Raw genomic sequence first — 60,200 nt, 5'->3', positions numbered from 1 at the left:
ATGCTCATCTTCTACAAACGTAAGCGTCATCAAGACCAGAACACACCACACATCGACAGTAGGAACTACCAGTAAACATGCACAGATCGAACTAGCAGTAACACATGCGCACATGGATGATCTAGTTCAAGACAGCACTACCAAATCCATCAAAGCATACCACAACACAACACTAAACACGGACACATGGATGATCTAGTTCAACACTTGCACACTGACATATATACCACACATCAAAGCATACTACCAATCCATCCATGACCACTCGCTACCAATCCTTGCCGACATGGAAAGAACTTCTAGCATGCTTCAAATCCATCACAACTAGCTACTAGAACATCACAGACACACAGATCGGAAGATCTAACCCTACCACATGCTCACAGATCTAGCTAGAATTAGTAGAGAGAGGAGTGTGTGATTGAACTCACAGATGCCATCGGAGGAGCCGCGGAGGAGGCGTTGGACACGTCGAAGAAGAGGAGCAGTTGATTTGTTGCCACCGGCAACCGGTCGCTAGAGGATTTGCTTCGCTTACCTCGCCGTCGATGTGGAACCACGCCGGACGGAAAGCTCGAGATGGGGGAAATGGTGGCGGGAGTTTTGTCGCTGCGGTCACCCTGGCTATATAGAGCGACCGAATCGGCGAACGGTGAAGCGAATTCGTCCGGCCGCTTTTCCGGAGACGCGCGTGAGCTCCCACCATCTCCCTGCTCGCAGCTGGTCAGTGCCACGCCCCCTCCCCTGCATCGCTCGAGCCTGGCTCGCTGGAAACTGCCGATTCGGCCGTTCCTAGCGGGCCTGGCTGAGGACTGTTTTAAGGTCCGTGCAGGCCAAGATTCTGATGCGGGCCAGGCAACCAAACAACCTGTTTTCTTCCCAGACGGGTCTGACTTGGCCTAATGCAAGCAACCAAACACATGCTAACTCACTCAGCCTCTCTTCTTCCAAGATCCAAAGTTATCTCGCTCTTTCGTGCCACTACCTAACAACCACCGCCCCTTCTTTGCTTCTCCTTATCATCTTTCACGTGTTTTGTTGTACGCATCCTATCATAGACATAGTAGACGCATTTGGTAGGCTACATCCAACCCGACTAGGATGGAGCTTTTTTTCGTGTTGGGCTGTTTGGTTGTATACAAACACCGTTGGGTCTGCATCAGACGGTTCTTAAAGCACCACCTACATTGCTGGAAACTCTAAAAGAGCAGTGCTATACACTGGTAGAAAAAAGCCCTTTAGTCCCGGTTCGCAACAGCCTTTAATCCCGGCTGTGCAACCGGGACTAAATATGCGCGACTAAAGACCCCCCTTTAGTCGCGCCTCTTACGGACCGCGACTAAAGGCTTTAGTCCCGGTTCTTGTGGCTGACCGGGACTAAAGGCCCGTCCACGTGGACGCCCGTGGTCCGTCGGGGCGGAGGACCTTTAGTCCCGGTTCTCGTGGCCACCCGGGACTAAAGGGCTCCTCCGCAGGTTTAGGGTTTTAGCCCCCCTAAACCTGGTTTCTTTTTAGTTTGGAGTGTTTTATTTCTTTTATATTATATTTTGTGTTTTATTTTAATTTTGATAAAGTTTCAGTACACATATTCTACGCTACTATATACATGCATATGAAATTTCAAACAAGAAGAATTCAAGAGGAATATATAATATATATTCAATCTCGGGTGACCATATACAACTTCGAACAAGTTTCCATACACAATTAGGATGGATGACCATATACAACTTCGTACAAGTTTCAATCTCGGGTATGCATATAAATTTCTTCGTCCTCGGCATAGTGTTCTCCTTTAGGATTGATGACTTCCCTCATGAAAAATCCTGCTAATTCTTCTTGAATTGGTCGGAAGCGAGCTTCTGGACTAAGCCTCCTCCGCAAGTTATCCGTCGCGTTCCGCACGCTATCCGATGCCTTCCGCTCAGAGGTGTGTCTCCGGATGTTCTCACAAACATAGTATCCACATAGATTGGTCCCCGGTGGCTGCTTATCCACATTAACTAACCTTCTGAAATCTAGCTCATGTTTGAATTCACCGACAATTTATTCTGAGAACCGTCTCCAAACCCTACAGGGCAAAGAAAATTAAATGAACAAGGGAGTTATTAGTTACTTGATATTAGGAAATGAACGAAAGAGACCGATCGATATAGAGCTCAAATGATTGAAAATAATTACTTTTGCAGCATTTTTCTCATGTCGGCCCAACGCTTTGGATCCGAATCCATAGAGTCCATGATTAGAACTCTGGAGGTGTGAAGTTCAATATTTAGCAGAATCCAGTGGAACCTGCGGACACGTTACATGCACAGTCATGCATAACTCATCGATTAGACATACCATGCATGGAGTAAACAAAAGAGAATGGGCACAAGAGAGAAACACTCACCCAAAATGGTAAGGAAATAGAATATGACTTTTGAGTTGATGCTTTCTAAGAAACTTGTACAAGTCTTTCTCCACGTCTTCGGGGTGATGTTGTAACACATGTCCATTAACGATATGTGGGTCAATGAACCCAACATCATGGATGTTTCTTATTTTGCATTCCCAAATCTTCAATCTGCATAATAGCGTACGCAACAATATAGTTAGGACAATATATATATATAGTGCAGGCAATGAAGAACGAGATGAGGTAGAAATAAATCACTTACAGAACGTAGTAACTCAGCATAGATTTGTCGAGGTCGCGCAGATTGAACAGCTGGAACAATTCACTCATATGAACTTCTACAGAGTACCATTTGGTGTGATGCTCATCTGTAACATCCGCATAAATATATTCTTTGTCGGCCCATGTTATGAATTGCTTGTACCAACGTAGCAGATTTCGCATTTGTGGTGGTAGACTCTTTTCCCGCGCAGGCTCGACGAGAGGCCCATTCCGCACATATTGTAATGCTATCTCACATACTGGCGCATCCTCAAGGCCTAAGAAGGCACGAAGAGTCAAACCCATCTCGGACGCTTGTTTCATGGCACTCGCTACAGTCAATCCAAGTGCTGCCGCAGCTGCTATGATCTCGGGGTCCTCTTCCGGACCGGCTTTCACTATGAGCGGGGGGATCGATTGTTTCTTCTGCATCCCGAGCTGGTCAACTTGTTTCCCGCTTTTTTTACTTTCTTCTTTCTCCTCCTTCAATATTTTTGCTTGCCTACGAAGTTCATGTCCATAGTCGTCAGGCATATTCAGCTCGGCTTGGGACGGTATCGTCAAAAAATCCTTAGCCCACTTCTTTTACTTCTCAGTGAATACTTGCTTGGGCTCAGGCTCTTTTTTCGCCTTCATATCCACCTTCCATTTCTCATAATCAGCAGACGCGGCCAATTTGGTTTCAGCTTCACTAAGTTCCCCAGGCCTTGGGAGGAGAGGCTTCAGTGATGGCTCTGGTACCCTTGTGGTCTTAGGTACATAAGGGTCCGGGTTAATAGTCCAGGAGCGGGTTTCCTTGCTGTCCGCCTGCTTCTGCTTCTTCGCCGGAGGTGGATTGGGGGGCATCGTACCCGCCGGAGGAGGATTGGGGGGCGTCGTACCCGCCGGAGGTTGTGGATCGGGGGACGGCGTCGAATGGCGTGAAGGAGGTGTAGGTGAACCACCACGACCACCACCACCGCCACCACCGCCACCACCACCACCACCATCGGAGGGGGGTGGACTTGCTAGCCTTGGCGCCTCGCCTGGAAACACTATGTACTTCTTTTTCCATAGAATGAACTGGCGCTTGACATCTCCAAGTCTTCTCTCCCCTTCGGGTGTAGGTTTGTCAATCTCCAGGTCCTCAAACCCTTGGACTATGTCTTCCACCGTGACACGAGTATAGCCATATGCAATGGGGTTGTTGTGGTGGAGTGCTCCAGGTGTACAGGGTAAAGCACTGCCGCTAGCTACCTTCGTGGAAACGTTCCCCACGGGATAATGCAGATCACATTCTTTCATCTCCTTTACATCATCCACGGGGTAGTGAGGCTCCGGTGCACGAATCTCGATCATCGATGCACTAGCAGCAGGCGGGGCATCCGTGGAAGCCACGCTGCTTCTCCGCTGCTGGCTTCCGCGATCCGCTTCATGATCTTCATGCGGCCCTACAGCCGATTTTTCTTTCACTAGTTCATGCACGGTCTGCTTCAACTCATGGAGTTCCGATGCAAACTTCGTCATAAGATCTGCATCCGGTCCGTCTTTCTCTTACGGCTTCTGTAACAGTACGGGTCATTGTCCTGGGAAAACCCTACTTTCCACGGAACTTTGCCTTTGCCTCGTACACGTCCTCCATGTTCATCATTCTCGAGGGCTGTTGTCAGTGCTTCTTTCTCTCTGTTGAACTTGATCAAGCCCTCTTGAGCTTGGGTCATTGCGTCAATAAGGGCTTGGGTGGGAGCAAACTGTCTCTGCCGGTGAACACACACCCCTGTCTCCGGGTCTAGCGATCCCCCATGCCCGTACCACCAGCTTTTGGCCCTTGGGTCCCATCCCTCTGTACCTAGAGGGATTCCTCGCACCCTCAGGTCCTCCTCCATCTTCTGCCACCTAGGCTCCGAAAGGCGGTATCCTCCTGGCCCCATAATATGATGGAACTTTTTCTTACTCGCATTATCCTTATTTTTTCGATATTTCCTTGAAATGCTCCGATTGCTTTTGCCTCACAAATTCTGGCCAATCATCTTTCAGTTTCTCATGTTGTCCATTGAAATCCGGAGTCTTGCCCTTGTTGACATAGTCACGGGTTAAATTTTTCTTGAAGTTCCGGAATGCTTCGCCCATCTTCTGAAGAGCGAACTCTTTAACTAGCCTCCTCCTCTGACGTCCACCCGGAACCTCGTTACCGAATTCATCGACTTTGTTGTATTCCGGAGGTAGAATGAAATGTTCCATAAGCTTTCTCCAGCAATCCTTTTTCGTTCTCTTGTCGACAAAACTGAAACCAAGACGTGCCTCCTTTGGCTCCTTCCATTCCTGGACGGTGATCGGGACGTTGTCTCTAACAACGACTCCGCATTGGTTGATAAACTTTGAGGTGTGCTGTAGGGGCTTGCCGGTTTCACTGACAAACTCAATGGCATATGTTTCTCCTGTTTTCATCGCCTTGGATTTGCCACGCTTTGTCGTACTCGATCCGGAGGGCTAAAAAAAGAAAGAGAGTCGCGCGCGTTAATACATATGTATTCACATTTCAGTAAGTTTGTATCACGAGAGGCTCAATGTATATATATACCTCGCCGGAGGTGGTTGCTACTTGCAATTCGAGATCGTCGGTTGTTGACGGTTGACCTCCGTCGACAATGTCCGTTCCTTCACCTTCTTGATCATCGACAATCTCTGTTCCACCGTCAAGGTTCAGAAAAGAAGAGACTACATCCTCTTGTTGCTCATATTCTGAGCCCGGCACATAAGGAATCTCGTTGTTGATGATGTCCATTAAATAACGTTCAGCCTCCGGATCCCTAAGCGGCTCGGTTCTATCGTCCGCCATATGTCACTCCTGCATGTAGTAAAAATTCTTTAAGTATAAAGGAATTAAAAAATAAGATTAAGGGGACATAGAGGAGGAGGAATTAAAAAATAAGATTCTTTAAGTAAAAATTCTTTTTTTCTTCTTCTTCCTTTCTTCTTCCTCTTTCTTCTTTCTTTCTTCTTCTTCCTTTCTTCTTCCTCTTTCTTCTTCTTCCTTTCTTCTTCTTCCTTTTTCCTTTCTTCTTCTTTCTTTCTTCTTCTTCCTTTCTTCTTCTTTCTTTCTTCTTCTTCCTTTCTTCTTCTTCCTTTCTTCTTTCTTTCTTCTTCTTCCTTTTTCTTTTTTCTTTCTTTCTTCTTCTTTCTTTCTTCTTCCTTTCTTCTTCTTTTTTTCTTCTTCCTTTTTCTTTCTTCTTTCTTTTGGTTTTCATTTGGTTTTCATTTTTTTCTTCTTCTTTCTTTCTTCTTCTTCCTTTCTTCTTCTTCATTTCTTCTTTCTTTCTTCTTCTTCCTTTTTATTTTTTCTTTCTTTCTTCTTCTTCCTTTCTTCTTCCTTTCTTCTTCTTTTTTTCTTCTTCCTTTTTCTTTCTTCTTTCTTTTGGTTTTCATTTTTTTCTTCTTCCTTTTTCTTTCTTGTTTTTTCTTCTTCCTTTTTCTTTCTTTTTTCTTTTTTTCTTCTTCCTTTTTCTTCTTTCTTTTTTTCTTCTTCCTTTGTTTTTCTTCTTCCTTTGTTTTTCTTCTTCCTTTTTCTTTCTTGTTTTTTCTTCTTCCTTTTTCTTTCCTCTTTCTTTCTTCTTTCTTTTTTTCTTCTTCCTTTTTTTCTTCTTTCTTTTTCTTCTTTCTTTCTTCTTTCTTTTTTTCTTCTTCCTTTTTTTTCTTCTTTCTTTTTTTCTTCTTCCTTTGTTTTTCTTCTTCCTTTTTTTTTCTTCTTTCTTTTTTTCTTCTTCCTTTGTTTTTTTCTTCTGTTTGTTTTTCTTGTGTTTTCTTTTGTTTTCTATTTTCTTTCTTTTTCCTTTTTCTTTTTTCTTGTGTTTTCCTTTTTTTTGTTTTTTTTCTTCTGTTTGTTTTTTTGTTTTCTTTTGTTTTTTTCTTCTTCCTTTGTTTTTCTTCTGTTTTTTTGTTTTCTTTTGTTTTTTTCTTCTGTTTGTTTTTCTTGTGTTTTCCTTTTTTCTTCTTTCTTTTTTTCTTCTTCCTTTGTTTTTCTTCTGTTGTTTTCTTCCTTTTTCTTTTGTTTTCTTTTTTTCTTCCTTTTTCGTTTTTTCTTCCTTTTTCTTGTTTTTCTTCTGTTTTTCTTTTGTTTTCTTCTTCCTTCTTTCTTCTTCTTCCTTCTTTCTTTTTCTTTCTTCTTCTTCCTTTTTCTTCTTCCTTCTTCTTCTTCTGCCGGCGCGCGGAGGACGGCAGGCAGGGCCAGCGGGCGGCGGGCGGCGGCCGGCGGGCAAGGGCAGGGCACGGGCGGCGGGCAAGGGCAGGGCATGGGCGGAGGCCGCGCTCACTGGGGACGGAAGCGGCGGCGCGCAGGGCTTCGGCGTCGGCGTCGGCGTCGGGGCAGGGCTTCGGCGTCGATCGGCGTCGGGGCAGCGCTTCGGCGTCGAGAGAGAGGAGAATGGGAAATGGCGAAACTGCTAAGTGCAGTATTTATAGACGCACCTTTAGTCGCGGTTGGGGAGGAGGACCGCGACTAAAGGTACCCTTTAGTCGCGGCTGGCCACACCAACCGCGACTAAAGGGTACCCTTTAGTCGCGGTCCGCCTCCCCAACCGGGACTAAAGGGTTTTGGCGCCGCTTTCGTTCCCGCGCAGAAAGACCCTTTAGTCGCGGTTGGGGACAACAACCGCGACTAAAGGGTACCCTTTAGTCGCGGTCCGCCTCCCCAACCGGGACTAAAGGTCTGTGCTGGAACTGGCGCGGTGCGGTGGGATGTTTAGTCCCACCTCGCTAGCCGAGAGGCTTCGACAGTGGTTTATAAGCGCGGCTGCGCTCACCACTTCGAGCTCCTCTCAAATGCAGGCTTACGGGCCTATTCTGTCACTATGTGCCTGTGGGCCTACTGGGCCTTCCGCGGGCCTGAATCCTGGCCCATTAATGGGTTTCTAGTCGTATTCAGGCCGTGGTGGCCCAGTAGGTGGCATATTTTTTATTTTTTGCCTGTTTTTTGTTTTCTTTTTTGCTTTATTTATTTTGTTTCTAATTACTTATTTATTTTACTTTATGATAATTATTTTTGCTATTAAAGTTTCTAATTACTTATTTATTTATGTTATTAAAATTTATTTTATTTTGTTTGTACTTATATATTTTATTAAAGTTTATATTATTTTGTTTTTCTTCTGTTTATTTTATTCTTGTTTTTCTTCCTTTTTTCTTCTGTTTTTTTCTTCTGTTTGTTTCTTCCTTTTTCTTGTTTTTCTTCCTTTTTTCCTTTTTCCTTTTTTCTTCTGTTTTTTCTTCTGTTTTTTTCTTCTGTTTATTTTTTTCTTCTGTTTTTCGTTTTTTCTTCTGTTTTTTCTTCCTTTTTCCTTCTTTCTTCTTCTTCCTTTTTCCTTTTAAAATCAGAAAAATGAAACTAATTCATTTTAAAATCTTAAAAATACAATTATATATCAAAAAAATCAGAAAAATAAAACTAATTCATTTTAAAATTCCTTGAAGGTTTGACAAAAGGTTTGATACATCATTCAGTTCATCGACCAAATACAAAGTTTGGTACAATAAATTATTACACATCAATTCTTCCCTTGTGTCCCTGCTTGCTTACGATTGTGCCGTATCCATGGAGCATCCTCGTCATTTAACTTAATGCTTGGGTCAGTGTTCACTTTGAAGGGCGGAATTTCACCAAACATATTATAATCTTCTGACATGTCTGTCTTGTCCTCCACTCCCACGATGTTTCTTTTCCCTGAAAGAACAATGTGGCGCTTTGGATCATCGCATGATGTACTGATCGTTTTCTTATCTTTCCGTTTCCTCGGTTTGCTACTTATGTCCTTCAAATAAAAAACCTGAGCGACATCTTTGGCAAGGACGAATGGTTCGTCAAGGTAACCAAGATTGTTGAAATCCACCATTGTCATTCCGTATTGCTCGTCCACCTTTACCCCACCTCCTGTTAGCTTGAACCATTTGCACCGGAACAAAGGGACCTTAAAGGAGGGTCCATAGTCAAGTTCCCATATCTCCTCTATGTAACCATAATATGTGACCTTTTGCCCATTCTCGGTTGCTGCATGAAAGCGGACACCACTGTTTTGGTTGGTGCTCTTTTTATCTTGGGCGATGGTGTAAAATGTATTCCCATTTATCTCGTACCCTTGGAAAGTCGTTATAGTCGAAGATGGTTTCTTGGCCAACATGTACAGCTGATCTCCAACATCATTGTCATTCATTAAATGTTTTCGCAACCAACTGCCGAAAGTCTCCATGTGGGCCTTTCTAATCCAGGATTCAGGCTTTCCCAGGTTGTCCGAGCGTAAAATATTCTTGTGTTGCTCGAAGTACGGAGCCACCAAGCTGGAATTTTGCAGAACTGTGTGGTGTGCTTCAGTCATAGAATGACCGTCCATACATATCGTGGATTCCCTTCCGATCTTGCCTTTTCCACTTAGTCTCCCCTCGTGCCGCGATTGAGGAATACCAATCGGCTTAAGGTCAGGAACATAGTCAATACAGAACTCAATTACCTCCTCATTTCCATAGCCCTTGACGATGCTTCCTTCTGGCCTAGCACGGTTACGAACATATTTCTTTAATACTCCCATGAACCTCTCAAAGGGGAACATATTGTGTAGAAATACAGGACCGAGAATGGAAATCTCTTCAACTAGGTGGACCAGGAGGTGCGTCATAATATCGAAGAAGGATGGTGGGAACACCAACTCGAAACTGACAAGGCATTGGACCACATCGTTCTGTAACTGTGGTAGATCTTCTGGATTGATTACCTTCTGAGAGATTGCATTGAGATTTGCACATAGCTTCACAATGGCTACTCGAACATTTTCCGGTAGGAGCCCCCTCAAAGCAATCGGAAGCAATTGCGTCATAATCACGTGGCAGTCGTGAGACTTCAGGTTTTGGAACTTTTTCTCCGCCATGTTTATTATTTCCTTTATATTCGACGAGAAGCCAGACGGGACCTTCATACTGCTCAGGCATTCAAAAAAATGACCTTCTCTTCTTTGGTAAGAGCGTAGCTGGCACGACCTTGAAACCATTCCGGATGCCGGTCATCTGGGTCTTTCAAAAGTTGCTGGTCCTGCCGTGCTTCCTTTGTATCATTTGTCTTCCCATACACGCCCAAGAAGCTTAGCAGGTTCACGCAAATATTCTTCGTAACATGCATCACGTCGATTGCAGAGCGGACATCTAGGACTTTCCAATATTCTAGCTCCCAAAATATAGATTTCTTCTTCCACATGGGTGCGTGCCCGTCAACTCCCCGCGGAACTGATTGTCCGCCAGGACCCTTTCCAAAGATGACTTTCAAATCCTTGACCATATCAAATATCTCAGCACCAGTACGTTCCGCAGGCTTCGGCCGGTGATCTGCCTTGCCGTTGAAATGGTTGCCTTTCTTTCTTACGTTATGATTTCGGGGAAGAAATCGACGATGACCCAGGTACACGTTCTTCTTACAATTAACCAAACGTACACTTTCAGTCTGATGTAAGCAGTGCGTGCATGCATTGTATCCCTTATTTGTCTGTCCCGAAAGGTTACTGAGAGCAGGCCAATCGTTGATGGTTACAAAAAGCAACGCTCGTAGGTCAAATTCCTCTCCTTTGTGCTCATCCCAGACACGTACACCAGGTCTGGCCCACAACTGTAAAAGTTCTTCAACTAATGGCCTTAGGTACACATCGATGTCGTTGCCGGGTTGCTTAGGGCCTTGGATGAGAATTGGCATCATAATGAACTTCCGCTTCATGCACAACCAAGGAGGAAGGTTGTAGATGCATAGAGTCACGGGCCAGGTGCTATGGCTGGAGCTCTGCTCGCCAAAAGGATTCATGCCATCAGTACTTAGACCAAATCTTATGTTCCTTGCGTCAGCTGCAAAATCTTTGAACACTCTGTCGATCTTTCTCCATTGTGTTCCATCAGCGGGGTGTCTCAACTCCCCATCGGACTTACGGTCCTCTTTGTGCCATCGCAACGACTTGGCATGCTTTTTGTTCATGAACAGACGTTTCAACCGTGGTATTATAGGAGCATACCACATCACCTTGGCGGGAACCCTCTTCCTGGGTTTCTCGCCCTCAACATCGTCACCAGGGTCATCGCCTCTGATCTTATAACGCAATGCAGTGCATACAGGGCATTCATTCAAATTCTCGTATTCACCGCGGTAGAGGATGCAGTCGTTAATGCATGCATGTATCTTCAGAACCTCTAAACCTAGAGGGCAGACAACCTTCTTTGCTTCGTACGTACTGGCGGGCAACTCGTTATTCTTCGGAAACATATTCTTCAACATTTTCAGCAAATTTTCAAATGATGAGTCACCTACACCTTCATGTGCCTTCCATTTTAGCAAATCCAGTGTGCAGCCCAGCTTTTTCAGACTATTATCGCATCCTGGATACAACGAATTTTTGTGATCCTCTAACATGCGATCCAAATTCTCCCTCTCCTTGTCAGTTTCGCAGCGTCTCCGTGCATCAGCAATGGTCCGACCAAGATCATCAGCAGGCTCATCATGTGCCTCTTCTTCACCTTCACCTAACCCTTCCCCACCTTCAGCATCATCCTCCATGAAAGTATCACCGAAATGATCATGATAGTTGTCATCGATATCATCCCCTTCTTCATCTTCTTCCATTCTAACCCCTCTTTCTCCATGCTTGCTCCAACAATTATAGCTTGGCATGAAACCGTGCCGAAGCAGGTGCATGTGAACGTCTCTTGAGGAGGAGTAACCCTTCTGATTCTTACAGACAGCACATGGACAAATAATAAAACCTTGCTGCTTGTTCGCATTTGCCACTACGAGGAAATCTTTCAAACCCGTAGTGAACTCGCCGGAGACTCGGGGACCGTACATCCATTGCCGATTCATCTGCATTATTATTATATAAAGTATATAATTAACCATCATGCATTTGTTAAACTAACTAGCTAGAAATAATACAAATTAAACAATGAACTACACACATGCATATTTTATCAATGACACATGAAAGGTTCAAGTTGCTAACCGCGATCGCGGAGGAAAAATAAATGAGAAAGCTCAAGTGTGGCTCGGACACTTCATATCATGTTTGTTTCAGGCTCTCGGGCATTTCATCAAACACCTTGTGTGCATAGGAGGAACCAAAAGCAAACCCACCACCCCCTTCTGAAAATTGTGAAGTGAGCTGAGTGAAGTGAAGTGAGCTGAGTCCTATATATAGGGATGGGGCTTTAGTCCCGGTTGGCCTGGCCAACCGCAACTAAAGGCCTTCGGGACCTTTAGTCGCGGTTGGTCAGGCCAACCGGGACTAAAGCCCCTCCCGTCCGCCAGCTGGATGGGCCTTTAGTCCCGGTTGGCCAGGCCAACCGCGACTAAAGCCCCTCCCGTCCGCCAGCTGTCGACCGAGCGCGCTGGGCCCAGATAGTTGGTCGCGGGTCTCCTCCCGAACCGCGACTAAAGACCCCTTTGGTCGCGGTTCGATTGTTTTGGGGACTAATGGGGGCGTATGGAAGCCTCTTTTTCTACCAGTGATACACATGACACAATCCGGACGATTCATGCACGATGCTCAAATCCAGCCGGACATGCACAAGATTGAGAAGGGCACTGGCCACTAGATTAGCACTTCGTGCAAAGATCGTGCAACAGTATCGTGTGGGTAGCAGTTTTGACTCTAAAATTGCCCGTTTCCAGCGAGCCAGATTCCAGGGATGCTCTTGAGCCCACGTGGTGGCTCTGATGAGACTGGCTTGTACCTGGTTTGGTTTGCATGTAATTTGTTCTAAACACCTCGATTCGCAATAAGTTGTACATGAAAAATATGCACCTCGATGTTCTAATTCCATTCAGGCGATAGGATCATAGTTTCGTTCACTCTATGTGTTGAATTTTGTGTTCATATTTAAAGCTTTTTTGGACGAATTTTGACAAATTTGTGACACGGGATCGACCATTTGAAGTTTCCTTTGAGTAGCGGTTTCACCTCGCTGTTTGACACGACTTTCGTGTTGTGCATTTTCTATCTCACTAATCATAGACGAGTAGATCTACATGTGACCAGTGTGTGGAGGTTGGAGGGCGTCGTGCCGTCGTCGTCGTCGACGGAGATGACGGCGGGGTAGACCTCGCCGAAGGAGACGTCGTCGCGGAAGGCGTCCTTGTTCGCAGAGGAGGTGTTGCTGTCGGCGTAGGCCAGGAACCAGCCCTCGCTACTCCAGACGCCAGCGCGCCTGCTTGCGCCGCAGCCGGTGAGCTTCTTGGCGGCCGCGGTGAGGCACGGCAGGCAGTCTCTCGGCACGGGGTCACCCAGGCAGAGGGTAGCTCTGGGCAGCGCGACCAAGAGCAGCATGAGGGTGTCCCAGAAGGCGGCAACAGTGGGGCCAAGGCAAGGGGCGGGACGCAGTTGACCATGGCGCATAGCTGGTCGTGAAACGCAGTTCCATGGTGCGACTGAGCAGCAAGAAGACGGAGAAGAGAAGGGCGGTGAAGATGGCTATGGTGATGAGCGCGCAGGCGGGCGCCATGGAGGTGCGTGACAGCCCCTCGCGCCGGCGGTGACAATGGCAGTGAGCTCGTGGAGGAGAAGGAGCCACCAGAGATCAGACTCGATTCCGATCATAGTGGGAGTGAACATTCTACTTTAACATCTCTGTTCAGTGTAGTTGTTAACTCCTAATCACGATGCATGTATGCAACCAAACACCGGGTAGAAAATGCTTTCACGATGCAGGCAACCTATACGCAGGTGACCAAACAACATGCAAACGTCGTATTTTGACATGTATGTTCTCAACCAGGCTCTACTCAGCCTGACCCGTTTTTTCCATGCAACACCTCCAAAAAAACGGTGCAGGTAACCAACGCCTCCAGTGTGGCATGCATTGTTACGAGTTAAGGAGGGAAGCAAGCATGTAGCCTCTGCTGTAGATCTGTGCCAGCAACAGCAGATGTGGCATGTGATATAGGATCCCAATCAATCTTGCATGTGCACCCATGCTGATGTTAATTGCATGGATATTGCTTCAGAAAAGGACTGGCTCAACCTCTATACATGTTGAAAATCATATGGTTAGATAAAAAATCGTGGAGAAGAACCACAAGCAGGGTCAGTTACCTTTCCCTTAATAGATCACCAAAACTTGTGTGAACATACCAGTATGGGGCAGCAAGATCGGCAATGATCTTGTGTGCCCTGCCCACACTATTGGCAGGGAATCAGGACGGGCGGATGGGTCAATCATCAAATGCACATCTCTATCATTCACAGGTTCAATGCGAGCCAATGTGGTTGACACAGGGGATAGATCAGATGCACATCTCCTATCAGGTTCAGTGCGAGCCATTCGCTGCAGGGCCCATGGAACACCATGGCACCCGCAACCGCAAGTGCTACATATGCAGGGCTATACGTGCATTGCGAGGGTAAGACGCGGCAAAGATACATACCTTGGCCATCATGAGCATAGGCATCACGGGAGTTGCGGCGGCCGCTCTCTTCTCATGTTGCTGCCTGATGGTTGCACTTCCAGCTAGCGCTGCCGCGGCCAGGGGTGCCGTCAGTGGACCGCGGTACAACGCCGTCTTCAACTTCGGCGACTCGGCTTCCGACACCGGCAACACATGCACTGATGGCCGGCCGGGGCCTGCCGGCGTGGTGGGCATTTTCACCCGGTTGCCCTACGGTGTCACCTATTTCGGGAAGCCCACTTGCCGGTGCAGCGATGGCCGGGTCGACATCGACTTCCTGGGTAAATGTGCAGTGTCCAAAAATTTCAGATCTGACTGGGCTTCGAAAACCTGGAATTGCCCATTTTTTACGAGGGCATCCCGTGAACTTCTTGCGAAAATGCCATAACACCGACATACTTTAAGTGATTGCAGCGCAAGCGTTCGGGCTGCCGTTCGTCCCGCCATCCAAGGCGCACCGCGAGGACTTCAAGCAAGGCGCGAACATGGCCATCATCGGCGGCACCGTACTTGACTACACCAACGCCAGCCTCAAGTTCAGTGCCTACGACGGCTCCATGAACACCCAGATCGACAATTTCCAACAATTGTTGCCTTCAATCTGTGGAGCACAGCAGAGTAATTAAACACTGATCACCAGCTGGTTCTAATATTAGACCATTTGATCAATTTATTTGCACACGCGAGAATATTTTTCTTCGGTGCCATAGCTAAAGTTTACTAATATGTATGACCGTATACAGATTGCGAGGAATATTTGGCGAAGTCCCTGTTTGTGTTTCAGTTGGGGGAGAATGACTACAGCATTCAGCTGGTGAATGGATCCACGGTAGATGAGGCCAGCAAGAACATACCCAAAATAGTGAACACCATCATATACGGTGTAGAGGTAACCGCAGATCTTTATAGTTCTCCCTCTGTTTGCAAAGGCTTGTCATTTATTACCTGAACATACGTACCAACAAAATAATTAGTTTGGTCAAGTTGGACCAACGTACCTTATAACAGTGACGATATCTCAAGCAAGAAGTTCAAAAAAGCGATTTCTCAAGCACGAGAAGTACAACTGCTATTTTGGGAAATCATGCCTCGTAGATGGATAAGTGACAAATACATGAACAAATAAAGTGGTCAAGCCATGCAGTTTGTATCCTAACATATGCTCTAAACATGCAGGAATTAATCAAACTCGGCGCAGTTGACATTGTGGTGTCAAACATTGCTCCGATGGGATGCTTTCCATTGTACCTGAACATGTTCGAGAGCTCCAACAAAAGTGACTATGACAAGTACGGGTGCTTGAGAAACCACAACGCCTTGTTCAATAGGCACAATTCTTTCCTTCGGAGTAGCCTCTCAAAGCTTCAAATGAAGCATCCACACACAAGGATCATGTATGCCGACCTTGCGAGTCACATCTACCAAATAGTGCAAGACCCCAGAAAATTCGGTGAGTCTCGGCAAGCATGTTAGCGGTGCCTCGCAAAATGAGCAGCCAATGATTCTTTCTTCTAAAAGAACAATTATTAGTTGGGAGCGTTGACATTCGCTCAGGAATAAATGAGCAACCGGCCAAATTCAATAATTCAAACATCACTAGGCTCAAGATTAGGAACAAAATTTTAACGTTTCAGTGTTGCCAAAATATTTATGTCTCAGTATACAAATCAGTATCACTAGAATTAAATCAGGCCAATTTTTTCTTGAGTTTCAGTTAAATTCAAATGTGATTTCAGTGGTTTGAGCAAATTAAAAACCAATATTGGCGTTCTTTCGTTTGCTCTTTCTGTTGTTGCAAAGATTTGAACTGAGGAAATAAAATTGTGAACCCTAGATGTCACCTAATTATGGTTAGACTGATTCCATTATGCAGGCTTTGAGACCGCCCTCATGAGCTGTTGCGGAAAGAGTGGTGCACCGTACAGATTCGATTTGTTCACCATGTGCGGGATGTATGGCTCGAGTGTTTGCCATGACCCGGGGAGCCACCTCCTCTGGGATGGTATGCACCTGAGCGACACCGCTAACGGACGGATCACAGAGGGCTGGCTCAGCGGACCGTACTGCCACCCACCGATTCTGCAGTGAAGCTCCGAGCTAAATGGGTGCATATGAGGTTATGAACACACAAAAGGACTTCTGGGAAACTGCATGCATGTGTTGTGTGTACTTCCTTTCTGGGAGTATCCTATGTACCGAAATTACAAAATACTCCCTCCGTCCCATAATGTGTAGTGTCAAAACACGACTTACATCATGGGACGGAGTAGTAATATTGAAGCATGCTGTTTTCCGGTGCTGATTAATGTGGTTGATGCAAGCTACATACACGAGTGGACGCGGTCCATGTGTTTGGCTGATTCGCTCGGCTTTGTCGGTTGTGAAAGAGTGAACAAGCCAGAGTAAAAAAGACTAGTGCGCACATATTTGACTTACATGGTGTTATGTGCAAATACCCCAGTGTGAATCAACATTCTCACCCAGCTACATGCATCTCAGCATCTGTATTTAAAAATAGAGTTGTATTCATACGACTCTAATTATTGTAATAACTAACAAATAAATACTTGGATAATAGTTGTATCCAACTATTCATCATGTGATTCTAATTTGAGTAAGAGTATCTTCACAACTATGATTTGCAGCCACCAGAAAGTGTTGACAAGTGTCGCATTCCTGTCAGAGCTTCCAACCGGCCATTTTGGTAACTAGTTACACCGTACCCCAAACGTGGTGGTTTTGCGCAAAAGAGAAATAGCGATGGTCGTGTGTAATAAGGTTTCCGAAAGTGGCGACTTTTTGTAATTTACATGTAATAATTGTTTCATGAGTCTAGAATATAGGAATCTATAACATCCTAAGAGAAGACACTCGAAAGAAGCTGCTTGTAACATCATATAATTACCGTGTAATAGGGTTAGGTGGCTTCTACAGAATACTAGGTGCTAAATCTGCTTCTTTGTAGAGAATATTAATCAAGTTACTAGACGTGACAAAATTGCTACCCGATGTGAAAGTTGTAAATTGTTACTCCCTCCGATCCAAAATAAGTGTCGTGGTTTTACTTCAACTTTGAACTAAACCCCCTACGCATATTTTGAATCGGAGGGAGTAGTAATTAATTCTGAAATAAATGGTATTCAAACACATACATACCTGATAGGTAAGGATGCAAGCGAGCTGTGAAGCCCACATACAAGTATATCAAAAGTCAATCCTATGTTAATTTAAAAACAATACACTAGGTTGACTTTTACTACACTTACATGTGGGTTTGTGCAGGCTCCCGCCTGCATCCTTAACTGATAGGGTCAAACTGCATGCATGCTTGAACCGGCAGTTACTATTCCCTTTTTTTTTCATGTTCCTCATTCCCATGAGCAGCGGGTGCATCATGTGCAAAGCTTTTCATTGGTAGCGGTGAAGATTACACAGATTGGTATCAGAACCCTTCACCACCCCATTTGACAGTGTTGTATGACTCATGATTACCAGTTTTCAGTATCCCTGTTCCACATGTTTGTTTCTTCTCTCAAGTGCCTTAGTATTGGTGGAATATAAGCAGCTCCCTTGGGCACTTTGTGTCCTTCATTCTGCAGCAAAACCAAAAGTTGGAAGTCAGTGAGTGAAACAAAGGTAATTCTCTTGTCCAACCTGGGATCAATGTGTGTCAAGTGTTAACTGAGACGAGGGTACAAGACAACTTTAATCAGTTCGCAAATATCTAATTGGGATCTTCTAACAAAATGTCTTAAGTTGATAACAGCAAAAACCATTCATCTAACCTAAGTAACAGATGTGCTAGTACCTAGTCAAGGATTTATGAACAACTTGCATTCACTTGGTAGGATCTGAAACAATAATAAATCAAATAGTTGGTCACTTCAATCGCTGAGTCTTTTCTCCTCGCAAAGACCCCTTATGAGCGATGCGCCGATGATGAGTAGGTGATTGGATCTGGAATCACACCCTTTTTCAGCATTTTCCGGTTCAGTTCAAATGCAGAATCTGTATCACCAATCTCTTGGTAAAGTGCGACAGATGGCACCCCCCTATAAAAAAAAGACACTTTGAAGAAGCTCCTTGTAACATCATATAATTAATTATTATGTAGTAGGTTTAGGTAGCTCCTACAGAAGATTAGGTGATAAATTAAATCTGTCACTTTGTAGAGGACATTAATCAAGATCAAGTTGCTAGAGGTGTTAAGATTGGACGCACCACTACATGGTTTTGGGTGGCCATGGTTCTCCATCCACATGAACAGTGGGCTCGAGCTCTGGATCTTTTGTTTTTACTTTTGATATGCGAGCTCTGGATCTTTGATTGATCGGCGGCGGCTCGGATTGTTGCTAAAGAGAACGCGTGTGGTTCAGACAGGCCATGTGCCGCTCCATACATGGCAACAGTAACTCACCCGAGCCTCTCTTCTTCTTCCAGAATCCGAAATTATCTCGCGCTGTCTTCTCTTGTGCCACTACCTACAACCACACCCCGTCTTTGCTTCTCCTTGTCATCTTTAATTTTGTGTGTTTGTTGTACACATCCTAACATAGAGATCGTGTGCCTGCCACCTGCATGCATACGAGTTAGACAGGGAAGCATGTGGCTTCTGCTGTAGATCTGTGCAAGCAACAGCATTGATGCCTTTGCAAATCTCTCTGTGCTATATAGAAGCCCAATTAATCTTGCATGTGCACCCATGTTGACGTTAACTGTGAAGATATGGCTAGACAAAGGACTTGCTCAACCTCCATACATGTTGAAAAATCATCCGCACCTCACACGTATCCTAATGTCTGGAAGTTGGATAGGCTGGCCCTTACGTAAGGACTATACTACTTCCTCCGTTCCTAAATATAAGTCTTTCTAGAGGTTACACTATGGACTATATACAAAGTAAAATGAGTGAACCTACACTCTAAAATATGTCTATATACATCCGTATGTAGTTTGTAGTGAAATCTCTATAAAGACTTATACTTAGGAACGGAGGGAGTAGTAAATATGCCCGTGCGTTGCAACGGGAGAGAGAAAACACATGTTCCTGCCGCAATATGCACAGTGTTTGTATTTCTCTACGGAGAAAATGTCATCGTGTCGCAACTCAACGGTCGTCTATGACAGAAACGATAGATCAATTAAAGTCAGGGTTCTCCAGGATGCCATTTCAGAATATAAGGTATTGTTCCAAGTAAGTTGATCCTTGTGAACAAAGCTAGGTTTAGATTATTAGTTCATTTTGAAATTTAAAAATAAAATAAGGTGTGGTTAGGCCTCAGTCGACTAAGATTTAACTAAGTCTCAATCAAGTGACATAACATATAAGAAAGAAAGAAAATTCAAAAAAAGTTAAATGAATCTTCATGCAAGATCTCATCTCACGAATATAGTATCGACTAAGACCTAACGAAATCTCGATCGACTGAGATTTAATAACACTGAATAAAATAGGAAGAAATTGCAGTAACAAATCTAGAGTAATAACACGCAAGTAGAACTTGCTAGTTTGTATCAGGTGAGATTAGCACTTTCTTTCTGCTAGAGAGGTCATAGGAGGAGCTTAGCTAGGCGGAATCATGGCCTTCCATCACAAGAGCATAATATCACAAATAGCTGTAGAGAGCATGAGGTGATTTTTACTACCACCGTAACCAATGGAGAAATTATCCCGCCTGTAGCTAGTCTCCGGGAGGTGCTTATAAAGGTGGCATATGATCATATGAGTATGCTCGTTTATAAGGATGAAAAGATATACACGTTCATGCATGTAAACATTTATGTTTGTACCGTATTCCTTATAAAAACAGAGATATCTTATGTCATAGTAGTGGTGGGGAGAAGATTGAGCAACATTTATACCCTCACCTGAGCATCACGTGATCTCTGCTCTGAAGATGAAGTGCATGCACGACACCATTCTAATCATGTTAGACTGAGAGTGCTCAGCAAAGCAGGCCAAAGCTAAATCACGCTAGCCAACTTAGCGCCAAACCCACCCCACCTGGATGCCAAAAAGCCACTCAAACATAGCAATGCAGAGCAGAGTGAAAGCGGTAGGTGGGCGGGAGCTAGATTAGATCGACCATTCACCCAACCCAACCCAACCGAGCCAGCCAACGAGCGTCCAAATCTAATCCATTGCTGAAGTGCGCCTACAGGAGCGGATCCGCGTGTCACCGGCGCTGTGCAAGTCCTCCACAAAGCTTTCCCATCGCTTTCTTCGATGCCGCCTGGCTCTTCAGCGGCCCGTCAAGCGCCTCTTCTTCTACTGCCACGCCCCTTGTTGCCTCCCTGTTGCACGTGCTCCCGCTCGCCGACACCCTGAGCACCGCCGCCGCTCCTACTCCAGTGGCCACGACGCCCTGGCACTCGTCCTCGCCTTGTCCCAGGAGGACGACGCCTCGTCTCCGCCGGTTCCCAGGACCGAAGTCTGATACTACGAAACGACGGGGCTTTCGTGCTCACTGCAGTGCAGGCCACCGTGTGTCCCTAGCCGCGGCGTTTGCATCGGCACCTCCGTCCACGAAGCCGCCTGAGACGATGCCTACACCACCCTCTTCTTCCGGACTTGAACCGCTCCATGCCGCGTCGGCGGCCACGACGATAACCTCACGTTGCCAGCCCCGGTACTTGACTGCTCGTTGTTGACCCAGACTAACCCTTTCGGCAAGAGGCTTGCCACTCTATCCGTACGGTGTAGTAGTATGTAGTGTAGTACTATAGCACTAAGCTAGCTAGCCTTTTCTTTTTGAGAACCAAGCTAGCTAGCTATTCCCTGTCCTACTCAGATACGAGGTGGTTTAGGCGTTTACCCACTGCATGCCGGCCTCGGCGCTAAGCTAGTTATCTCTTTTTGTTTTTGAACTAAGCGCTAGCGATAGCTGTTCCCTATCCAACTCGAAAACGACAAACGACTTGTTAATGTATTCCTCTGCTGGGATCGGCCGATCGACGTGCGGCCTTGCTGCCTGGCTCAACCGTTTTATATTACGATTCTAAAAAAAACTAACGTGTTTTTAGAAGCCAACATTGAGGGTTTGGCGGAAAAAAAAAAGTCTCATTTTAAATCTCAACCGTTGATCTTTATAGTTAACATAAAATTAATGAATATGAAAGGGTGACGTATGAAGAACTATGAAAGTTTTCGTCCTTTAATATTAGGTAAAGAATTAACCCCCGGTTTTCATGAAATACAAGATGCTCACTGAATGAAAAGAAATCATATGGCTTGTGGAAAAGAATCGCATTATCACAACCATGCTTCACTAATTTTCTCGATATATCACCAAAAGTTGTATGAGCATACCGATTAGGGGCAACAAGATTGGCAATGATCTTGTGTGCCCACATTAGACTTTGTGGTTGACAGACACAGGGATATATCAAATGCACATGTCTATCAGGTTCAATGCGAGTGAGCCAATTGCTAGCAGCAGGGCCAATGGAGCCATGGAACGCACTGCTATATATACAGCAGTACGTGAGGGTAAGACACAGCAAAGATATAGTACCTTGGCCATCATGAGCATAGGCATCGCCTGAGTTGCGGCGGCCGCTCTTTTCTCATGCTGCTGCCTGATGGTTGCACTTCCAGCTAGCGCAGCTGCAGCCAGATCAGGTGGCAGCAGTGGACCACTATACAACGCCATCTTCAGCTTCGGTGACTCCGCATCCGACACTGGCAACTTATGTGTCGATGGTCGGCCAGGGCCTGCCGGCCTGTTGGGCATTTTCACCCGTCTCCCCTACGGTGTCACCTATTTCGGGAAGCTCACTTGCCGGTGCAGCAATGGCCGGGTTAACATCGACTTCCTGGGTAAAAATGCAGTGTCCAAACATTTCTGATCTGACTGGCTTCAAAAACCTGGAGTTGCCCATTTTATGTGGACATTCCGTGAACTTCTTGTTGAAGATGTCATCACACTGACATAGTTTAAGTGAGTGCAGCGCAAGCGTTCGGGCTGCCATTCCCCCTGCCATCCAAGGCGCCCCGCAAGGACTTCCAGCGAGGGGCGAACATGGCCATCATCGGCGGCACCGTACTTGACTACAGCAACGCCAGCCTCAAGTTCACTGCCTACGACGGCTCCATGAACACCCAGATGGACAATTTCCAACAATTGTTGCCTTCAATCTGTGGAACACAGCAGAGTAATTAAGCACTGAGCTCGTTCTAATATATTCAATCATTTGATCGACTGATTTACACACGCGAGAATATTTTCTTTGGTGCCATAACTAAAGTTTACTAACTTAAATATGTGCCTATATATAGGTTGCAAGATGTATTTGGCCAAATCCCTGTTTGTGTTTCAGTTGGGGGAGAATGACTACAGCATCCAGCTGGTCAATGGATCCACAGTAGACGAGGCCAGCAAGAACATACCCAGAATAGTGAACACCATCATATCTGGTGTGGAGGTAACTGCAAAGTTTTATAGTTCTCCCTCTGTTTGCAGGCTTGTCGTTTTTTACCTGAACATGCATACCAAGTTACCAACGAAATAATTAGTTAGGTTCAGTTGGACCGAAGTACCCTACAACAGTAACAATATCTCAAGCACGAGAAGTACAACTATTTTGGAAAGCATGCCTCACAGATGGAAAAGTGACAAATAAATGAACAAATAAAGTGGCCAAGCCATGCAGTTTGTATCCTAACATATGCTCTAAACATGCAGAAATTAATGACACTCGGCACAGTTGACATTGTGGTGTCAGACATCGCTCCGATGGGTTGCTTTCCATTTTACCTGAGCATGTTCGAGAGCTCCAACAAAAGTGACTATGACAAGTACGGGTGCCTGAGAAACCACAACGCGTTGTTCAAAAGGCACAACTCTTTCCTCCAGAGCAGCCTCCCAAAGCTTCAAAAGAAGCATCCACGCACACGGATCATGTATGCCGACCTCGCAAGCCACATCTACCAAATAGTGCAAGATCCCAGAAAATTCGGTGAGTCTCAGCAACCATGTTAGCAATGCCTTGCGAAATGAGCAACCGGTGATTCTTTCTTTCAAAAGAACAATTATTAGTAGGGAATTCACTCAGGAATAATTGAGCAACCGGCCAAATTTAACGATTCAAACATCACTAGGCTCAAGAATAGGAACAAAATTTCAACGTTTCAGTGTTACTAAAATATTTATGTTTCAGTAAAAAAAATCAATATCACTTGAATTTGGGCCAGGTTTTAAAGGAAATCAGGCCAGTTTTTTCTTGAGTTTCAGTTAAATTCAAATGTAATTTCAGTAGTTTGACAAATTAAAAAACCAATATCGGTGTTCTCTTTTTTTTTTGCTCTTCCTGTTGTTGCTACAATGCGAACTGAGAAAATGAAATTGTGAACCCTAAATGTCACCTAAATATGGTTAGACTGATTTCGGTATGCAGGCTTTGAGACCGCCCTCATGAGCTGTTGCGGAAAGGCCGGTGCACCGCATAGATTTGATCCATTCAACTTGTGCGGGATGAATGGCTCAAGCGTTTGCCATGACCCAGGGAGCCACCTCCTCTGGGATGGTATGCACCTGAGCGACACCGCTAACAGATGGATCGCCGAGGGCTGGCTCAGCGGCCCGTACTGCCACCCACCAATTCTGCAGTGAAGGTCCTTGCTAAATGGGTGCATATACAGACACAAACAGACTTCTGGGGACTGCATGCATATGTTGTGCGTACTTCCTTTGTGGGAATATCCTATGTACCGAAATTACAAAACAATATTGAAACATGCTGTTTTCTGGTGCTGATTAATGTGGTTGATGCAAGCTACATACACGCATGCAAGTGGACACGGGGCATCAGATTCCCAAGTGCGTCCCAACACCACAAATTTTGTCCATGTGTTCGGCTGATTCGCTCGGCTTTGTCGGTTGTGAAATAGTGAACGGGTCAGAGTAAAAGAGACTAGTGCGCACATACTTGACTTACATGGTGTTATGTGCGAATACCCCGATGTAAATCAACATTCTCACCGTCAAGAAGGAATACTTGGATAATAGTTGTATCCAACTATTCATCATGTGATTCTAATATCTGAGTAGGAGAATCTTCACAACTACTTCCTCTGTCCCATAATGTAAGACATTTTGTTAACTAGTTACACCATGCCTCAAACATGGTGGTTTCACGCAAAAGAGAAATAGCGATAGTCATATGAAACAAGGTTTCCAGAAGTGGTGCCTTTTTGTAATTTACTGATGTAATAATTATTATATGGGTCTAGAATATAGGAATCTATAACGTCCTAAGAAAAGACACGCTCCTTGTATCATCGTATAATTACTATGGAATAGGGTTAGGTGGCTTCTTCAGAAGCTAACTAGGTGCTAAATCTGCTTCTTTGTAGAGAATAAAAATCAAGTCACTAGAGGTGACAAAAATACTACTTGATGTGAAGTTGTAAATCATTAGTAAGTAATTCTGAAATAAATGGTATTCAAACACATACATACATACCTGATAGGTAAAGATGTAAGCAAGCCGTGAAGCCCACATACAAGTATATCAAAAGTCAATTCTATGTTAATCTAAAAAAATACACTAGGTTGACTTTTACTACACTTAGGCCTTGTTTGGTACTAGGGTTTTTGAGGGGATTGTTGCTGATAATCCCCACAGGGATTGGGTGAAACCCCAACCTTCACCCAATCCCTTCAAATCCCCATTTATCCCCAATCCACTAGGTAGGGGTAGTGTATTGGGTATTGAGAAAAATGCACTACAGTTTGGGGATTTGTGGGGAAATGTGGGGATGAAACATGTCAAATACACTAGAACCAAACGGTGTTTTGGGATATGTGGGGATTTAGGGGTTTGACTGGGATAATCCCCACCAATTCCCTAAAATACACTAGTACCAAACAAGGCCTTACATGTGGGCTTATGCAGGCTCCCGCTTGCATCCCTAACTGATAGGTTCAAACTGCATGCATACTTGAACCAGCAGTTACTATCCCTTTTTCTTCGTGCTCCTCATTCCCATGAGCAGCGAGCACATCATGTGCAAAGCTTTTTCATTGGTAGCGGTAGAGATTACACAAAATGGTATTAGAAACCTTCAACGCCCCATTTGACAGTGTTGTATGACTCATGATTGCCAGTTTTCATTATCCCTGTTCCACAGTTCGTGTTTTCTCTCAAGTGCCTTGGTGTTGGTGGAACATAAGCAGCTCCCTTGGGCACTTATGTTCTTCATTCTGCAGCAAAACCAAAAAGTTGGAAGTCGGTGAGTGAAACCAAGGTAATTTTTCTAATAATAAAACAAGGAAACACACAACCAGCACATACAAACAATGGCACATTCCTTTCTTTATCAAGATTAGCTCTTGTCCAAGTAAAATAAAATGGTGAAAACAAGGAGCCATCTTGTTTTATTTAGCCTATCATAGTAAAAGATACAATACTAGAAGCATATTTTCCGTTGGCTGCCCATAATAAACCAACTGGGAGTGTGGGACTGGCAGTGTCACAGTATACAGATTTAGAGTATATTGTTACGTTTAAAAGGCCAACTATTCAGAAAAGAAGGGCACGCATAATCAAAACACAAGTGATATGGTCAAGAGCTCTTCTAGCAATTTTTCATTGTTATTAAGTCAGGATAATTTGATATATTGCTCAAAGGGGCTAAACAACTGGTAGGTCATCAAGGATAGCACTTGCTGCAAAGAGAAAGGCACCCAAAAAATGGCATCATTCATTGAACACAACATGACTTTAGTTTCATATAATCTCCTTTCATCATGCTAGCAAGTCTAACTCACCAGAGTTTAGTAGATTCTGCAGGTCAGATTTCCTTAGTCATATGAAGTTCATAACTATAACCTAGCTCAACAATGAAAAACAAAACAAAAGGAGCAACTGAATGTAGATTAGTTTAAGTCATTGCCCATGTAGACATTTGTCTCAAGAGTCAAGACCAATATACAAGGGCAGTTGGCACATTAAAACTTGTCACGAAGTTGAGTTAAGAATAAGACGATATCCAGTGCCTCCTTACAAAACTTGGGCAAAATACAAATAGGAATTTTAGATGAATATAGATAGAACAGCTTCCAAACGACCCCCCTTGGCAGGATGATTTGCCTGAGGCGACAAACAAGGACTAACACCGCAAACAGAGCAGAACCCTGCTGTGCTGCGTGTCATCGTGGAACGCCCGGAAGGAACACAACCACAAAATATTCAGACATAAAAGGCTTACTTTCCAGGAGGTGGCCTCCCTCACTCATGATGCCATCGGCAGGTGAATCCTCATGACACCGTTGGACAGCATATTGTCCAAATTTCTTGGGAGTAATCTGACATATTTTTGTTTATGGTTCCTGTTCCATTTCCCATTAAAACAGGCCCCCACCATCAATTGTGACCACGCACTATTTTTATCTTAAGTAGGCGGTGCTCTTGCCCAGTTTCTTGGAAAAATAAAAAATAAAGAATTATGTCAATAGACCAATAGAGGTGCTAGCTGGGATCAATGTGTCAAGTGTTAACCGAGACCAGGGTACAAGACAACTTTAACCAGTTCGCAAATATCTAATCGTGATCTTCCAGTGTCCTAAACAAGGACATAATCTCATAATAGCTTAACTTGATAACAGCAATAACCATTCTTCTGACCTAAGCATCAGAGGTGCTAGTACCTAGTTAAGGATTTATGAACAACTTGTATTCACATGATAGGATCTGAAAAAATAATAAATCAAATACTTGCTCACTTCACATCATCCTGTGGCATGAAGAAGAAACTTCATCCTTTCTAACCCTTCAATGGAGTATCGGCATTAATAACGCTCAGCGAGGCATGAGCCAAGAAGTGCTCCAAAGAGATTTATAGTCATCAGTTAATTCAGTGCTCCACAAATACAACAAGGTTCCTACATACCACAATTCACCCTGAGCTTGGAAGTAGCCCATCCCTTGTCATGCCACGGAGGACATCAACCACAGCGTCCACGTTACCTTCCTTCCGATTGAGATCAATAAGGGCCTTCGATGTTTCTGCATCTGCTAGCGAACAGCAATTCAGCAACTCCTGAATCACGGTATCTGCTTCAACAGTCATCCCCTCTTCAAATAGGCCCCTAACCAATGAAATAGTGCTTGTTGAATTAGGAGGAAAACCACACTGCAGCATTTTCTTATGGAAGTTGAGAGCCTTCAGAACATTTCCTCCCCGACAATGCCCATGAATGAGTACAGCATACACTGAACCATCCAGCTTCCAACCTCTGTCCAACATTGACTGGTAAACTTTGTCAGCTTCATTCATCAAGCCTTTCATGGAAAATCCCTTAAGAAGAGCCACCACACTCTTGAACTCAGCTTTCCTGCAACAACGCATCAGAGCCTCATATTTAATGTTGTCTGGAACAGGGTCTTCGTAGTACAGCTTGAAGAGTAACCGTTGTGCTTCCTTTGTACGTGCTGACTTGCTAAGCCCATCTATAAGCACACTGTATGTCACAACATCAGGGAGAACTCCTTTCTTTATCATCTCATCGTGCAGAGAAAGAGCTTTCTCAACATCCCCCTCCTTGCAATGGCCATCAATCAGTATTGTATAAGTAAATTCATCAGGCTGTAGGCCAAGTTGAAGCATCTTCTCAAAGAGTTCACATGCATCACTGAGTCTTTTCTCCTCGCAAAGACCCCTTATGAGCGATGAGTAGGTGATTGCATCTGGAATCACGCCTTTTTTCAGCATTTTCCGGTTCAATTCAAATGCAGAATCTGTATCACCAATCTTACAGTACCCACTGAGAATTGTACTATATGTCACGACGTCAGGCTTCACTCCTTTAGCCTCCATTTCATCGACCAACTCCCTCGCTTCGTCCATTCTTCCTAACTTGCAGTAACCATTGATAAGCGCATTGTAGCACACTACTGAAGGCTTGATCCTGCATTCCCTCATCTCCTTCAGTGCGAGCAATGCGTCATCCAAGAACCCGTTCTTGCAGAACCCGTCTATCAGTGCTGTGAAAGCGATCTCATTCATCCGGAGGCCCCTCTCCTTCATCTGCCCCACCAGGGCCACTGCCCGCTCCAAGTTCCCAGCCCTGCACATCGCATGGATAAGCGACGTAAACGTCATAACATCTGGTGCAACCCCTTTCTGAGACATCTCTGAGAACACCGTCAGCGCCTCATGCAGGCAGCCTGCCTTGCAGTACCCACTCACCAAGGTGTTATAACTGACCCCATCGGGGGCCAACCCCTCCCTCGCCATTCCGTCGAACACCTTGCGCGCGTCCTCCATCCTCCCCGCCTTGCACATCCCGTTCACCACCGTGTTGAAGGTCACCAGGCTCGGCCTCACCCCGGCCTCCCGCATCGCGGCGACGAGCCTCTTCGCGCCGCCCACGTCCCCGGCCCTGCAGAACGCGGCGACGAGCGTGTTGTAGGTGACGGCGTTGGGCGCGCACCCCGCGGCGCGCATGTCGCCGTCCACGACGGCCGCGAGCGCCTCCTCGCGGCGGCCGCGGGCGCAGAGCGCGCGGACGAGGATGTTGTAGGTGTACACGTTGGGGGCCACGCCGGCGCGGAGCATGGAGCCCTCGAGGAAGCGCCGCGCGGAGGCGAGCGAGGCGTCGGAGAGCGCGAGGAGCACGGCGTTGTAGGCGGGGAGGGAGGGCGCGTAGCCCGCCGACCTGGCGAACGCGAGCGCCGCGGCGGCGAGGGACGGGGAGGGGAGGGAGGCGTAGGCCCTGATGAGCGCGTCGAACGGCCGCGGCGGCGGCGGGGAAGGGAGGAGGCGGAGCGCGGAGAGCAGCGCGAGGAGGAGCGGCAGCGGCGGGAAGGAGGCCGCGAGGCGGGAGGCGGCCTGGGGCGAGAGCGGGAGGTGGCGCCGGCGGAGCGGGGGCGGGAGGGGCGGCGTGCGCGGGATCGGGTTGAGGAGCGCCGCGAGGTGCGCATGCTGCACCGGGTGCTGGTGGAGGCTGCCGGACGCGCCCGCCGCTTGCCGCGCGGCCGCCATGCTCAGGTGCGAGGCGGCGGCGCACGGGCCTGTGGCATTTGGGTCAGCTGGGAGTGCCGACTTGGTGGGACCCGGTGGTCAGCTGGCCACTGAGGCACTGACCCAACGGCCGCCGGCCAAATTCACCGTTTTGACCTTAACGCTGGGCCAAATCTCTCACGATTTGGTTGGTTGGAATTATGTATTTTGATGGCATTTTTAATGTGAGCCCTGACCCTAGTTTTGAAGATTTCTTCCAAGTCCATGCTGAATTATTGAAACTGTGGTTTGTGATGTGTACTAACCCTTAGGTTTTGTCAAATATTAGTGATTTGTGATGTGGATGACCTAGGGTTAGAGTTAGGATTTGTATGAGATGGATTCACGGCGAAAGAAACCGATTGTTACATAAAAGTCACTGGTCGGGAATAGAGAATACCATTGTTTTGTGATCTTAGCATGGCCCATAAGGTTGTAGCTGGTGGTGGCATGCTTAAGGCGATCGAGCTGAAACCGTCGGTAAATCCTATCTAAAGAAAGGCTTGCGGTTTGAGGACATGCTAGAATACAAGATGTGGTTGCGTGGGAATGTTGTTAAGCACCATAGACATACACCGCTAAATGTTAGAGGCGAGGATGCTCATGGAAAGTCCATGCAAGAATCAATGGATGGTGGAAGATATCAAGTTGTCATGCCATTCGCCAGTGCAAAATGCCAACAACTAATGCACTCAAGACGCATTATCAGCTGGCCTCTAAATTCATCGGATATAAATTGACGACACATGTAGTCGTAGACTCGCCCATTAGGTGAAGTTGATGATTGGTTTGGTGCAAACTCTCTTTGGATATAAAGGTGATGTATGGAAAGGCATAGAAGGACAAGCAAGTCGCCCTTAGAATGGTGTACGCCGGATGGGAAGAATCATACAACCACCTTCCTAGGTTGTTGGGAGTGATGACCTAGAAACCTAAGCACGTATCATGTAGCCGAGAATGATGGTGTTTTCGCCATACCTTATGGACGTTCAACCCATGAATCGCGACCTTTAAGCATTGTTGGTCATTTTTGTCATTGCACACACAGTATCTATTCTCTCTCAACCAAATCTAACCCAGACAATCTTCAAAAAGTTAGGGAAAACATAAATTAGGGCCACCAAGCAAAAACAAATGCACCTAAAATAGTAGGTTTTAACCGTAAAAAATTGAAGGAGTTTTTTCGACTATTCAATTTTTTTAAGGAGTTGAAGGAAAATCCATAAGCTAGGAAGGGATTCGGTGGAGGAGGATAGAGTATTATGGGACGGAGGGAGTATTTTAAAAAAAAATCAAGCATTTGAATTTTTTTTTGAACAAGTACTTCAAAAATGTTAAATGTATATAAAAAATGTTGACCTTCAATTTATTAACATATATTTTAAAAATGTTAATCAAGCATTTGAAAAATGCTATATGTGTATAGAGAAAATGTTGACCATGTATTGAATTTTTTAATCTTGTGTTGTATTAAAAAAGTTAATTAAACATTTGAAAAAAATGTATATAAAATATGTTGATTGTGTATTAAAAAATAGTTAATCTTGCATTTGAAAAAAAAGTTCATCAAGCATTTCAGAAATGTCAAATGTGTATAAAAAAATGTTGACCATGCATAACAAAAATGTTAATGTTGTATTTGATAAATTTTAATGAAGCATTTGAAAATGTTAAAATTTTACATAAAAAATATTTTGACCATTTATTAAAAAATCTTGTATTTAAAAATGTTAACCAAACATTTGAAAAATATTTAAAACATGTATAGAAAAAATGTTGACCAATTCATAAACCGAGAAAGAAACAAAGAAAAAAAGAAAATCAATGAAAACCAAGAAAGAAACAAAAGAAAACGAAGAAAGAAAACCGAAAAAAGGAAAGCAAAAAACCAAATAAAAACCAAGAAAGAAACAACGAAAGACAAAGAAAAAAGAAAGAAAAGAAAAACCAATGAAAATCATGAAAAAGCAAAAAAACAAAGATGAAAAAAACATAAGACGAAAAAACCGTTGAAGAAATAGAGAAACCGTAAGAAAAAATAAAACAAAAAATACCTCAAAGAAACCAATACATCAACCACCACGAGCGATCTTCTCGATCGAAATCAGCGAACGGAAGGAACATATGAAAAACAGACGGTAGCAGGGTGAAAATGCTTCATGCTAGACCCCGGAGGAACACTCGCCATAAGCGAGATATAGCACTTGTATTCATTTTGTGCTATGCTAAAAACTTGCCCAAGTATTTTTTTTAGGGTTTTTCTTTTTGAGTTGTTTTTTTCTTCTTAGGGTTTAGGGTGATTCTGGCCGACGCCGCGTGTCGCGTCATAAAACGGGGGGTTTCCGTTCGGGCTCTCTCCTCCTCCTCCTCCTCTGTATATGGACTGCTCTGATCTAGTGGACGTGTGGCATAAACCGAGTGCACTCTGGGTAAACGGTGTAGATATGATGAAGGAAATCAAGCAGATGGTCGAAGCTTTTCAGGGTTTCAAACTTCTTTGGATTCGTCGTGAAGCAAACTGGGCGGTGCACCTATGTGCTAAAATAAGCTCTTAGCATTTCTTATTTTTACATGCTTTCATGTAATTCCAGAGAACCGTTCAATCAGATTGTAATCTCTCAGTTTAATAAAGCGATGGATTAATGTAAAAAAAATGGCAACAAAGGCTAGAAGACCGATTCCTGATAAATGGCTCTCTTACCGAACGTCGTACGACATTGATGTTGTTCAGATTGTTGCCCCTTTACATAAAAATGGTGGATCCTGAAAACAACTATTATTCACATCCTTCCTAGTTAAAAAGACAATAGTTGAACAATATAGACAATTACCTCCCCTTTCTCGATGGCCCATCCACAATGTATGATCGTACTCGACCCCAAGTTTAGGGTATCGATAATTTTCTGCCGTCCTACACAATACATTAATATTCTCATTACTAAGTTTGAACTTACGCATACATGCAAATTATACAAGTCTAAATGCCAAACATGTCGATTTATGCTCATTATTTAAAAACTGTAAGAACCCTATACCACTTCCATACATCAATATATGCTATTAATATGACACATAATCGAAAAAAAGAATTCATATGTACAAATACATTTGAACAAACAAAGATACTATCACTAGTTCAAAAAAAAACATATAACTATACTTTGTTTTATCACATCTATACATATATGCTATCACACATATGCTAGTCCATACATCAATACATTTGAACAAGCTAGCATGCCACATTTCTCTGTAAAAGACATACATCCATACATCAATAAACTCATATACAAAGTCAAACAAGCCATACATACTACACAATATATTTCATCCGTACATCCATCTATAAAGCCATACATTCATGCTTGCTTTAAGCCACACATTCATGTATAAAGTCATACACATCCATACACCAATACACACAAATTCTCCAATAACTTCTTCCTAAAGCCATGAACACAAGACACCATATACATGAGCACACAAAAAATCTCTTCTATCTCAACCAAATATAGCACACACAATTTTCAAAAAGTTAGGAAAAACACAAACTAGCGTTCCACCAAGCGTGCAAAAATGCACCTAAAATGGCAGGTTTTAACGTAGAAAATTGAAGAGTCGGAGGAGAACCCTCATGCACCGTGGAAGATCTCAGATCCACGAGTTTTGAAGGAGAAAACCTGCGATTTGATAGGGATTTGGAAGAGGAGGAGAGATGAGCAACACCCTTATTTTTCCCCGCGGTTAGAAACCCCGTGGGGGCCGCGAATGGGCCGGGCACCACCCGCAACCCCGCTGAGCACTTACCTATCCGGCACGCAACACCACTTACCCTCACGTTTCATGCAACGTCACAGACGTGTCCAGTTCGCCTTCGCCACATCGGTCGATCGGCGGCAACTTGGCTTGTGGGTGGGCGAGGTAGTAGCGTCGAGGACCTCAGCGCTGCACTATATAGGTGCTCGGTCAGGGTAATTTCGTGTAATTCTTTGATGAAGGGGTTCATTTTGTGCTATGCTAAACTTGCCCAAGGTCATCTTAAAAGAAAAACTTGCCCAAGGCCTCTTTTTTTTAGGGTTTAGGGAGGTTCTGGCCGACGCCGCGTGTCGCGTCATAAAACGGGGGGGTTTCCGTTCGGGCTCTCTCCCCCTCCTCCTCCTCTCCATTCTTCGTCCGGCGTTTCCCGAAGCCTCGTCCGACGCGACGCACGCCCCGAGGTGAGGACCACGAATCCCACCCAATACCCTTCGAATCCGCGTGCATTCTCGGCCCCCGCTCGCGCGCCTCGCCGATTGCCCCGAGGTTCCGACGCCCCCGCCGTGGGTTTTCTCTCTCGCGGTTCTCCCTGGCTCGTGTCGGGGGTGCGATTCGTGTTCGTTCTGGGAGGGGCGGTGCGCCCGCCCGATCCGTCGCGGTGGGGTGTCGCGGCGGCGCCCTTGGGTGGGTTCCGGGGTGGCATCTTCGTGATTTGTCGTGGGTTGGGCCGGTACGGATGGCTGGCTAGGGTTACTCCCAAAATTTCTCGTTCTCGTCGAATTCTCAACGGAAATAGGCAGATTGGGTTGGATTGGAGGCCCTGCTTGTGTCAAATTATCTCTTATTTAAGCACGTCTTGGTCGATTTGTTGATAATTTGGTAGTGGGTGCGTTGTTGATGGCGGCAGGATCAGGCATTGGTATTGTGTTCCTGGATTCCGTTTCGTAGATGATTGGTTTGCTATCTTGTGTGCGTGGTTACAAGTTTTGATTGCTTGGCGGGCCAGATAGCTTCGGTACTGCCAAAATCCCTTCGGTGCCTTTATGGTAAATTAGGACTCTGCGTTCCTCAGATAGCATTGGATCCCCTTGCCTTGCGTATAACTATTGTATTTCTTGAAAGATATGAACTAATGCTTTCTTTGTCGCATGTTCCTCGCAACCAGCAACTCTATCAATGTGATAACCGTCCTATCATCATTTGATTGATTATAACCACTGCACTTGTTAGATTTTGAAGGGAGAAAAAGAAGTTGAACCATGGGGAAGAGAAAGTCAGCTGCTAAGCCACCTCCTAAGAAGCGGATGGACAAGCTCGACACTGTCTTTTCCTGCCCGTTCTGCAATCATGGCAGCAGTGTTGAATGCCGAATGTTAGTACTGTCTTCACATGTTTTCCTGTTAAATTGGTTGGTACTGGATTGCTATCCATTCAACATTGTGACTGGGGTTTCCCTCTTTTTTTTCCCTTCAGTGATATGAAGAATCTGATTGGTGAGGCCAATTGTCGAATCTGCCAGGAAAGCTTCAGCACCACTGTAAATGGTATGTCCAATTTGTACATAGAACTGCAAATTGTACTCCTAAAGTAGGTGCCCATACTGATTGATTCTCAGCTAGAAAATTCCGCACCAGACATCTCATTGTTTTTGTTTCTTCTCAACCTAATGCTTACAGCTCTAGGAACATGGTATAGCTTATCTATAAATTTCCTGCAACCATGCCTATCTCATATACTCTTAGGGTTTTAGTCATTCTAATCAACTAGGTCATAATGGAGCAGTGCCGAAGTAGTTATCTTGTACAGTTATATGCGTACTTGGTTGTCATTGAATCACACAACCATGCTTGTAAGATAAGCCCTGTGGCTCCCTATTTTTTCATGTTCCAAGTCTGAGTTAACTGAATTGCTTGAAATAAACCTGCATCGTCAGAAGCTCAGAACTGAACCTGTATAATAATACTGCTTAAATGAAAAACAGTGTTGTAGAGGGTTAACCTTTGTTGTGCCACATGTTTTCAAGTTTGTGTATAACACTATAACCATGTCATGTAAAGGAAACAGTGTTCAGTAGAGTTTTTTACCCTTGCTAAGCTACATGTATTTAGTATATTGTATATTGTACTAATTATCTGTTTTATTTGGTGCAGCGCTGACTGAGCCTATTGATATGTAAGTCAAATCCAACAAATAACTCTTGACTAGTGAGTTGGTGCAAATACGTCAGAGACCAGGAACTGAAGATCGTATCATCTTTCCTGCAGATACAGCGAATGGATCGATGAGTGCGAGCGCGTCAACACTGTCGAAGATGATGATGGTGCATGAGCATGTCTGGTTGCAAAATGAAATGGTTATTACTCCTATGACTGTAATGCGTTGGTGTTATTGGCTGCCACATTCAGCCATGTCTGTAGTAGCGTTATGGCTGATCGAACCGTTAGTAGGCAGTTCATCCTGCGTTTAATAAACAAGCGATGATATTGTGTACTTGCGTTTGAACCTTAATAGTAGTGTTGCATGTCCAGGGTTGGTTCTCTGCCAGTATGTTAGTATAATGGTTGAGATTAGGACTAATTTCAGTACCAGAGAAGAATGCTATGTTGGTGGTTGTTCTCAAGCTTGTGGTTTGTTCATGTATCTGAGTCATGTTTGCCATTCATCAGGCTGACTTTGCTTGTTTTAAGTTCGAAATGGAGTAGAAATCTGCAATGGTGAATAAGCTTGCAGGTTAAGGTGTAGCAAAATTTGCATATTTCCTCCCAGCATGAAAATGGCATTGAAGTCTGCTTTTGGTCTTCAAAAAATTCAGAATATTTCTGAATTCCCGTTTTTGCACTGGGATCAAGGGTGCCACCCTCCAGAAAATCCATTTTATTTAGCATACCAACATGTCAACCTACCAAGTACAAGAAATTTCAAAAAAAAAAAGTAGAAGAAATGCAAATAGAAACATGACCAAAAAACATTAGCCTTCACTTGACCTGACAGTTCCTGCTTGCCCAGGGGCAGTATATTTCTGTTTATGTAATGTAGATCAGGGGATTACCCCAAACTTGATGAACTTGTATGAAGCATACATTTATTACAAACAGTGGAAACTAAACTAGCCCTACTTGTTAGCCGGTCTCTCCCATCAACTTCTCAAAGAAAACAAGACTACTCCAGGATTACAACCTTTCTTTGCCGCTGCTTGATTGTGATCCCTGCCAAGATCTTAAGTGGCATAAGTTTTGCTTCCCAAAAATTGTTCCAGTAATTCACAACCGATCCATCCTCTCCAACCACGACTAGCTAATCTTGCTACTGTGGCGTCGCCGAGGGTGCTTCGCTTTTCTTGATGCCGTAAGCAATGTAGTTTATACTAGTATCATCAGACAGGGACCACTCTCTGGTCAACGGATTGTAGAAGAACCCTGCCATTTCCTCCACCTGGAGACAAGATGTCAAGCTGTCAGCTATATAAAGTGGCAGCAAGATCATCGCCCGGGAGTGATTAGTAGCTTACGGAGATTGAGGCTCGTTGCAGTGCTAGGACTAGCTCCTCGGGGGTGACTAGTTTGGACCACTCATGTGTGCCTATAGGAAGCTGTAAAAGTACAAAGAAAACCATTAAGACTTTAAGAGTACAGTGTCATTGATTCAGATTCATCGGAGCATCAACCTTAGTAGGAATGAGCATATATTGAAACAGCTTGTTGATTATTTTGTGAATGAACATGATAGCACTCTATTTCCTTGGAGGATCTGAACCCTTATTGAATTCTAGCCCAACAAACACAGCTATACAGATCAATATATCCATATTTATCTGTCATCTGTTATACACGGCTATACACAGCCCTTCCTACCATTGCATATGCAAAGTCATATGATAGGCTGATGAATTGAACAACATTTCTTTTGGCTTGAGACTGCTCATGAGTCATGAGCATTAGCAATTAGGACATCTTACAATCTCAGGAGTCAAGATTTTGCTAAGCTAGCAACCGTGGACTGCCAACTATGTGAATCAATCTTCCGTAGGAATTGAAACAAAAAAAATGCAAGATGGACAATAAGGCTAACCCATCTGAGAATATATTCAGCACCAACAATGGCAGCCGCATATGCTCTCATTGACCGGTTGATTGTAGAAATCACAGTGGCACCATTAGGAACTGTCAAAGCTGATAGAGATTGGCAGAACTCCAAAGGATTGGCAACATGCTCAATCACCTGCAAATATATTAAGATAATTCATTTTTTTGATCCAGTACACTAGTTTAGTTAAGAAAGCTGTACGTGCAAGGCACACAGTACTTAATCATCCTATTCACAAAGAGCTTATACAGTGTGGTATGTGTTATGATATTCACAAAGTTCTCCCAATATTTTGCACTGGTGTCTCCTTTTCGTTGAACACATGACTTGACTTAGGGGTTGAGAGACGACAAAAAAATGAGGGAGACTACACATGCAGGCAGAATAGATTCATCATGAACTTCTTGTAGCTTAATTGATTGGATGGCGGAGATGGCTCTTCTATTTGTATTGATGCCCCTGACAAATAAAATATAAGTTGAACTGTCCTAACTAATGGGATTGTATCCCTTATTGGATTATATCCATTCTTTGAGTGGCTAGAGCCAGCAGCCCCCCTAACACACGGTTCTAGCAGAAGCTATAGCCTATATGCTTGTAATACATGATAAAAGCAGTCTTCAATATCAAACAAAGGTTTTAAAAGGGATCCTGCATCAGTGAATTACCAAAACACCTCTCTGATAGTGTATGCTATGCTAAATGAGCTATGGAGGCAATCTATTTTTTATCAAACACCTTTGGAAGACAACAGGGGTGTAAGACAGGACGAAAAATGTTCATACCTCAAGAGAAATTACAGCATCAAATTGCTTGTTCTCTTTTACCAAATCCTCTGCATATGAACAATAATACATATAACTTTTGCTATTTTCAGCCATAAGAAACAGCAGATGTAAATTACTTATATATCTCAATTTAATCTCTCTTGTCTAAATTTGAAAGCTGAGGATCTTCCTTTACAGTCTGGTTAATTACTGAGAAAATATATGTTCAATCAAGACATCAAATGTTTGAACTACATAGTTGGGCTACATAACTAACTGTCACTGGAATATGCCCTGGAAGCCATTACCAGCAGTTGTGCAGCAATACTCAATGGAAGCAGTTGTTGGATCAGATGCCTGCAAAGGAACGAAGCAAAAATCGTTGGCTAAAAATATAATAAATCCATCATGGTTCTGGCAATTTCGGCAGTGTAAAATCATGAACAATCGATGCACTTCTAGGGGCATTTGATATTTATACATGAGTAAAAGGACTAAAGGTCGAGGAAAAAAACATAGAAGCCATCAGTCCTAAAAGGCTTAATACTGCATGCATAGTGATCATATGCTATATCATCAGGTAAAGTATGAACAAGACCGTATTTATTAGCATTATATGTTTCACTGTTATCAGCAGGAAGCCAATAATAAAACTTAGTAGTATACCTTTCTCGTCTAAATTATACGTAAAATAAGTGACAAGAAAATAAGCACAGCTATTTCTACTAAACAATTGACATGAAGATGAGTAATACATACGGCATGAATGTGCGCAATCTTTATATTCTTGTCAACAGCATCAATACCAGTAACTGTAGCTCCCATCCGAGCAAGAGGCTGTCATCCAACACAGATGATCCAAAAGGTCAACAAATATTTTATCCATCAGTTCAATCACATGAGAGAACACATGTTAAAGTCCCAATTGCATTGTAACACTAAAAAGACGTTGACCTGAGACAAAGACTGACAATTTCAAACCAACTAGTTAGTACTCCCTCCGTTCAAAAATACTTGAAGTTCTGGGTTTATCCCAAGTACACATCAATAAGCTTAACTCAGGCTGTAGGCAAGGAGAACACATCATGGATAGTTTAAGACATTTATTATAGGCTATAGAGATCAGCAAGTCAAAATGCTGAAGATAGCTATAGTTGTGAATAGGAATTTAAATCTAAAAGTTCAATGTGAGTAAGTTGTATAATGTGATACCTGACATAAAACAGAATATGATAAGTAAGAAGGAAAATATTGCATATTCATTATCCTTATCCATTTCTATATCAGTGAACTAGATGACTTAATTCTCCCTTTCACACAGATGAAAAACCCTCAAAAACTATTTACCATCTAGTATATTAACCACCAGAAGGTTTTAATTATTAAAAAAAAAATTGGCTGACAAAGCCTTTATACCTCTGAGAGAATGCCACCTCCACATCCAACATCAATAACTTTAAGACCTTCGAGTGGCTTAGCTGAATATGGATCCCTCCTGGAAGAATTAACAACTTTAGACAGTAGAGCAAATCTGGATCTCTTAGGATGAACTTAGGCAAAATACAGCAAAAGGCAACGATATTGATGATGAGAACTGAGCAACGGAAAAATAATCACAATACAGAATAAGGAACAGTACAATAAGTAGTCCAGTACTTGTCTTCTCTTCAGGGAAAAAGAAAAACTAACAACCACAACAGCAATGCTCTATAGAAAACAAAATGCAGGATACGTTAAATGTACCTGAAATGTCTACAGAGTGTGGAGCGGATAAAAGACAGCCTTGTCGGATTCATCAAATGCAATGGTTTGAATGGACCTTGAGAATCCCACCTATTTATTCCAGAAGCAGTATCATCATCAGTAACCAATCATATGCAAAGGAAAAACTTGCCACGCCCTTCACTTTGAGCATCTTAACATACAGACTATACTAAGTGCTGCACTGGCAGAGTGGCAGACAAATGCTTCTTCATAGAACAGAGATGATATGATAGAAAGACCCCAAACACCAGATTTGATTTTAATAACCATTGTTAAACATGAAAAACTATGTAGGCATTCTCAACGCACACCATAGTACTTTTCGTGCAATTCCCTGAACATGTTGAGGCACGTTGATATATATATATATATATATATATATAAAACATATATAGAGGCATGTTGATGATATATACAGAACAAAAATGTATACCAATTCACTGGAAAGCGTCGACAAACTACACCAGCTGTTGCAGCTTATTCTAACTTCTAAGCAACTCATGGCTGCACCAGAACAAGTACCTAAGTCTGGTGCTCGCGATGCCAACAGTGACTGATTCCCTGTGCATAATGTTCATCATTGTGACCTGTGGCAGGCCTATTTCGCTATTCGGATCCAACAGGTCCAACAATTTTTGCAGCTCCAGTTTGCTCCAAATTTTTAACCAAACATTCAGAGCATAAAGCACGGGGGTTCACCGACTCAGGAGGCCAGAGTGGGATCTCACCAGGTCTCGGCGATGGCGGCGAACTTGGCCACCTCGGCGGGGTTCAGCGACGACGCGGCGGATCCCCCGCCCGCGTGCCGCGGCGGGCCCTGGGGAGGAGACGGCGGAGGCGGCGGGAGCGAGGAAGCGGCGGCGGCGGAAGCCCAGCGGCGCCATTGCGGGGGTAGGGCGTGGGGAGACGAGAGGCCCGGGTCGAGAAGGCGCGCGCCTCCGCGGTGCGGGACGGCGGAGGAGGCGAGGGCTCGGCGGAGCGGCGGCGCGACGCGGCGCAGCATCGTGTGCTGTTGCGCGAGCGGAGCCGGCGGCGACCACGGTGGTGGTGCTCTGGAATCTGTCGCGTCGCTTCGAAGGGGTCGTCTGGCTGGACGTGGCGAGATCACGACCGTAGGATTCCGATCCACGGTTCGGGTTGGAACTTCCGTGGAATGCACCGTGCCTATCAACAGCTGCTGGACATCAAGGTGTGTTTGGTTGTAAAATCAAGTGGAGTGAAATGTAATGGTTTTATCTCTTTGTTTGATATAGCTAATGGGATAGAATGGAATAATTTCGTCTGAGCGTTTGGTTCCGGCTATTGCTTGTTTGTGTGGAGTATATCGTATGACAGATGTATAGTATTTGTTAGGTGGATTAGCGTGTTAAACGGAGCTCACACAAGGACTTTGATGGGCCAAACACACAAAGGCATTCCCATAATTTGATTTTGGTGACAAAGTAGGCAAACCGTTGTGAAGATAGGTCTATATACTGTATAAGTAAACAAAATGATTGATTCCAAACACTGTGTATGTATTGATTGTGTCTTCATTTTTGTTTGCAATGTATAATTTTTTTTTTTGCAGTATGTTGCTTGAGAGCCCAGCAAAAGCTAGATGCAACATAGTCTCTACTATTAAAGGGGGATCGAACGTCGTGATGGTTCGACCTCGTTCGATCCCCCCTCCCTTCAAACAAAAACCATCACCCGAGGTCCACACGCATGTAGCAGCCCAAAAATCACCAACTCAGCCCATGTACGAGATCCGCCTCGTTCGATTCCCCCTCTCCTCGTACGTGAAAAAAGGACCTCCTCGCACGAAAGAAAAAAAAGGAAAAGAAAATAAAACAGCCCACGTACGCACGTCGTCCCACCTCCAGGCTCCCACTCCCCTTCCCCCAATTCCATCGCTCTCGATCTCATGGCTCTATCTCCGTCGCTGACCTCCTCCTGCGTGCGGCAACTTCAAGCGGCAGCACACTGCAGCCATATCATCTCTTTAGATTGGAGCGGTGGATCGCGCCCTTGCCATATCGTTTCTTCTTCATTGACTCCAGGAGGAGCTCCACGCGGGGAGGGCGATGAGAAGGAGCGGCGCATGATGAATGACGGCCCAGGTAACGCGATCTCCCTATCTTCGCTCCACCTCATCTTCTTGAAGGAAATATGCCCTAGAGGCAATAATAAAGTATTATATATTTCCTTATATCATGATAAATGTTTATTATTCATGCTAGAATTGTATTAACCGGAAACATAATACATGTGTGAATACATAGACAAACAGAGTGTCACTAGTATGCCTCTACTTGACTAGCTCGTTAATCAAAGATGGTTATGTTTCCTAGCCATAGACATGAGTTGTCATTTGATTAACGGGATCACCTCATTAGGAGAATGACGTGATTGACTTGACCCATTCCGTTAGCTTAGCACCCGATCGTTTAGTATGTTGCTATTGCTTTCTTCATGACTTATACATGTTCCTATGACTATGAGATTATGCAACTCCCGTTTACCGGAGGAACACTTTGTGTGCTGCCAAACGTCACAACGTAAATGGGTGATTATAAAGGTGCTCTACAGGTGTCTCCAAAGGTACTTGTTGGGTTGGCGTATTTCGAGATTAGGATTTGTCACTCCGATTGTCGGAGAGGTATCTCTGGGCCCACTCGGTAATGCACATCACTATAAGCCTTGCAAGCATTGTGACTAATGAGTTAGTTGCGGGATGATGTATTACGGAACGAGTAAAGAGACTTGCCGGTAACGAGATTGAACTAGGTATCGAGATACCGACGATCGAATCTCGGGCAAGTAACATACCGATGACAAAGGGAACAACGTATGTTGTTATGCGGTCTGACCGATAAAGATCTTCGTAGAATATGTGGGAGCCAGGTCCCGCTATTGGTTATTGACCGGAGAGGTGTCTCGGCCATGTCTACATAGTTCTCGAACCCGAAGGGTCCGCACGCTTAACGTTACGATGACAGTTTTATTGAGTTTTGATGTACCGAAGGAGTTCGGAGTCCCGTATGAGATCGGGGACATGGCGAGGAGTCTCGAAATGGCCGAGACGTAAAGATCGATATATTGGACGACTATATTCGGACTTCGGAAAGGTTCCGAGTGATTCGGGTATTTTTCGGAGTATCGGAGAGTTACGGGAATTCGTATTGGGCCTTAATGGGCCATACGGGAAAGGAGGGAAAGACCCCAAAGGGTGGCCGCACCCCTCCCCATGGGCTAGTCCGAATTGGACTAGGGAGGGGGGGCGCCCCCTTCCTTCTTTCTCCTTCCCCCTTCCCTTCTCCTACTCCCACAAGGAAAGGAGGAGTCCTACTCCCGGTGGGAGTAGGACTCCCCCCTTTGGCGCGCCTCTCCCCTTGGCCGGCTGCCTCCCCCTTGCTCCTTTATATACGGGGGCAGGGGGCACCCCAGAGACACAACAATTGATCCTTGAGATCTCTTAGCCGTGTGCGGTGCCCCCCTCCACCATATTACACCTCGATAATACCGTTGCGGAGCTTAGGCGAAGCCCTGCGTCGGTGGAACATCATCATCGTCACCACGCTGTCGTGCTAACGAAACTCTCCCTCAACACTCGGCTGGATCGGAGTTCGAGGGACGTCATCGAGCTGAACGTGTGTAGAACTCGGAGGTGCCGTACGTTCGGTACTTGATCGGTCGGATCGTGAAGACGTACGACTACATCAACTGCGTTGTGATAACGCTTCCGCTGTCGGTCTACGAGGGTACGTGGACAACACTCTCCCCTCTCGTTGCTATGCATCACCATGATCTTGCGTGTGCGTAGGAATTTTTTTGAAATTACTACGTTCCCCAACAGTGGCATCCGAGCCTGGTTTTATGCGTTGATGCTATGCACGAGTAGAACACAAGTGAGTTGTGGGCGATATAAGTCATACTGCTTACCAGCATGTCATACTTTGGTTCAGCGGTATTGTGAGATGAAGCGGCCCAGACCGACATTACGCGTACGCTTACGCGAGACTGGTTTCACCGTTGCGAGCACTCGTTGCTTAAAGGTGACCGGCGGGTGTCTGTCTCTCTCACTTTAGTTGAACCGAGTGTGGCTACGCCCGGTCCTTGCGAAGGTTAAAACAACACCAACTTGACAAACTATCATTGTGGTTTTGATGCGTAGGTAAGAACGGTTCTTGCTAAACCCGTAGCAGCCACGTAAAACATGCAACAACAAAGTAGAGGACGTCTAACTTGTTTTTGCAGGGCATGTTGTGATGTGATATGGTCAAGACATGATGTGATATAATGTGTTGTATGAGATGATCATGTTTTGTAACCGAGTTATCGGCAACTGGCAGGAGCCATATGGTTGTCGCTTTATTGTATGAGATGCAATCGCCATGTAATAGTTTTACTTTATCACTAAGCGGTAGCGATAGTCGTAAAGCAATAAGTTGGCGAGACGACAACGTTACTACGATGGAGATCAAGGTGTCGAGCCGGTGACGATGGTGATCATGATGGTGCTTCGGAGATGGAGATCACGAGCACGGTGCTTCGGAGATGGAGATCACAAGCACAAGATGATGATGGCCATATCATATCACTTATATTGATTGCATGTGATGTTAATCCTTTATGCATCTTATCTTGCTTTGATTGACGGTAGCATTATAAGATGATCTCTCACTAAAATTTCAAGACAAAAGTGTTCTCCCTGAGTATGCACCGTTGCGAAAGTTCTTCGTGCTGAGACACTACGTGTTAATCGGGTGTGATAGGCTCTACGTTCAAATACAACGGGTGCAAAACAGTTGCACACGCGGAATACTCAGGTTAAACTTGACGAGCCTAGCATATATACAGATATGGCCTCGGAACACAGAGACCAAAAGGTCGAGCGTGAATCATATAGTAGATATGATCAACATAGTGATGTTCACCATTGAGACTACTCCATCTCACGTGTTAATCGGACATGGTTTAGTTGCTTTGGATCACGCAATCACTTAGATGATTAGAGGGATGTCTATCTAAGTGGGAGTTCTTAAGTAATTGTTGAAAATATGCCCTAGAGGCAATAATAAATGGTTATTATTATATTTCTTTGTTCATGATAATCGTCTATTGTTCATGCTATAATTGTATTGTCCGGAAATCGTAATACATGTGTGAATACATAGACCACAACGTGTCCCTAGTAAGCCTCTAATTGACTAGCTCGTTGATCAACAGATAGTCATGGTTTCCTGACTATGGACATTGGATGTCATTGATAACGGGATCACATCATTAGGAGAATGATGTGATGGACAAGACCCAATCCTAAGCATAGCATAAAATATCGTGTAGTTTCGTTTGCTAGAGCTTTTCCAATGTCAAGTATCTTTTCCTTAGACCATGAGATCGTGCAACTCCCGGATACCGTAGGAGTGCTTTGGGTGTGCCAAACGTCACAACGTAACTGGGTGACTATAAAGGTGCACTACGGGTATCTCCGAAAGTGTCTGTTGGGTTGGCACGGTTCGAGACTGGGATTTGTCACTCCGTGTGACGGAGAGGTATCTCTGGGCCCACTCAGTAATGCATCATCATAATGAGCTCTATGTGACTAAGGCGTTAGTCACGGGATCATGCATTGCGGTACGAGTAAAGAGACTTGCCGGTAACGAGATTGAACAAGGTATAGGGATACCGACGATCGAATCTCGGGCAAGTAACATACCGATTGACAAAGGGAATTGCATACGGGATTGATTGAATCCTCGACACCGTGGTTCATCCGATGAGATCATCGTGGAACATGTGGGAGCCAACATGGGTATCCAGATCCCGCTGTTGGTTATTGACTGGAGAGGCGTCTCGGTCATGTCTGCATGTCTCCCGAACCCGTAGGGTCTACACACTTAAGGTTCGGTGACGCTAGGGTTGTAGAGATATGTGTATGCGGAAACCCGAAAGTTGTTCGGAGTCTCGGATGAGATCCCGGACGTCACGAGAGGTTCCGGAATGGTCCGGAGGTGAAGAATTATATATAGGAAGTCAAGTTTCGGCCACCGGGAAAGTTTCGAGGGTTACCGGTATTGTACCGGGACCACCGGAAGGGTCCCGGGGGTCCACCAGGTGGGGCCACCTATCCCGGAGGGCCCCGTGGGCTGAAGTGGGAAGGGAACCAGCCCCTAGTGGGCTGGGCGCCCCCCCATGGGCCTCCCCCCATGCCCCTAGGGTTTGGGAACCCTAGGGTGGGGGGGCTTCCCACTTGCCTTGGGGGGCAAGTCACCCCCTTGGCCGCCGCCCCCACCCTAGATGGGATCTTGGCCGGCGCCCCCCCTCCCAGGGGGCCTATATAAAGGGGGGGAGGGAGGGCAGAAACACAACAGCCTTGGGCGCCTCCCTCCTCCCCTGCAACACCTCTCTCTCTCTCGTATAAGCTCGGCGAAGCCCTGCCGGCATCCCGCTACATCCACCACCACGCCGTCGTGCTGCTGGATCTCCATCAACCTCTCCTTCCCTCTTGCTGGATCAAGAAGGAGGAGACGTCGCTACACCGTACGTGTGTTGAACGCGGAGGTGCCGTCCGTTCGGCACTCGGTCATCGGTGATTTGGATCACGGCGAGTATGACTCCGTCATCCACGTTCATTGGAACGCTTCCGCTCGCGATCTACAAGGGTATGTAGATGCACTCCTTTCCCCTCGTTGCTAGTAGACTCCATAGATGCATCTTGGTGAGCGTAGGAAAATTTTAAAATTATGCTACGATTCCCAACAGTAATATGATTAATTGAACTTAAATTTATCATGAACTTAGTCCTGATAGTATTTTGCAAATTATGTTGTAGATCAATAGCTCGCGTTGTTGCTTCCCTGTGTTTATTTTTGATATGTTCCTAGAGAAAAATTATGTTGAAAGATGTTAGTAGCAAAGATGCGGATTGGATCCGTGATCTGAGGATTATCCTCATTGCTGCACAGAAAAATTATGTCCTTGATGCACCGCTAGGTGACAGACCTATTGCAGGAGCAGATGCAGACGTTATGAACGTTTGGCTAGCTCAATATGATGACTACTTGATAGTTTAGTGCACCATGCTTAACGGCTTAGAATCGGGACTTCAAAGACGTTTTGAACGCCATGGACCATATGAGATGTTCCAGGAGTTGAAGTTAATATTTCAAGCAAATACCCGAGTTGAGAGATATGAAGTCTCCAACAAGTTCTATAGCTAAAAGATGGAGGAGAATCGCTCAACTAGTGAGCATGTGCTCAGATTGTCTGGGTACTACAATCGCTTCAATCAAGTGGGAGTTAATCTTCCAGATAAAATAGTGATTGACAGAATTCTCTAGTCACCATCACCAAGTTAGTAGAACTTCGTGATGAACTATAGTATGTAAGGGATGACGAAAGTTATTTCCGAGCTCTTCGCGATGCTGAAATCGACGAAGGTAGAAATCAAGAAAGAGCATCAAGTGTTGATGGTTAACAAGACCACTAGTTTCAAGAAAAGGGCAAAGGGGTAGAAGGGGAACTTCAAGAAGAACGACAAGCAAGTTGCTACTCAAGTGAAGAAGCCCAATTCTATACCTAAGCCTGAGACTAAGTGCTTCTACTGCAAAGGGACTGGTCACTGGAAGCGGAACAGCCCCAAGTATTTGGTGGATAAGAAGGATGGCAAAGTGAAGAAAAGGTATATTGGATATACATGTTATTGATGTGTACTTTACTAGTGTTTATAGCAACCCCTCAGTATTTGATACTGGTTTAGTTGCTAAAGTAGTAACTCGAAACGGGAGTTGCAGAATAAACAGAGACTAGTAAAAGGAGAGGTGACGATGTGTGTTGGAAGTAGTTCCAAGATTGATATGATCATCATCGCACACTCCCTATACTCCCTATACTTTCGGGATTAGTGTTGAAACTAAATAAGTGTTATTTGGTGTTTGCGTTAAGCATGAATATGATTTGATCATGTTTATTGCAATACGGTTATTCATTTAAGTTAGAGAACAATTGTTGTTCTGTTTACATGAATAAAAACCTTCTATGGTCATACACACCAACGAAAATGGTTTGTTGGATCTCGATCGTAGTGATACACATATTCATAATAATGAAGCCAAAAGATGCAAAGTTAATAATGATAGTGCAACTTATTTGTGGCACTGCCGTTTAGGTCATATTGGTGTAAAGCGCATGAAGAAACTCCATACTGATGGGATTTTGGAATCACTTGATTATGAATCACTTGATGCTTGCGAACCGTGCCTCATGGGCAAGATGACTAAAACGCCGTTCTCCGGAACTATGGAGAGAGCAACAGATTTGTTGGAAATCATACAGATGTATGTGGTCCAATGAATATTAAGGCTCGTGGCGGATATCGTTATTTTCTCACCTTCACAGATGATTTGAGCAGATATGGGTATATTGTGACGCCCCCGATTTGACCGTACACTAATCATGCACGCAAATGTGTACGATCAAGATCAGGGACTCACGGGAAGATATCATAACACAACTCTACAACATAAATAAGTCATACAAGCATCATAATACAAGCCAGGGGCCTCGAGGGCTCGAATACAATTGCTCGATCATAGACGAGTCAGCGGAAGCAACAATATCTGAGTACAGACATAAGTTAAACAAGTTTGCCTTAAGAAGGCTAGCACAAAAGTAGCAACGATAAAAAAGGCAAGGCCTCCTGCCTGGGACCTCCTAACTACTCCTCGAAGCCGAACTCCACGTAGAATCATCCTCGGGATCTCTAGCTCCTGGACTCCAGCATCTGGTTGCGACAATCCGGTATAGAAAGGGGAAAAGAGGGAGAAAAGCAACCGTGAGTACTCATCCAAAGTACTCGCAAGCAAGGAGCTACACTACATATGCATGGGTATATGTGTAAAGGACCATATCAGTGGACTGAACTGCAGAATGCCAGAATAAAAGGGGGATAGCTAGTCCTGTCGAAGACTACGCTTCTGGCCATCTCCATATTGCAGCATGTAGAAGAGAGTAGATTGAAGTACTCCAAGTAGCATCGTATAGCATAATCCTACCCGGCAATCCCCTCCTCGTCGCCCTGTTAGAGAGCGATCACCGGGTTGTATCTGGCACTTGGAAGGGTGTATTTTATTCAGTATCCAGTTCTAGTTGTCATAAGGTCAAGGTACAACTCCGGGTCGTCCTTTTACCGAGGGACACGGCTATTCGAATAGATAAACTTCCCTGCAGGGGTGCACCACATAACCCAACACGCTCGATCCCATTTGGCCGGACACACTTTTCTGGGTCATGCCCGGCCTCGGAAGATCAACACGTCGCAGCCCCACCTAGGCACAACAGAGCGGTCAGCACGCCGGTCTAATCCTAAGCGCGCAGGGGTCTGGGCCCATCGCCCTATGCACACCTGCACGTTGCGAACGCGGCCGCGAGCAGACCTAGCAACCCGCACGATCACGGCGGTTACGTCAAAGCGGTCCAACACGGCGCGCGCCACTCAGTCGCTGACGTCACGAAGGCTTCGGCTGATACCACGACGCCGGGATACCCATAACTACTCCCGCGTAGATGGTTAGTGCGTATAGACCAAATGGCCAGACTCAGATCAAATACCAAGATCTCGTTAAGCGTGTTAAGTAACCGCGAACGCCGACCAGGACTAGGCCCACCTCTCACCTAGGCGGTCTCAACCTGCCCTGTCGCTTCGCCACAAAGTAACAGTTGGGGGCTGTCGGGAACCCAGGCCCACCTCTACCGGGATGGAGCCACCTGTCCTTTCAGCCCCCTCATCAGAATCACTTGCGGGTACTCAACGAGCCGACCCGACTTTAGTCACCACTTGTGTCATGTATATAAAGTATATAGTATATACCCGTGATCACCTCCCGAAGTGATCACGGCCCAGTAGTATAGCATGGCAGACGGACAAGAGTGTAGGGCCACTGATGGAACACTAGCATCCTATACTAAGCAATAGGATTGCAGGTAAAGGTATCAACAGTAGAAGCAAGGGCAGGCTATGCATCAGTATAGGATTAACGGAAAGCAGTAACATGCTACACTACTCTAATGCAAGTAGTATAGAGAAGACTAGGCGATATCTGGTGATCAAGGGGGGGGGCTTGCCTGGTTGCTCTGGCAAGTAGGAGGGGTCGTCAACTTCGTAGTCGAACTGGGCAGTAGCAGTGTCGGTCTCGTAGTCTACCGAAGAGAAGAGGGGGGAAGAAACAGTAAATACAATGCAAACATAAGCATGACGATGCGTGACATGACAATGAACAGTGCGAGGTGTGTCCTAACGCGACAGTAGGTGGTACCGGCGAAGGGGGGGGACATCCGGGAAAGTATTTCCGCTGTTTCGCGTTTTCGGACAGACGGACCGGAGGGGGAAAGTTGCGAGTTCGATAGGTTAGGGAGGTGTGGTGGACGAACGGACTGCGTATCCGGATTCGTCTCGTCGTTCTGAGCAACTTTCATGTAGAAAGTATTTTCATCTGAGCTACGGTTTAAAAGATATGATTTTCTAAAGATTTACTAATTTCTGGAATTTAATTAATCATTTAATTTAATTCGAAATTGGATTTATGACATCAGCATGATGTCATCCTGACATCAGCAGTCAACAGGGGTTGACTAAGTCAAACTGACATGTGGGTCCAATGGGACCCACCTGTCATTCTCTGTTTAGGTTAATTAGGGTTTATCTAGTTAATTACTGTTTAATTAAATTAACTAACTAATTAGATTAATTTAAACAGGATTAATTAACTTAATTAATTTAGTTAATTAATTAATTAAATTTATTTTTATTTTTATTTTCTTATTTATTTATTTTTATTAATTAATTTATTATTTGTATTATTATTATTATTTATATTTTTTAATTCTTTCTTTTTTTGTTCTCAGGGGCGTGGGGCCCCCTAGTCAGTGGCTCAGGAGGAGCCATAGCGGGTGTGGGCTACGGGCACAGCCCGAACGGGCGAGGGGGATACGGGCGACGGGCGCCCGCCCATCGGGGCCCTTGCCCAGGCCAGCGGCAGGGCGCCGGCGGCCAAGGGCGGCGCTAGGCGAGGCCGCGGCCGGTGCGAGGAGTAAGGCAGGCGCGGCGGTTGCCGAGGTCGGGCGCGGGTGGAGGTGGCCGCGGACGGCAGTGGCTGGGGCGCGCGCGGGGAAGGGCGCGTACGGCGAGTGGGCGGCGGTCCGGCGAAGTGCACAGGGGCGCGGCGACGCACGACGGTGGATGTGCGGGACGGCGGGGAAAGGGAAACAGGGGAATGGGGTTCTCACCCCCGTTGCAGGGGAGTTTGGCGGCGAGGCGCGATGGCGCCGACGGGGAGGAGGACGAGGCGGACGGCGGTGAGGTTCGGGGTCGGCCGGCGATGGATAGGCGGGGCGGGGCAGTCCAGCGACCGACGAGGTGGGGCGTCGGGGTGGCGCCGGGGACGAGCGCCGGCGCCAGGGGCGCGGGGTGGCACCGGGCGACGTCAGGCTCGGCGGGGCGGCGCTGGCCGTCGGCGATGACGACAGGAGGAGCGGCGCGTCCAGATCGGGGAGAGGGGGGAAGAGAGCGAGGGGAGAGTGGGTGGTTGGGCTAGGGTTGGGGGGAGTGGATAAGGAGGAGTGGGGGAGTGGCCGGCTGGGCCTTTGCCCAGTTGGGCCGATGGCCTGCTGGGCCGGAGCCCGGGGGGTTCTTCCTTTTTTTTGTATTTATTTGTTTTCTATTTATTAGTTTTATTTATTTATTTTCTATATATTTTTGTTTTATAAAATATACAAGTAGTACCTAAATTAGTGTTACAAAATACCCCAATGCCACAAAAAGTTTGGTGACAAAATAAAATAGTTTAGTAATTTATTATTTGTAAAAGGCATTTAATTAATTGTTTTTGCTACTGTTTAAATCCTTATAGTTAATATAAGCATTATATAAAAGTTTGGTTTCTCCACCATAATTGCTTACGATTTATTTGAAACAACCCGAACATTTTAGTTTTAATTTTTTGAAAACTTTTGATGTTTGCCTTGATTTTCAAATTTGACTTTGGATCGGTTTCGGACTAACGCGAGATTAACAATAGTAACCGAGGTGACGTGGCATCACTAGCGTGGAATTACTGTAGCGTAATTATCCGGGCGTCACATATATCTACTTAATGAAACATAAGTCTGAAACATTTGAAAAGTTCATATAATTTCAGAGTGAACTGGGAAATCATCGTAACAAGAAAAATAAAGTTTCTACGATCTGATCGTGGAGAAGAGTATTTTAGTTACGAGTTTGGCCTTCAGTTAAAACAATGTGAAATAGTTTCACTACTCACGCCACCTGGAACACCACAGCATAATGGTGTGTCCGAACGTCATAACCGTACTTTATTGGATATAGTGCAATCTATGATGTCTTTTACCGATCTACCACTATCGTTTTAGGGTTATGCATTAGAGACAGCTGCATTCACGTTAAATAGGCTACCATCTAAATCCGTTGAGACGACATCTTATGAACTGTGGTTTGGCAAGAAACCAAAGTTGTCGTTTCTTAAAATTTGGGGTTGCGATGCTTATGTGAAAAAGTTTCATCTTGATAAGCTCAAACCCAAATCGGAGAAATGTGTCTTCATAGGATACCCAAAGGAGACTGTTGGGTACACCTTCTATCACAGATCCGAAGGCAAGACATTCGTTGCTAAGAATGGATCCTTTCTAGAGAAGGAGTTTCTCTCGAAAGAAGTGAGTGGGAGGAAAGTAGAACTTGATGAGGTAACTGTACCTGCTCCCTTATTGGAAAGTAGTTCATCACAGAAATCTGTTCCTGTGACTTCTACACCAATTAGTGAGGAAGTTAATGATGATGATCATGTAACTTCAGATCAAGTTACTACCAAACCTCGTAGGTAAACCAGAGTAAGATCCGCACCAGAGTGGTACGGTAATCCTGTTCTGGAGGTTATGTTACTAGACCATGACGAACCTACGAACTATGAAGAAGCGATGGTGAGCCCAGATTCCGCAAAATGGCTTAAGGCCATGAAATCTGAGATGAGATCCATGTATGAGAACAAAGTGTGGACTTTGGTTGACTTGCCTGATGATCGGCAAGCAATTGAGAATAAATGGATCTTCAAGAGGAAGACAGACGCTGATAGTAGTGTTACTATCTACAAAGCTAGAATTGTCGCAAAAAGGTTTTCGACAAGTTCAAAGTGTTGACTACGATGAGAGTTTCTCACTCGTATCTATGCTTAAGTCTGTCCGAATCATGTTAGCAATTGCCGCATTTTATGAAATATGGCAAATGGATAAACAAAACTGCATTCCTTAATGGATTTATTAAAGAAGAGTTGTATATGATGCAACCAGAAGGTTTTGTCAATCCTAAAGGTGCTAACAAAATATGCAAGCTCCAGCGATCCATCTGTGGACTGGTGCAAGCATCTCGGAGTTGGAATATACGCTTTGATAAGTTGATCAAAGGATATAGTTTTATACAGACTTGCCGTGAAGCCTGTATTTACAAGAAAGTGAGTGGGAGCACTACATCATTTCTGATAAGTATATGTGAATGACATATTGTTGATCGGAAATAATGTAAAATTATTCTGCAAAGCATAAAGGAGTGTTTGAAAGGAGTTTTTCAAAGAAAGACCTCAGTGAAGCTGCTTACATATTGAGCATCAAGAACTATAGAGATAGATCAAGACGCTTGATAAGTTTTTTCAATGAGTACATACCTTAACAAGATTTTGAAGTAGTTCAAAATAGAACAGTCAAAGAAAGAGTTCTTGCCTGTGTTACAAGGTGTGAAATTGAGTAAGACTCAAAGCCCGACCACAGCAGAAGATAGAAAGAGAATGAAAGTCATTCCCTATGCCTTGGCCATAGGTTCTATAAAGTATGCCATGCTGTGTACCAGATCTATTGTATACCCTACACTGATTTTCGCAAGGGAGTACAATAGTGATCTAGGAGTAGATCACTGGACAGCGGTCAAAAAATTATCCTTAGTGGAATAAGGATATGTTTCTCGATTATGGAAGTGAAAAAATGTTCGTCGTAAAGGGTTACGTCGATGCAAGTTTTGACACTAAATCTAGATGACTCTAAGTCTCGGTCTAGATACATATTGAAAGTGGGAGCAATTAGCTAGAGTAGCTCCGTGCAGAGCATTGTAGACATAGAAATTTGCAAAAAACTTACGGATCTAAATGTGACAGACCCATTGACTAAAATTATCTCACAATCAAAACATGATCACACCTTAGTACTCTTTGGGTGTTAATCACATAGCGATGTGAACTAGATTATTGACTCTAGTAAACCCTTTGAGTGTTGGTCACATAGAGATGTGAACTATGGGTGTTAATCACATGGTGATGTGAATTATTGATGTTAAATCACATGGCGATGTGAACTAGATTATTGACTCTAGTGCAAGTGGGAGACTAAAGGAAATATGCCCTAGAGGCAATAATAAAGTATTATATATTTCCTTATATCATGATAAATGTTTATTATTCATGCTAGAATTGTATTAACCGGAAACATAATACATGTGTGAATACATAGACAAACAGAGTGTCACTAGTATGCATCTACTTGACTAGCTCGTTAATCAAAGATGGTTATGTTTCCTAGCCATAGACATGAGTTGTCATTTGATTAACGGGATCACCTCATTAGGAGAATGACGTGATTGACTTGACCCATTCCGTTAGCTTAGCACCCGATCGTTTAGTATGTTGCTATTGCTTTCTTCATGACTTATACATGTTCCTATGACTATGAGATTATGCAACTCCCGTTTACCGGAGGAACACTTTGTGTGCTACCAAACGTCACAACGTAAATGGGTGATTATAAAGGTGCTCTACAGGTGTCTCCAAAGGTACTTGTTGGGTTGGCGTATTTCGAGATTAGGATTTGTCACTCCGATTGTCGGAGAGGTATCTCTGGGCCCACTCGGTAATGCACATCACTATAAGCCTTGCAAGCATTGTGACTAATGAGTTAGTTGCGGGATGATGTATTACGGAACGAGTAAAGAGACTTGCCGGTAACGAGATTGAACTAGGTATCGAGATACCGACGATCGAATCTCGGGCAAGTAACATACCGATGACAAAGGGAACAACGTATGTTGTTATGCGGTCTGACCGATAAAGATCTTCGTAGAATATGTGGGAGCCAGGTCCCGCTATTGGTTATTGACCGGAGAGGTGTCTCGGTCATGTCTACATAGTTCTCGAACCCGAAGGGTCCGCACGCTTAACGTTACGATAACAGTTTTATTGAGTTTTGATGTACCGAAGGAGTTCGGAGTCCCGTATGAGATCGGGGACATGGCGAGGAGTCTCGAAATGGCCGAGACGTAAAGATCGATATATTGGACGACTATATTCGGACTTCGGAAAGGTTCCGAGTGATTCGGGTATTTTTCGGAGTACCGGAGAGTTACGGGAATTCGTATTGGGCCTTAATGGGCCATACGGGAAAGGAGGGAAAGACCCCAAAGGGTGGCCGCACCCCTCCCCATGGGCTAGTCCGAATTGGACTAGGGAGGGGGGGCGCCCCCTTCCTTCTTTCTCCTTCCCCCTTCCCTTCTCCTACTCCCACAAGGAAAGGAGGAGTCCTACTCCCGGTGGGAGTAGGACTCCCCCCTTTGGCGCGCCTCTCCCCTTGGCCGGCTGCCTCCCCCTTGCTCCTTTATATACGGGGGCAGGGGGGCACCCCAGAGACACAACAATTGATCCTTGAGATCTCTTAGCCGTGTGCGGTGCCCCCCTCCACCATATTACACCTCGATAATACCGTTGCGGAGCTTAGGCGAAGCCCTGCGTCGGTGGAACATCATCATCGTCACCACGCTGTCGTGCTGACGAAACTCTCCCTCAACACTCGGCTGGATCGGAGTTCGAGGGACGTCATCGAGCTGAACGTGTGTAGAACTCGGAGGTGCCGTACGTTCGGTACTTGATCGGTCGGATCGTGAAGACGTACGACTACATCAACTGCGTTGTGATAACGCTTCCACTGTTGGTCTACGAGGGTACGTGGACAACACTCTCCCCTCTCGTTGCTATGCATCACCATGATCTTGCGTGCGCGTAGGAAATTTTTTGAAATTACTACGTTCCCCAACAGTGGCATCCGAGCCTGGTTTTATGCGTTGATGCTATGCACGAGTAGAACACAAGTGAGTTGTGGGCGATATAAGTCATACTGCTTACCAGCATGTCATACTTTGGTTCAGCGGTATTGTGAGATGAAGCGGCCCAGACCGACATTACGCGTACGCTTACGCGAGACTGGTTTCACCGTTGCGAGCACTCGTTGCTTAAAGGTGACCGGCGGGTGTCTGTCTCTCTCACTTTAGTTGAACCGAGTGTGGCTACGCCCGGTCCTTGCGAAGGTTAAAACAACACCAACTTGACAAACTATCATTGTGGTTTTGATGCGTAGGTAAGAACGGTTCTTGCTAAACCCGTAGCAGCCACGTAAAACATGCAACAACAAAGTAGAGGACGTCTAACTTGTTTTTGCAGGGCATGTTGTGATGTGATATGGTCAAGACATGATGTGATATAATGTGTTGTATGAGATGATCATGTTTTGTAACCGAGTTATCGGCAACTGGCAGGAGCCATATGGTTGTCGCTTTATTGTATGAGATGCAATCGCCATGTAATAGTTTTACTTTATCACTAAGCGGTAGCGATAGTCGTAAAGCAATAAGTTGGCGAGACGACAACGTTACTACGATGGAGATCAAGGTGTCGAGCCGGTGACGATGGTGATCATGATGGTGCTTCGGAGATGGAGATCACGAGCACGGTGCTTCGGAGATGGAGATCACAAGCACAAGATGATGATGGCCATATCATATCACTTATATTGATTGCATGTGATGTTAATCCTTTATGCATCTTATCTTGCTTTGATTGACGGTAGCATTATAAGATGATCTCTCACTAAAATTTCAAGACAAAAGTGTTCTCCCTGAGTATGCACCGTTGCGAAAGTTCTTCGTGCTGAGACACTACGTGTTAATCGGGTGTGATAGGCTCTACGTTCAAATACAACGGGTGCAAAACAGTTGCACACGCGGAATACTCAGGTTAAACTTGACGAGCCTAGCATATATACAGATATGGCCTCGGAACACAGAGACCAAAAGGTCGAGCGTGAATCATATAGTAGATATGATCAACATAGTGATGTTCACCATTGAGACTACTCCATCTCACGTGTTAATCGGACATGGTTTAGTTGCTTTGGATCACGCAATCACTTAGATGATTAGAGGGATGTCTATCTAAGTGGGAGTTCTTAAGTAATTGTTGAAAATATGCCCTAGAGGCAATAATAAATGGTTATTATTATATTTCTTTGTTCATGATAATCGTCTATTGTTCATGCTATAATTGTATTGTCCGGAAATCGTAATACATGTGTGAATACATAGACCACAACGTGTCCCTAGTAAGCCTCTAATTGACTAGCTCGTTGATCAACAGATAGTCATGGTTTCCTGACTATGGACATTGGATGTCATTGATAACGGGATCACATCATTAGGAGAATGATGTGATGGACAAGACCCAATCCTAAGCATAGCATAAAAGATCGTGTAGTTTCGTTTGCTAGAGCTTTTCCAATGTCAAGTATCTTTTCCTTAGACCATGAGATCGTGCAACTCCCGGATACCGTAGGAGTGCTTTGGGTGTGCCAAACGTCACAACGTAACTGGGTGACTATAAAGGTGCACTACGGGTATCTCCGAAAGTGTCTGTTGGGTTGGCACGGTTCGAGACTGGGATTTGTCACTCCGTGTGACGGAGAGGTATCTCTGGGCCCACTCAGTAATGCATCATCATAATGAGCTCTATGTGACTAAGGCGTTAGTCACGGGATCATGCATTGCGGTACGAGTAAAGAGACTTGCCGGTAACGAGATTGAACAAGGTATAGGGATACCGACGATCGAATCTCGGGCAAGTAACATACCGATTGACAAAGGGAATTGCATACGGGATTGATTGAATCCTCGACACCGTGGTTCATCCGATGAGATCATCGTGGAACATGTGGGAGCCAACATGGGTATCCAGATCCCGCTGTTGGTTATTGACTGGAGAGGCGTCTCGGTCATGTCTGCATGTCTCCCGAACCCGTAGGGTCTACACACTTAAGGTTCGGTGACGCTAGGGTTGTAGAGATATGTGTATGCGGAAACCCGAAAGTTGTTCGGAGTCTCGGATGAGATCCCGGACGTCACGAGAGGTTCCGGAATGGTCCGGAGGTGAAGAATTATATATAGGAAGTCAAGTTTCGGCCACCGGGAAAGTTTCGAGGGTTACCGGTATTGTACCGGGACCACCGGAAGGGTCCCGGGGGTCCACCAGGTGGGGCCACCTATCCCGGAGGGCCCCGTGGGCTGAAGTGGGAAGGGAACCAGCCCCTAGTGGGCTGGGCGCCCCCCCATGGGCCTCCCCCCATGCCCCTAGGGTTTGGGAACCCTAGGGTGGGGGGGCTTCCCACTTGCCTTGGGGGGCAAGTCACCCCCTTGGCCGCCGCCCCCACCCTAGATGGGATCTTGGCCGGCGCCCCCCCTCCCAGGGGGCCTATATAAAGGGGGGGAGGGAGGGCAGAAACACAACAGCCTTGGGCGCCTCCCTCCTCCCCTGCAACACCTCTCTCTCTCTCGTATAAGCTCGGCGAAGCCCTGCCGGCATCCCGCTACATCCACCACCACGCCGTCGTGCTGCTGGATCTCCATCAACCTCTCCTTCCCTCTTGCTGGATCAAGAAGGAGGAGACGTCGCTACACCGTACGTGTGTTGAACGCGGAGGTGCCGTCCGTTCGGCACTCGGTCATCGGTGATTTGGATCACGGCGAGTATGACTCCGTCATCCACGTTCATTGGAACGCTTCCGCTCGCGATCTACAAGGGTATGTAGATGCACTCCTTTCCCCTCGTTGCTAGTAGACTCCATAGATGCATCTTGGTGAGCGTAGGAAAATTTTAAAATTATGCTACGATTCCCAACAGTAATATGATTAATTGAACTTAAATTTATCATGAACTTAGTCCTGATAGTATTTTGCAAATTATGTTGTAGATCAATAGCTCGCGTTGTTGCTTCCCTGTGTTTATTTTTGATATGTTCCTAGAGAAAAATTATGTTGAAAGATGTTAGTAGCAAAGATGCGGATTGGATCCGTGATCTGAGGATTATCCTCATTGCTGCACAGAAAAATTATGTCCTTGATGCACCGCTAGGTGACAGACCTATTGCAGGAGCAGATGCAGACGTTATGAACGTTTGGCTAGCTCAATATGATGACTACTTGATAGTTTAGTGCACCATGCTTAACGGCTTAGAATCGGGACTTCAAAGACGTTTTGAACGCCATGGACCATATGAGATGTTCCAGGAGTTGAAGTTAATATTTCAAGCAAATACCCGAGTTGAGAGATATGAAGTCTCCAACAAGTTCTATAGCTAAAAGATGGAGGAGAATCGCTCAACTAGTGAGCATGTGCTCAGATTGTCTGGGTACTACAATCGCTTCAATCAAGTGGGAGTTAATCTTCCAGATAAAATAGTGATTGACAGAATTCTCTAGTCACCATCACCAAGTTAGTAGAACTTCGTGATGAACTATAGTATGTAAGGGATGACGAAAGTTATTTCCGAGCTCTTCGCGATGCTGAAATCGACGAAGGTAGAAATCAAGAAAGAGCATCAAGTGTTGATGGTTAACAAGACCACTAGTTTCAAGAAAAGGGCAAAGGGGTAGAAGGGGAACTTCAAGAAGAACGACAAGCAAGTTGCTACTCAAGTGAAGAAGCCCAATTCTATACCTAAGCCTGAGACTAAGTGCTTCTACTGCAAAGGGACTGGTCACTGGAAGCGGAACAGCCCCAAGTATTTGGTGGATAAGAAGGATGGCAAAGTGAAGAAAAGGTATATTGGATATACATGTTATTGATGTGTACTTTACTAGTGTTTATAGCAACCCCTCAGTATTTGATACTGGTTTAGTTGCTAAAGTAGTAACTCGAAACGGGAGTTGCAGAATAAACAGAGACTAGTAAAAGGAGAGGTGACGATGTGTGTTGGAAGTAGTTCCAAGATTGATATGATCATCATCGCACACTCCCTATACTCCCTATACTTTCGGGATTAGTGTTGAAACTAAATAAGTGTTATTTGGTGTTTGCGTTAAGCATGAATATGATTTGATCATGTTTATTGCAATACGGTTATTCATTTAAGTTAGAGAACAATTGTTGTTCTGTTTACATGAATAAAAACCTTCTATGGTCATACACACCAACGAAAATGGTTTGTTGGATCTCGATCGTAGTGATACACATATTCATAATAATGAAGCCAAAAGATGCAAAGTTAATAATGATAGTGCAACTTATTTGTGGCACTGCCGTTTAGGTCATATTGGTGTAAAGCGCATGAAGAAACTCCATACTGATGGGATTTTGGAATCACTTGATTATGAATCACTTGATGCTTGCGAACCGTGCCTCATGGGCAAGATGACTAAAACGCCGTTCTCCGGAACTATGGAGAGAGCAACAGATTTGTTGGAAATCATACAGATGTATGTGGTCCAATGAATATTAAGGCTCGTGGCGGATATCGTTATTTTCTCACCTTCACAGATGATTTGAGCAGATATGGGTATATTGTGACGCCCCCGATTTGACCGTACACTAATCATGCACGCAA

General features: G+C 44.9%; 5 protein-coding genes across 6 annotated transcripts; 3 read left to right on the top strand and 2 right to left on the bottom strand.

Annotated features, from left to right (window-relative positions):
* The first annotated feature begins 14,037 nt into the window (after positions 1–14,037).
* On the top strand, positions 14,038–16,517 carry LOC109762719 (GDSL esterase/lipase At5g45910). The gene is made up of 5 exons (XM_020321596.4): positions 14,038–14,374; positions 14,508–14,711; positions 14,837–14,982; positions 15,270–15,543; positions 15,967–16,517. The coding sequence occupies exons 1-5, from the start codon at positions 14,083–14,085 to the stop codon at positions 16,179–16,181; spliced, it is 1,131 nt and encodes a 376-aa protein (XP_020177185.1). The 5' UTR covers positions 14,038–14,082; the 3' UTR covers positions 16,182–16,517.
* Positions 16,518–22,771: 6,254 nt separating this feature from the next.
* On the top strand, positions 22,772–23,704 carry LOC123494844 (GDSL esterase/lipase At1g28600-like). The gene is made up of 2 exons (XM_045231298.2): positions 22,772–23,051; positions 23,490–23,704. The coding sequence occupies exons 1-2, from the start codon at positions 22,772–22,774 to the stop codon at positions 23,702–23,704; spliced, it is 495 nt and encodes a 164-aa protein (XP_045087233.2).
* Positions 23,705–26,839: 3,135 nt separating this feature from the next.
* LOC109762718 (uncharacterized) lies at positions 26,840–29,187 on the bottom strand. Its single transcript, XM_020321595.4, has one exon. The coding sequence runs from the start codon at positions 29,077–29,079 to the stop codon at positions 26,992–26,994; it is 2,088 nt and encodes a 695-aa protein (XP_020177184.1). The 5' UTR covers positions 29,080–29,187; the 3' UTR covers positions 26,840–26,991.
* Positions 29,188–33,178: 3,991 nt separating this feature from the next.
* LOC109762704 (transcription elongation factor 1 homolog) lies at positions 33,179–35,515 on the top strand. Of its 2 annotated transcripts, none has more exons than XM_020321580.4 (5): positions 33,179–33,314; positions 34,084–34,225; positions 34,327–34,397; positions 35,004–35,025; positions 35,118–35,515. In XM_020321580.4, exons 2-5 carry the CDS (start codon positions 34,113–34,115, stop codon positions 35,179–35,181), a joined length of 270 nt encoding a protein of 89 aa, XP_020177169.1. In that variant the 5' UTR covers positions 33,179–33,314; positions 34,084–34,112; the 3' UTR covers positions 35,182–35,515. The 2 variants fall into 2 exon arrangements, with proteins under 2 accessions (XP_020177169.1, XP_040252340.1); XM_040396406.3 differs by lacking the exon at positions 33,179–33,314 and adding an exon at positions 33,430–33,583.
* Positions 35,516–35,808: 293 nt separating this feature from the next.
* On the bottom strand, positions 35,809–40,601 carry LOC109762703 (ubiquinone biosynthesis O-methyltransferase, mitochondrial). The gene is made up of 9 exons (XM_020321579.4): positions 40,196–40,601; positions 39,447–39,536; positions 39,120–39,198; positions 38,463–38,540; positions 38,012–38,060; positions 37,722–37,771; positions 36,922–37,071; positions 36,362–36,442; positions 35,809–36,285 (listed from the first exon to the last, which is right to left on the bottom strand). Exons 1-9 carry the CDS (start codon positions 40,468–40,470, stop codon positions 36,157–36,159), a joined length of 981 nt encoding a protein of 326 aa, XP_020177168.1. The 5' UTR covers positions 40,471–40,601; the 3' UTR covers positions 35,809–36,156.
* Positions 40,602–60,200: the final 19,599 nt, after the last annotated feature.

The sequence above is a fragment of the Aegilops tauschii genome, chromosome 7 (assembly GCF_002575655.3).
Source record: "Aegilops tauschii subsp. strangulata cultivar AL8/78 chromosome 7, Aet v6.0, whole genome shotgun sequence".
In the NCBI taxonomy this organism is placed as follows: Eukaryota; Viridiplantae; Streptophyta; class Magnoliopsida; order Poales; family Poaceae; genus Aegilops; species Aegilops tauschii.
This window is presented reverse-complemented; position numbering and strand designations above follow the sequence as displayed.

Bases quoted from the DNA above. Each gene is read 5' to 3' on its own strand.
- LOC109762718 (XM_020321595.4), bottom strand. From the start codon at position 29,079: ATGGCGGCCGCGCGGCAAGCGGCGGGCGCGTCCGGCAGCCTCCACCAG.
- LOC109762704 (XM_020321580.4), top strand. From the start codon at position 34,113: ATGGGGAAGAGAAAGTCAGCTGCTAAGCCACCTCCTAAGAAGCGGATG. The intron at 34,398-35,003 runs GTATGTCCAATT...TATTTGGTGCAG, and splicing joins CTTCAGCACCACTGTAAATG to CGCTGACTGAGCCTATTGAT. The intron at 35,026-35,117 runs GTAAGTCAAATC...TCTTTCCTGCAG, and splicing joins CTGACTGAGCCTATTGATAT to ATACAGCGAATGGATCGATG.
- LOC123494844 (XM_045231298.2), top strand. From the start codon at position 22,772: ATGCAGAAATTAATGACACTCGGCACAGTTGACATTGTGGTGTCAGAC. The intron at 23,052-23,489 runs GTGAGTCTCAGC...TTCGGTATGCAG, and splicing joins GCAAGATCCCAGAAAATTCG to GCTTTGAGACCGCCCTCATG.
- LOC109762703 (XM_020321579.4), bottom strand. From the start codon at position 40,470: ATGCTGCGCCGCGTCGCGCCGCCGCTCCGCCGAGCCCTCGCCTCCTCC. The intron at 39,537-40,195 runs GTGAGATCCCAC...TGGAATAAATAG, and splicing joins GCCGCCATCGCCGAGACCTG to GTGGGATTCTCAAGGTCCAT. The intron at 37,072-37,721 runs GTATGAACATTT...ATATATTTGCAG, and splicing joins ATGCTGTAATTTCTCTTGAG to GTGATTGAGCATGTTGCCAA.
- LOC109762719 (XM_020321596.4), top strand. From the start codon at position 14,083: ATGAGCATAGGCATCACGGGAGTTGCGGCGGCCGCTCTCTTCTCATGT. The intron at 14,375-14,507 runs GTAAATGTGCAG...AAGTGATTGCAG, and splicing joins GGTCGACATCGACTTCCTGG to CGCAAGCGTTCGGGCTGCCG. The intron at 14,712-14,836 runs GTAATTAAACAC...GACCGTATACAG, and splicing joins AATCTGTGGAGCACAGCAGA to ATTGCGAGGAATATTTGGCG.